Consider the following 68,164-nt stretch of genomic DNA (forward strand, 5'->3'; position numbering starts at 1 on the left):
TCTACACGGGCGACTTCTTCCTGCGAGTGCGGGTGCAGGAGGACAGCACGAGCAAGGAGCTGCCGCCCTCCTGGTTCTGCCTGCCCAGCGTGCACGTGCGCGCCCTGGAGGGCCAGGCCTGAGCCGGTCCGGGCCTGTGCTGGGGGGCCCCGCCTGGCCCCCAGCCTTCGTTGTAGCTCCTGCCCCCCCTCCGGCCCAGCCCAGCCCCAGCCCAGCCCCCTGCACCCCTTTTCCTGCAGCACCTTTTCTGGCTGTGCCCAGTGTGGAGACATGGCAGCCTCACCCCTCCCCGCACTGCCCACCCGGACCCTCTGCTGGAGCCTGGCGCTAAGCCCGGAGGGCGATGCTCACTCCCCAGCGGTGTCCCTGCACCTGGGGTCGCAGCCCGCCAGGGTGGGCCTGCAGAGACCCCCAGGCCTGGAATCCCCCCAGGGCTGGCCCTTCTCCCTGAGCCCCCGAGGCAGCCCCTGTGCCAGGCGCTGGGCAGGGTGTGGGCGGGGCCCCGGGACCATGGCCTGTGTGAGTCTGTGTCTGTGACAAGTTCTCCAATAAAGGGCTGCCTGGCTCCCTGCCGTCCGCCTGCCTCCGGACACCCGTCACACGGGACCCCCAACACACGGCTGGTGGCCAGTGGGGCCGGGCTGGGTGTCTCAGACCCCACAGTTTCTCCCATCGTGTGCTTCTTGGGCCTGGCTCCTGGCTCCCCAGCCCCTTTCGGAACATGGGGTCCAGCCCCCACCCGGTCCCCAGCCCCCAAGATGGCGCTGGCCATGCCAGCCTCTTGCTCTCTCTCCACCCTGTGACAGCGTCCACAGTGCCCTGGGTCTCCCAGGCCAGGCTGCCCTGGCTGCCCTCAGGGAGGGTGCACAGGGCGGGGTGCAGCCTGGCGGGGTGCAGGGCTGTGCCGCCCAGACAAGGCCCTCGTTCTGATTGCGGAGCTGCCCTGGGCTGTAACGCCCGCCTCCCCATCCGCTTCCACCTTCCAGGCCTCCAGCCCACCCTGCCCTCTGCTCCGGGCAGGAGGATGCTGGGCCTTAGCGACCTCTGGCCCCCAGCAGCGGCCCAGGAGGGGGCTCAGTGAGAGGTCACGCAGCAAAGCCTGCACAGGAGGAGCTCAAGCAGCCCGTCTGGGAAGTGGGGTCCCCCTGGGGGCCGTGGGAGAGCCTGAGGAGGAGGCTGCCACAGGAACCCGGGCTCCGCAATCCTCAGGGGACTCGGGGGGCGGCCGAGCTGGACTGGGCATCCCTGGAGTTCGTTCCTTGGTCCCGGCCCCCTGTGCCCCCGTTCCCAGGAGGAGGACCAGACCCCTGCCTCGGGGTGTCCCCTTCAGTGAAGTCCCAGGGGATCCCAGGCAGGGAGCAGGGGGTGGGCTTTGGCCGAGGCGAGGCAGGCAGAGGGCGACAGGAAGAAACTGACCTTTGTCCCTGCGGGTCCTGGCCTGGAGCCCCATCCCCTGGGACTTCCAGGTAACGGGAGTGTCTGTCCAGCGAGGTGACTCTGGGTGGGCCCCTGGGTGGCCCCTGCTGGCGGCAGGACGGGACTGGTCACGAAGCACCAGCGCGCTTTGGATCTGGGAGCCTTCGGCCCTGCCCGGGCTTCCCTGGATGGGGTTGGGGGCCCATCCTGCCCCCCTGGGCAGCTCCCTCCGACATCCTCCCCCCGGGCTGTGGGCGCTTCCTGGTGAACGCAGTCACGTTCAGGCCGCATCACAGCACCTGCACCCGGGCCCCTCCTGACCGCACTGTGCTCGCTCCGCCCGCCGCTCACCTGCATCCTGTGTCACGCCTCCTGTGGTCCCCGGGCACGTAAGTAGGTGTTTGTCTGAGTTCTGGGCTCCGTCACAGCCAACTGTCAGGCCTGGGGGTCAGGGCCCCAGGGCACGGCTGGCTGTTAGAGGCGTCTGAGCTGGGCCGGCAGTGGGACCGAGCGTTGGCTGTGGGTGGGTCTGTGCCCAGGCCGGAGGCAGCGTGAGAGCTGGCTGTGGGGCAGCAGCTGCTGGGCACGGGGTGGGCGCGGGGCGCCGTGTGCAGGGGCCCAGCCGCCCAAGCTCCCGACATCTTTCAGCTGCTGGGGCTCCGGAGGGAGGCCCTGAGGGAGCGGAGAGGACTCCAGCAGAGTCCTCCCCGCGCCTCCGTGTCCTCCCGGCCACTGCCTGACCGCTGTCCCCGGGAAGCTGGCCACGCGCCCTCACCGTCCTCTTGGACTCTGCGAGGGCTCCTGTACCGGTGGTGGGGGACAAGGCGGCGCTTTCTGCACAGCGGCTGGGGAGGGGCTGCCGTTGAGCCCGTGACCGTCACGCTGAGCTCTGCATTCGGGCCGAGCCGGACCTGCGATGGCTTCGGAGGACGCGGTGTCGGGTGGTGGCTCTGAGCCGCCAGCCGGGCCCGGGCGCGGAGAGGGGACGGGGCCCATGCCCCCTGCCCCTGGGCCTGGGAACTGTGTCCTCAGGGGCTGAGGCACACAGTGAAGACCAAAGGGTGTCACCGTGAGGGGGGCACGGCCTGCGCATCCTCCGGAAACCAGCTCAGTGAGGGCACGTCAGTTACAGACACGCGATCCCCCCGAGTGGGGAGGAGAGTCTGACTGTGGGCAGAACCCTGAGAGGGAGGGCAGCGGCTCCCATTCTCACAGAACAGGGAGGGGGAGGAGCGAGGCACGCCCACCAGGTGGGGAAGCTCAGGGGAGCTGCACCTCATTAATTTGGGAGCCGAAGGATTCTACCCTGAGTAAGGGGTGAACCGAAATCATGCCCCCCCCCCCCACTCAGCGTGGAAATAAGACTGTCCCGTCTCCACGCTTTGATTCCACCCACATTGGCCCTCCCGTGACCTGCAGGCCCAGGCCGCACCCCAGCGCCGGCCCAGCCCGCGTCCTTCATTAACTGGAAAGTGATCCCAGACGCCCGCGCCCCCACCGCCGCGCGGCAGACGGCGCAGCAGTAAACACATCCTTTCTGGAGGAAGCCACTTCTGTCCCAAATCTCCAAGGCGAATGAATAATTCAGTCTTAAGAGAAAGAAAGCCATCAGACACACGAGGAAGCAGTGCGTCATGTGTGAGGGCGGAACAAAGGCGCAGGCCGGGCTCGGAGGAGAACAGGATGGCTTCCTCACAGACGGGGAAATGGGCGCCTCGCCGTGCCTCGGACATGACAAAGAAGAGGGACATGAGTGAAGACCGAGAGCACCACAGAATAACCAAACGGGAGCCCCTAGCCGTGACAGAACTAAAATGAAATACTTAACGCGTGTGTGGAAGGCGGATTAAACCCAGCTCGAGGGAGACGAGTGAATGGAAGAGAGAGCCAGGGACCCGATAAAAAATGCAGCTCAGAGAGGATGGGAAATGTGAGAGAGACTGACCCACAGCCAGCAGTGAGTGCCGGGAGGGAGGACAGGACGGAGCAGAGGCAGGAGGGGAGGGGCATGACCGAGACTTCCTCCGAGCTGACCCGCATTGCCGGGAGCCCCACCACGTCCACGGGGCACAACATTGAAAACGCACAGCAGACCCGTCGTGATAGGTTTCCAAACACCAGGTGCGAGGGTGATGCTGAGGGGCTGGATGACACGGCAGATCCTCCCCAGAGGTGGCTATAGCCGGCTTCCTGTCCATCACGGCGGAGTCCAGGTGTCCGTGGGGCGACATCTGAGTGACACCAACTTGTTCTAACAGCGGAAGAGCAACATTCTTACAGAAACAAAACCCAGGCTCCCACAGCCACAGCCTCACTGACTGAACTCCGGAGAATACGCTCCGGGCAGAAGGAAATCCATATTTGGAAGTTGGAAATGCAGGGAAGAAGGAGCAACAAGCAACGTGGGTAAATCTTACCCAACATCTACTGTGTCATCATCCCCATCATCATGAATTACAGAGTTGAGACATCACAGACTTAGCATGCACAGCAAAGCAGCACACACATGTTAGTGAGGGAAGATGGAGTCAGGGAGTGCTAAGGTGCTTTAATGTTAATTTCACAGGCTCTGGAGGAGGATAACGATATCGATTAACTTAGACTCAAGCTTTTGTGCTTCAGATATGGATTTTCAATTTCTGTGGTAACCATTAAAAAAGTAAGGAAGAGCCGAAACCGGTGTGGCTCAGTGAATAGAGCGTCAGACTGTGGACTGAAAGGTCCCAGGTTCGATTCCAGTCAAGGGCATATACCTTGGTTGCAGGCACATCCCCAGTAGGGAGTGTGCAGGAGGCAGCTGATTGATGTTTCTCTGTCATCAATGTTTCTAACTCTCTATCCCTCTCTCTTCCTCTCTGTAAAAAATCAATAAAATATATTTAAAAAAAAAAGAAAGTAAGAAAGTGCATGCACAACCTCTAAACTGGATGCTCAAAAAAAGAAAAGAAAAAGAAGAAAAAAAAAAAAGAAGAAAAAAGAAAGAAAGAAAAATGGACCAAAGAAATAAATGGAAATGGCAGAACAAACGAAACCATGATAATGGTTGTAGTTGAGGAAAGTGAAGGACAGAGTGGATAAGTAACAGCCAGACGTGGTTATGAAGTGAGTAGTAGACATAAAGTATATCAGTACTTACAATAAATTAAAATACTAACTAGCCCAGATAGAAGACTAGACAACAACCACAAAAACCAGGTTTATGATATTTACAAGAGACACTAAGACAAGGATGTAGGAGGAGGTTGAAACAGAATGGTAGGGGAAGATGTACCAGAAAAATCCCAATGAAAAGAAAGTCTAAAGCAAAAAGTTAATGACGCCTAGAAATAATTACATCATGATAATAAAAACCGAGAAATAATTACATCATGATAATAAAAACCGATTTGCCAGGAAGCTATCCTACCTTCAAATACATATACAACCAGTAACACAGCCTCAAACACATAAAGTAAACCCTGAGAGATCGCTCTCAGAAACTGAAAGCTCAAGGAGACAAAAAAGTGTTAAAGATATAGAAGATTTGAAAGTTTCAATTAATACATTGACTCTAATAGATTTATATAGATTTAATACTTCACTCAACAGCTGTAGGAAGGCATTTTTATCAAGCACATATGTTTGAGATTTGCTGTGGCCCATATGTAGTTGAAGGACTGTTATCATAGACATACATTCTCTGAACCTGATATGCTTGACTTAGAAATCAGTCATAAAAAGATAATTATTAAAAGTTCCATGGATTTGGAAACTAGGAAACACTTATAGATCACTAAGAATTGAGAGAAGAAGTCACCGTGGAAAGTAGGAAATACTGAAATTGAACAATAACAAAGTATATATATCAAAACTGTATGAGGCTGATAAATCAGTATTTAGAGGGATATTTTATAAATTTAAATGCTTATATTCCAGAGGAACATGTGAAAGTTAATGGGCTGAGCGCCATCCCCAGGTGTTAAAAAAGATGGCAGGAGAGATCACTGAGAAGAATATAATAGAGATAAGATCATAAATTAATAAAATAAGAAAAATCCACAGTAGCAAAAAGCTAAAGGTTGTTTCCTGAAAAGGCTAATAAAAGTGAGAAGCCTCTGACTGGATTAATAAAATAGAAAAGACACAAATAGCCACATGTCAAATAAAGAGGGGACATCAGATACCACAGACAATGATGGGAGGATATTAGGAGAGGAAATTATGAAGGACTTTACACCAATAAACTTCAAAACAGAAATGAAATATAATTTTCTAGAAAACACAATAAACATTAAAGTTTTCAATAATAATAATAATCAGAAAAACTGAGTAATCTTAAAGCCATTGAAGAAATCAACTCAGTAGTTAAAAATCTTTTTGTCAAGGAAATTCTAGGCCCAGATGATTTTTACCATTGAATTCTAGTTCAAGAAACAAACAAACAAACATCCAAGTGTGCCCAGAATATTTCTGAATGCGGAAAAAGGGGGGAAATATTTAGTTATTTTTCATAAGGCTAGTATGGCCTTGACACCAAACCTTACTAAGACAGCCTAGAAGAGGAGATTGCAGGCTAAATCGTGCATTCACATAAGCGAAAACATCTGAATGTCAGCAAACAGATTCAGCCGTATGTGAAAAAGAGAGCATCTCGTGACCCAGTCGGATGAAGAGAATGCAAGGTTGGTTTCCCATTGGACAGGATGTGAATAATCTACCACGTTGTCACGTTAAAGAAGAAAAATCATATGAACATGCTTGTAGATGTGGGAAAAGTCTTGATGAAAGTCAGTATCACCCTTCCCTCAAAAAAACTCCTAGAAAGCTATAGGTCTAGAGAGGTTTTCTTTTAACCTGATAAAAGGTTATCTGTAAAAGACACGTATACGTCAAACCTTCTTCTCAGTGTTGCAATGTTGTAATCATTCTAAGATCAGGAATGGAGCAAGGCTGTCCCCACAGGTGTATGTGGCCCCTGCCAGCACAGAAACCAAAGGAGAGAGAAAACCCACAGAAGGCACAGGGCCTAGGAAGGAAGAAGCAGATATGTCGTTATTGACATAGCATGTCATTTACTACACAAAGGAGGCTCAAGAGTCCTCAGGTTTGTTAGAATGAGTCCGTGCTTACCAAAGTCTGGACACAAAAGCCTTAGCGTTTTATAGCACAGCCACAAATGGCTAGACCATAAAATGGGCTACCACACACAGAACTACAAAAACGGCAGAATCTGTGGCAGGCTGCGTAAGGGCATCCCGCAGATGGCCACGTCCCAATCCTCAGCACCTGTGGATGCCCTCAGACAAAGCGGGAGTGCAGGCACGGGTAAGATTGAAGGTGCCACTCACCTGACTTTAAGACGGGGAGGTATCCAGGTGGCCTCAGTATAACCACAGCCCCCGTGAGAATCCAGCCTGAGGCTCCCGCTGGCTCCCAAGGTGAAGGAGCTGGAGCCGAGAGGTGCCTCCACCTTTAGGAGCCGGAAAAGCTAGAAGAGGGATTCTTGCCGTGAACTCCAGGAAGAACAAAGCTCTCCTGAGAGACTCCTGTCTAACACCTGGATTCCGGAGTAGCATGGTATTCCATGTGTGTTGTGGAGGCCGCTAAGCGTGTCCCAGTGGCCACAGGAAACGGGCACATCTTCAGAGTGCAAGCCCACGTGGAGCAGGATGTAACAGCGTCTAGGGGGTCGGTAAAGGGATCTAAGTGGACGGCAGGGAGACTGCCTCAAAGATGGAAGTCTCCGCCATATTGATTTATGGACTCGATGCCGCAGTAATAAAAAGCTTAATTCCTTCGGGTGAAGCTTGGCAAGCGGGTTGTGTGGAAGTGCACAGAGCCAACAGTCACTGGCGCAGTGCCGTGGGAATGCAGTGCCGTGGCACACACACATGGGCCGGTGGGAACCCGGGAGTGACCCATGTGCAGGTGGACACGGGCTGGGTGAACTGTCCCGGTCCTGTGCCAGGGGAGAGGGTGGGGGAAGGAAGCGGGTAGATGTGGGCAAGGGAGACGCCGGATCCCGGACCGTGTATGAATATCTATCCTAGGCTAAGACCTAACTGTGAAAGGCAAAGTATGAAACACACAGAAGACATGCTAAGTAGCTCTATGATCTTGGGTTAGAAACAGATTTCCTAAATGAGACACGAAAACCACATCTTAAAAAGTGAAATTAAGAACTTGTTTCCTCAGAAGATTCCCGAAGGAGGTGGAAAGACGTGTCACACACGGGGAGAAACACCAGGACCGCACTAATGAGCTTATTCAGACTAGAAGTGATGTGAGTCACGTCTGCTGACGATCCACAGAGGAGAGCAAGCTGCAGGGCCCCGCCTGACCACCATGGGGCCTGTCTCATGTAGAGAGACGTGGGGACGGGCTGCAGTGAGCACCAGGGTCTCTACCAGTCCGAGCAAAGCTGAGCTGTCCATATCCTATGGCCCAGTGACCCCACTACCATCCCATATCCTAACAGATACTGGGTGGTCTGCCCAACACGAGCCACATACTGGAACATTGGTGGCGGAATTGCTCATGGTAGGAGAAGAGGATGTGATCCCAGTGCCCCATTAAGAACGGAATGTGGCCGAAACCGGTTTGGCTCAGTGGCTAGAGCGTTGGCCTGTGGACTGAAAGGTCCCGGGTTCGATTCCAGTCAAGGGCATTTGCCTTGGTTGCGGGCATATCCCCAGTAGGGGGCGTGCAAGAGGCAGCTGATCGATGACTCTCACTGATGTTTCTAACTCTCTATCCCTCTCTCTTCCTCTCTGTAAAAAATCAATAAAAAAATATATATATATATATATATTTTAAAAAAAGAACAGAATGTGTTACTCCATTGTGGCCGATCTGCGTAGCAGAACAGAATACTATGCAGTGGTGATCACAACACAACACAGATGCTCGTCAAACACAGCGATGATGGACTGAAGCAAGCGACGGAAGAACATCTGTGGCATGACCTCGATGACAGGGAGTCCCCAGAGCAAACTCGAGTGTTTATTAGGGCTCCCTACGCAAGCCGCTTAAAAAAAAATGCCGTGGGAACAAAGAAGCGAGCCACGGACACAGCGCAGCCCGATTCCCTCCGGTGGAGGGGAAGGACCGGACTTGAAAGGGGCGAGCGGGGAGCTTGGGGATTAGGATGCTCCATTTATCCTGCCGGGCGGTGGAAACTTAATTCCTACCTCTCTCCAAAGATTGAGATGTTTGAGTCCGCCCCAGGCGAACTGTCAAAGACAGGGCTTTTGGTAAAAAAAAGAAAAATCCTTTGGCACCGATTCAGCAAACCAATAAAGAATTCTTCCCTTCATCCACCTTTAGAATTTAGTTTGCCATTTCAAACCTGCTGATTAATCACACTGTGTCCCTGGCAGCTGCCCGGCCAGCTCCTCTGGAGACTGGGAGGTGGGAGCCCTGGGCGGGCGGCCTTCAGCACCGCGGACAGCGCCTCGAGGCCGGCTCTGCAGAGCCCGGCTGCTTCAGGCATCTGAGTCAGCGGAGGGCAGAGGGTTTCCGAGACCTGGTCCAGCCACCCAGGCCTCCTGACACTTAACCCAGCGTTCATTCCGGGCTCTGGCCTTGGGTACAGGGACGGCTGGAACCCCTCCGTGAGCCGGGAAGTCACAGAGGTCAGGGTTGGGGGGGGGGGCCTCCACGTGTGGCTTCCACATGTGGCTTCCACGTGTGCCATGTAAAGCTTGGGCTCTGCGGCCAGTCTCGGCGAGAGTCAGATCCAGACTCTGCCCTCTCCATCTGAGTGCTCTCGGAATTCGCCGCCCCTCTCCAGGCCTCTGTCAATCACACCTGCTCCCCGCAGAGGGCTGCAAGGATCCTGTGCTGTGCCAGGCACCGCAGGCTCGGCACCGGGTCCTGGGCGCCGGTGCACACCCAAACGCAGCCCGCCTCAGTGGGTTTCAGATCGGAAAGGAAGTGGCTTGGTGGAATCGTTGACAAGGTGTTGGAACAACATGGCCACTCGGCGTCTGTTCTGGAATAAACCCCACATGGTTCCCAGGTGAAATCGTGGCATTGGCTCCTCAGATGTCTTATGCTGTCACGTCCTGTTCATTTGAGCCACCCACCCCCATCATTGCCTAATGGGTCCTGACTGACTCCCCAAGAGACGCTCAGGGAAGAGGGGTGACAACATGCCCACAAAATGTCCCCGGGGCCAAGATCCTCGCCCACACGCACACCCCTGCAGAAACCCGAGGGTACTGTGCCGTTCTTCCTGGCAGTCGCTGGCTTCTGTCCGCTAGCATGCCACCTGAGTGTTCGTTCCCGTTCCTCCGCGCGCTCGGCCTCGAGGCCCCTCACTCGGTGTTGCTTGTGCTCAGGCTATTGCGGATGCGGGGGAGGAGCCAGGGCCTCTCCCGTCTTTTCCTGCGACCCGTGGCGTCCGGGAGCCGGCGGGATTAGACCTTCAGAAATCAGATGCACCTCGGCTGTGCGCCCGCCTGATTCCGGCGCCTTTTCCCCGATAAAAATTCAATCGCCTCCTAATCTCCTTTATGGTAATTGGTCTATTAACGCGTTCCGTGTTTCTCTCGGACTGACTTTGGTAATTGACTGATACCAGGAAACGGCCCGCGTCCCCGAGGTCCCACACAGTTGCATACAATAGTCTCTCATAATTATTTCTATCTCCTCGGCATCTGTAGTTATGTGGGCATGTCTGCCTCCTTCATTCCTAATCTTGTCTAATTTTACGATCTCGCGCTCTCCATGCTCTGTGATTAGGCTCACGAGGGTTTTTTTTACTTTATTAGCCATTTCAAAGAACAAGATTCTGCAGTTACGTATTCTTTCCACTGTTTAAATTTTTTCCCTGTTTCATCCATTTCACTTATCTTTATGAATTTTCTCTTTCTTGTTTCTTTTGTTGTTTTTCCCCTAATTGCTGGAGCCAAGCATGGGAGCTGGCGCTATGGTTAGTCTTCCCGTATCCGGCGAAGTCCTTTCTGGCAGCGCCTCCCTGAGCCGTGGGCTCTCCTCCGTGTTCTGACCCACGGCTCTTCCTGTTCCTCGTTTTCCAGCAATTTCTCCTTTGGTTTCCCCTTTGGTGACCCAGGAGCCATGCAGGGATGTTTCACATTTGCCAGTAGTTGAAGGGTTGGGCTTCCCTTCCCGTCTTTATTTCTCCTGGCAGTGGGCGCGGCCTGAGCACGGAGGCTGGTGAACAGCACACTCTGTGGCTCTGGAACTCGGTAAGGCTTCCTGGCTGGCCTGCCGGATGCAGCCTCTGGTCAGTGGCCTGTGGGCATGTGTATTCCCTCTTCGAGAACATACAGAGCGTGTGTTACCCGCACATCCACACGTGTGGGCTGCGTCATTCCAGTGTTATTCCGTTGGTGTTTTAAAATGTCACGGGTACAGAAAAGCACCGGGACTCAGTAGCTGTGCCATGATGCCAGGCGTGGTTCTCACCAAGGTAAAAGCAGGAAACGACCCACCACCCTCCATACCTCCATCTCCCTCGGCCTCCCTCTGCCGTAGAGAAGGAAGCGTCGCTGGGTAACCTTGGTACCAGCGCTGCCCAGAGAGGCAACCGTGATGCCGGGGGATCTCCTAAGGCCCCCACCCCCATCCGTGTTCCCAGTTGTCTGTGATGTCACTGCAGCGATTCGAGCTGTTCAGACCGGCTCTGACCAGGGTCCCGTGGTGCCCAGGGCGGGCCTCCATTTCCTGCACTCTGTCCGTTTCTGATGGAAACCAGCAGCTGCCTCTCTCCTGATTACGTTTTTATCAAGTTCTCCTTCCCAGTAGGTTTTTGCTGTAAAAGTTAGCTCTTCCTCTCTTATAAACGCAGGCTTCCGACTGTGTGCCCCTCTATTGCACAATATTCTCCTTTATCACGTGTGAGTATCTTTAACCTTTTTTGAAATTAGAACCTGCCAGTCCTACTTTATTTTCACTTGCTTTGTCCTTGCAAATATCTCCCCAGCCACCTAAATAGCTACAGAATTCTGTTTTGAGTTTATTTCCAGTAAACAGCTTATATTTGGCTGTTTCTTCCGAACCCAGGATGGCAAGGTCTGGCCGTTCTCATGGAGAGTCCACGTCTCTCCATGTAAGGTGGTAACTCACATATTTAACATACTTTCCATTGCTGGCTATTTATTTTACATCATTGTTTCTTCCTCACTTTTGATGGTTTGATCAAGTTACGGTTCCTTCTTTTTTTTTTTTTTTTTTTTGTCAAATAGGAATCCCTACTTTTGCTCTTCTGTTACTGAACGTTTGTGTCTCCCAAAAATTCACATGTTGAAACCCCAAACCTTTGTGTGACTGTATTTGGAGATGGGGCCCTTGAGGAAGTAGTCAAGGTTAAACGAGGTCATAAGGGTGGGGCCCTGATCAGATAAGGTTAGTGCCCTCATAAGAAAAGACACTAGAGCTCACTCCAGCTCCTCCCCACAAAGCAGGACAAAGAGGAGGTCACGGGAGCCCACGGCCATCGCAAAGCTAGAGACGCGACCTCAGAATGAAACCTACCTCGCCGGCCCCTTGGCCTTGGGCTTCCAGCCCCCAGAACTGTAAGAAGCAAACGCCCGCTGTGCCGGCCACCAGTCCCTGGGACTCTGCTGTGGTGCCTGAGCAGACACCCAGACCCTCCTCCTCCCTGCGACCAGACAGAGCTCTCTGCACCGGTGGAGAATAAGACGCCTGCTCTTTCACAGGGACCCGGCGATTCCTCCTCAGCCCAGTGTGGGAGTTTCTAGAATTCTTCTCTCCCTGCCCCTCGAGGATGAGGCCCTGGGAGAGCCTGTACATTTCCCCTGCCCAGAGCTTGCGCGGTTGCTGAGCTAGGACTTTTATAAACAGACCATCGCTGGAATTTTCCCTCCCAGGAGGAGCCTCTATTTCGGGAGCCCTTACTAAGCAGTAGGTGGCGGAGTCTGGCAGGTCGATCCGTATTCATTTTGATTTAATTCCCCACCCGTCAAGGCCCGCTCACCCGCTGCCTTCCCTCTTCATCTTCCTTCATTTCCTGGGCTCCTCCTGTCTCATTAATTTCCTGTCCGGAGTCTTCTCTCGAGTCTCCCTCACTCGGGGGTGCTGGGGTGCGGGGTGCGGGATAGACCAGGACTCAGGAAGTGCATCTCCGACGGCTTCCTGCGCCCTCGCAGTGAGCCACACCTGGGCTGGGCGCCATTCCTGGGCGAGGTCTTCGCGGGGACGTGGTAGGGCTGACCCCTGAGCGTGGCCACGTGGCATCGCTTCGAAAGTGACGAAGGACATTTCTGGGCAGAGTCCCTGGGGGCCTTGGCGAGATCCTGGTCTCAGAGGGGCCTGGAAAGCAGAGCTGCTGTCAAATCAGGAGCAAGAAGAAGCCTTTTCAATGTGGAGCCGCTGCGTTTTCCATTTTACAGACGGGCCTGCTCTGTCTCGGCTCCGGCTGAGGGTGTGGTCTGTGCTCCAGGCCGGACGATTGCTAAACAGTCTAACGTCCCCAGGAAAGGGGGGCGGGGGGGGATGACGACTTAGGTTTTGTTTCTCTTGCTTTTGCTTCTTTATGTTTTCCTGTGTCTTAGATTTTATGCAGAAAGATGTTGTGTGTGAGGAAGAATAAGTCAATGTGGAAAGCAGAATGATTTTTAAAGAGCCGGTGACTCAGGCTGCCACTGTGACAGGGACTGTGGGCCCCGGGGGAGCTGGGGAGGGGCTTGGGGACCCTTCCCGGTGCTGTGGAAGTCACGCTGTGCCCCCCAGGCCCGTCAGCGGAGGGCCAGGCAGCTCCCAAAGCTGCTTGACTCCACCCCGCTCACCCCCAACCGCCCAGCGAGGGGAGACGCCCAGCGTGGCCTCTGGGGGCTGCGGCAGCCCCAGTGCCTCGCAGTCATTGGAGTTGGGGTCCTGATGTTTCCACTGGCCGCCCGCTCCTTGGGGACTTTTCCTCCGGGTCGGAGACGTCCCCGGCCCCGTGCCCTGCGAGGCCCACCCAGCAGGAAGTGGGGCCCACCCGTCCAGGGGGGTGCGGTGTGACTCTGCTCCCTCCTCAGTCCAGGGCAGCATGGCTCCTGGGGGCACAGTGACAGCCAGTCACCCCTCCCCCCCTCCCCACCTGCCTCCTGTCCTCCCGAGGCCTTGGAGCCCTGACCTCTGACCTCATCTTGACCCCAGCCACCTTCACATTCTTGCTCTTCTCTGCACCAGCCAAGACCCGTCCCCGGCTCCAGGGCACCAGCCACTCCCTCTGCCTGGATGACCTCCCCGATCCCCACCTTCATTCCAGTCGCAGCTCAAACGCTCTCTCCCAAGGCGGGGCCGGCTGACCCCGGTCCCAGGTCTCTCTGCCCACAGGCTTCTCAGGGCCCCGTCTTGCGTCACGGCCGCCTGGCCAGAGCTGTGCCCGCGTCCACTCCCCGCAGCCCGGCCCTGTGCTGGCTGGCGGGTGTTGGCGGCCAGAGCCGGGCCGCTGGGCTGCAGGGCTGCCGTCACCCTCCGGGCAGGAGCTGGGCGATGTCCTGGCCTGCTGATGGTGACGCCGGCCGCCCAGCTCAGCCAAGGCCCCTCAGTGCTGAGCAGCAGAAGGACACCGGTGGCCAAGCTCCCCCCAGCCCCCCAGACCCCCCGGGGGAGGTCTCTACCGTCAGCACGCGCCCACCCTCGCGGCCTGCCTGTCTGCTCCACTCAGAGCAGCAGAGCGGGCAGCTCAGGGCTGGGGCACGGCCTCGCTGCTGGGAAGCCCTCTGGGGTCCCCTAGTCTAAGCTGACGGAGGCTCCAGACCCCCCGTGGCTCCTGAGCATCCTGTGCCATAGACCCCAGCACCCCCACCCGCCCGTGACCCCGGCCTGGCCGAGGGCAGCGCGGAGGGGGAAGCCCCGGTTCGCCCTGAGGCCTCGGCGGTGCTCCCGGAGCCCTGGTGCCGCTGGGACACAGCCAACAGGACGGGCTCAGGGAGGCACCGGGGCTGTGTGCACGGGCCCAGGCCCGTGGCCGGCAAACCGCGGCTGGAGAGCCACATGTGGCTCTTTGGCCCCTTGAGTGTGGCTCTTCCACAAAACACCATGGCCCGGCCGAGTTTATGTTGAAGAAGGGGCGTTAGAGGAAGTTGAAGTTTAAAAAATGTGGCTCTCCAAAGTAAATCCAATCGTTGTGCTGTTGATACGTGGCTCTGTTGGCGAATGAGTTTGCCGACCACTGGCCCAGACCACTGGCCCAGGCCTAGCCCAGACCAGCCGGGGCAGGCAGGCTTCCTCGGGGTGGGGCCCGGGGCTGGGCTCAGGGACCGTCAGGCCTGGAGCACTCGCCCCTCCTCCCTCGCTGGGAGCTGCAGGCGGCAGGACACAGAGGACACACCTGCGGCCCCGGGCAGCAGCAGCGTGTGCAGGGCCAGCCTCACGCGCTCGGGGACGGCGCTGCAGAAACGCCTTCTGCACACCGGGTGGAGCTGGCAGCGCCCAGAGCCAGGCTCCGGGGGAAGGCGGTTAAACACCTTCCGCAGGCTCCGCGGGCTCCGGGCACAGGACCGCGCCATGTGACGGCTAAAGTTAGCTCCCGCCGGAGGGAGCTGGCCGGGCCGCGGGTCCCACCGCGTGCAGCCTGGCCTGTGGCGCTGGCTCTGGTCCCGCGGCCGGCGGGCAGTCAGCGGAGCGAGGACAGAAGCTGCACGCGGCAGAGGGTTCAGTGGGAGAGGGTCCAGCGGGGGTGGGTGCACTTTCCTGCGTGTGAGGCCCGGAGGCCCCCGCTTGGCCACGGGAGGACGGCAGGCTGGGCTGGGCCTCAGAGGGGAGGACGGAGCATGGGGTGAGCCTCAGGGAGAGGCAGCTTCTGTGCAGGGTCCCCTTGGCCGCTCATCCTCCGTGCTGGCCTGTCCAGGTGTTCTCACCCCCTTCCCACTGCCACCCGGAGGGAACGCACCGCAGCCCAAGGTCCGCACGGAGACTCGGCCACTTGCCCGAGGTGGGGCAGTTATTGCCGTCCCAGTCAGCGGTGGTTTTTATTATTTTTATTATTAAAAATTTTTAAATTGATTTTAGAGAGGAAGGGAGAAGGAGAGATAGAAACACCTGTGATGAGAAAGAATTGGTCGGCTGCCTCCTGCACGCCCCACACTGGGGGGCGAGCCCACCACCAGGACCTGTGCCCTGACCGGGAATCGAACCGTGACCTCCTGGTTCATAGTCGATGCTCAACTACCGAGCCACGCTGGTCAGGTGAAGATTTTTATCCTTAGTTTTTGTTTTTATCTATTAAGTGGCTATTATTAATTTTAAGGAAGCAGGTAGCGGGGTCTCTCTGAATGCCCAGTGATCCCGGGCTTGGGTGTGAGCTCGGAAGGACCCTCATCCACCCTGGGCTCAGGCCTCGCTAATGAGACCCTCCTGCTGGCCGGTGGCCCTCGGCAGCCCCTGGGAGCCGTCAGCTGCAGATGCTCCGCCGGCCACCCGCTGATCCTGGCAGAGCTGGCTCCGGGACGTGACGAGCTATTTATGGAGCAGGCACGGTCAGACCCACTCAGCAACCCGAGACCCGCTAATCACTTCTCCCCTAACGAGGCCGGGCCACGCGCGTGCGGGCACGGGGGTGCCGGCCTGGCCGCGGAGGAGGGCACGGCCTGGCTAACGGTGGGAGGGGGCTGAGGGTGCCCGGGAGGCGCTCGGGGCCCTCGGCGTGGAGGGGGGTCCATGCTCAGAGGGGCTCTGGCTGCAGGCGGAGGGAGCCACGGGAGGCGGGGCCCAGCCAGGAGCCGAGGCCGCAGGACTGCTGCGTGGGCTCGTGTGAGGCCTGAGGGAAGAGGAGCCCAGCTCTCCTGCCTCCCGGGCTGGGCAGGTGGCTCCCAGGAGTGGGCCCAGGAGCTGGTGCCGAGGCCACAAAGCCATGTGACCACAGGGTCTGCACCACGTCTGCAAAGCCTGGGCCGTGCCCAAGGAGCCAGGTGTCCTGGGACCAGTGGCAGGGGGCATCCTGGGCTCTGATTGGCCACGCTGAGCTCAGAATCCCCTTCCAGGCGGGGCTGGAGTTGGGGTTTCCAGAACTACTGCGGCAAAGGGAAGGTGCGAGGTGTCTCCCCCCATTGCCCCTCCCTGTCCCTGCCCCCTCCCCTCCAGACCAGCCTGACCTTTCTGGACTGTCAGCCACCGCAGGCCAGCTGAGACTGCTTGGGGAAGGGCTCTTGGGGCGCAAGGGAGGGGTGAGGAGCCCACGTTCTACCTGTAGGTCAAGGCCATGGGAGGAGGAGTGTGGGGTGTGGAGAGGGGGTGGGGCAGATGGCAGGCCAGGGCACCCTCCTCTCCGCGCCCCCCCCGACCCCCAGATTCTGCCCTGAGGAACGGCTCCGGCCTTGTGTCTCTGGAGGGGGGGGGGAAGGGAGATCAGCTTTGGGGCGGTCTGTGGGCACGAGGCACGTGAACTTGGGCTCAGACGGCAGGGCCTTGAAGGAGCGCTGGGCGGATGGCCTGTCCCTGGGCGCGGGGTCCGCGGGCCCAAGTGCTCCCATCGGTAAAAGGGCGGCTGGGACTAGCTTATCTCCCGGGGCCCTTCCAGGACGGCACGAGGCGACTCTTTTCCCGAAAGGCAGTCTGCGAACCCAGTGAAAGGCTTTCCCGCACCTGCTCCCGCACCTGCCCGCCGGCCCTGGACGGCCCCCCCACCCCCCAGGCCGCTCCCGGGCGGACCGTGGTCGGAGTCCAGTGCCCCCTGGCGGCGCCCCGGCGCCCGCGCTCCGGGACGGCGGGGGGCCCGACAGCGGTGGGCGGCGGCTGGGGTCCCGTGGGGGGTTCCGTGGGCCCGGCTGGGGTCCCGTGGGCCCGGCTGGGGTTCCGTGGGCCCGGCTGGGGTTCCGTGGGCGGCGGCTGGGGTCCCGTGGGCCCGGCTGGGGTTCCGCGGGCCGGGCCGCCGCGCAGCGCGGCGGCGCCAGCTGCCGCGAGTCCTGGTCGCCGCCCGCGGTGACTCACCGGCGGCCGCCCCACCGCCGAGCGCAGGGCCCGGCTTCCAAAATGAGTCCTAGGGGGCGCCTCGGGCGGGACTGGCGCCCCTTCCTCCCCACCCCAGGCAGCCCGGCCCCGGACCCCGCGGCCGCACAGCGCGGCTCCGCCCCGGCGGCGGGGCGCACGCACCGCGAGCCCCTGGGCCGCGCGGGGAGCGGGAGCCCCGGGAGCCGAGGGTCCCCGCGGTGCGCGAGGCGGATGTGACCCCCGGCGGCCTCCGCACCCAGCCCGCCTCTGCCCCGCTGAGCCCGCCGCCGGGGCGCCTCTCCCCAGGTCTCCGCCCTCCTGGGCCGGCCGGCCTGGCCCAGAGGCGGGGGCCGCGGTGGGGTGTCTCCGCGGCTCCAACCGGCCCGGTTCGAGCTCCAAGAGGTCAGGGGCCGTGGTGAGAGGACGCCGCCGACGCCGGAGGGAGCGGAGGGAGGAGGGCAGAGGAGGCCGACATGGAGGGGAGGGAGCCCGGCGGGCGGCCCCGGACACCGGAGTCGGTGCGCCCGCGGAGGGGGCGCTCGGCCCGGGCGGCGGGAGAGGGCCTGGGGCTCGGGGAGCCGGGGAGCGTTTCTGGGAAAAGCCACGGGGAGGGAAGAGGGAGCGGCCCGGACCCCCAGGATGGCAACCCCTGCCAACCTCGGCGCTCCCGGTAACGGCTCAGGTCGGCAGGTCCCGGGCCGCGTCTGGGGCGCTGGGGGGCCGAGGCGACCCGGGGACCCGCACGCCGGGAGGCGGCGCAGGTGGCCAGCCCCGGGGACCGCGCTGCCGCTCCCGGTGCCCGCTCCGGCCGGGGCCTCCTCTCCCTCCGGCCGCCGGGGTGTGGTCTGGGGCTGAGCCCCCTCCTGCCCGCCCCGGTCCCCAAACTCTCCGCAGGGAGCCCAGGGCTGGCAGCCGCCCTGCCTGCCCAGCCTCCGCGCCGAGACCTGCTGCTGGCTCCGCCCTCGCCTCCCTCCTCCCTCCTCCCCTCCTCCCGGACACCTAGGCCCCCGCCCGCCCGCCCGCCCCGCCTGCGCCCCGCGCGGCTCGGTCTGCAGCGGGAGCGCCGCCTGGCCAGCTGGCCGGGGACCAGGGGGGTGGCGGCCCGGAGGCCGCGGGGGGCGGGCGGGAGGAGGGGAGGAGGCCGGGCCTCCGCGTAGCCCGGCCCCCGCCCCCCGCGGCCTCCCGCCGGAGCGGGGTTGCCACGCGCGCGCGCGCACACACACACACACACAGACACACACACACACACACACACACACACACACACACGCACACACTCGGCTCCCTGCGGCGCTCACGCACGCAGCGCCCCGGGCAGATCCGCGCCGCCGCCGCCTCCCAGACCCCGGACGCCGGAGGGCCCGGACCCCGGCGCGGCTGATGCGCCCGCGCCCGCCCCGCAGCCCCGCGAGGCCCGCGGGGCCCCTCCCGCCGCCGCCGCCGCCGCGCCCGCCGCCCTCGGAGACGCGGGCCGGTCGCCCGCCGCCGCCGCGCCGCCTCCCGGCCGCCCCCGAGGCCGCCGCGCCGCGCGCCGAGCCGCCCGGAGGCCGCGCCCCGCTCCCGCGCCCCGGGGGCTGAGGCCGCGAACTTGGACCGGCCGCCGCCCGCAGCGCCCCGCCGCCCCTGCGCGCCCGGGGCCCCGGCGCTCGGACCCGCGGGCCCGGGGCCGCCCCGCCCGCCGCTGCACCTGCCCGGCCCCTCCCCGCCCGCGGGGCCTCCGGAGACGCCGGCGCTTCGCAAACTTTCCCGCACCCCCCGGGGGGGCCGAGCAGCCGAACCCGGGGAAGCAGGTCCCGCCGGGCGCGCGCCAACCCGCGGGCTCCTAGCGGGGCGCCGCCGCCCGGCAGCCGGACCCCGAGGGGCGCGGGCCCCGGAGGCCGCCCGCCGGCCAGCGCCCCGCCCCCGCCCCTGCTCCCCCTGCGGGCGCGGGGCGCGGGGGGCGGCGGCCGCGCCGTGCCCGGGGGCGCCGCGGTGCATGGCCCTGCGCGGCGGGGCGGGCTGCCTGGGCCGGCTCTGGCGCGGGGTGTCGGGGCTCCCGGGCGCCTGGCCGCGGCGCTCCAGCAGCCTCCTGTGCCTGGCCGCCTTCGCGCCCGCGCCCGCGCCCCTGCCCCGCCGGCCGCCCCGCGGCGGTGGCCCCGGCGGCCCCGGCGGAGGGGGGCGCCCCCGGCCTCCCCGCCCCCCGCCTCCCCGCCGCCGCCGCCGCCGCTGCTGCGGCCGCCGCCGCCGCTTACAACTTGGACTCGGAGGCGGCGGCGGCGGAGGCGGCGGCCGGGCGCTGCAGAGGGACGCGCGCGGCGGCGGCGAGGCTGCGGGACATGCCCCCCGCGCCGGCGCCCTGCTGGCGGCCATGAAGAGGCAGAACGTGCGGACCCTGGCCCTCATCGCCTGCACCTTCACCTACCTGCTGGTGGGCGCCGCCGTCTTCGACGCGCTGGAGTCGGACCACGAGATGCGCGAGGAGGAGAAACTCCGGGCGGAGGAGGCGCGCCTGCGGGGCAAGTACAACATGAGCGGCGAGGACTACCGGCAGCTGGAGCAGGTCATCCTGCAGGCCGAGCCGCACCGCGCCGGCGTGCAGTGGCGCTTCGCCGGCTCCTTCTACTTTGCCATCACGGTCATCACCACCATCGGTAAGGCCGGCGCCCGGCTCCCCACACCCAGCCCGCGCCGCCCGGAGGGGCCGGGAGCAGCAGCCGGGGAGGAGCCGGGAGGAGCCGGGAGGCGGCGGCGCGCGGCGGCGCGGGGCTGGGTGTGCGGAGCCCGGGCCGGCTCCTCCCGCCTCCCTCCGAGCCCCTTCCTCTCGGCGCCCGGTTCCCGGAGGACCCGGCTGGGCTCTCCCCGCGCAGCGAGCGTGTGAGCCCGGAGTGTGCGGGCTCCGGGGGGCGGAGGCGCCGCGCCGGGAGGCGAGTGGAGGCTAAGAATAACCCGCAGACACCCACCGCCCCGGCCTCACACTTACTACCGCTCCGAGTTGGGAGGGCGGCCTGGCTGCCATCCGCCTGTGGAGAGACTCAGGTGGCCGGCCGGCCGGCCCTCCGGGCGTGGGAGGCGCTGACCCCCGCCAGCCAGCCTCCTCCCTGCGGGCACCCCTTTTCTGAGCCCTGCAGCGGGTGTGCCAGGCCTGGGGGGAGAGAGTTTGTGTCCGGTGGTTGGCGAGGGGCCGGCAGCCGGTGAACGGTGCTGGGAACAAGGAGGCGCCCGGGGAGACGGTCCTGGCCAGCCCAGCCCAGGGCCGCGGGCAGGACCAGCCTGCGTGTTGCCTGCAAACCAGAGAAGTTGGCCCCAGCCTGGGGGAGCCCTCTGGTAGGCCCCGGAGGCTCCCCTGGCCCCCACCAGGCGCTGTGCTCCCCGCATTCTCTGTCGGGTGCCGGCAGCACGCAGATGCCCGGGCTTGGTGAACTTGCAGACGCTCCACTTTGAGGGGGACCTTTGGGAGGGAGCTCAGGCAGATCCCTTCCTCCCAGGTTGGTGGGTGCCCGCCCGGCAGAAGGAGGTGGCGTCTGACCGGCATGCCCCAGCCTGCACCCTGCCCTCCGCACACACCCTCTCCTCGCCCTGCCAGGGCCCCGTGCTGGCCTGGGGTCTCTTTCCCGGCCCCCTCCAGCCCTGTCCGTCCCGCACCGGGAGGAGGCCCACCCCCCTCTGCTGTCCCCTCGGCGTTTGCCGTCCGGGGAGCGCTGTGTGCTGGCGGGGCTGCTCGCCGTGCCATATGCAACAGGAAGTCCCGGCTCGGCCTGCCTTCCCGGCTCGGCTGCAAACACTTTTCAGTCATCTTGTCAGAAATGTTTAATTCATGGCCGCAGCATCTCATGGTGTTGGAAGGAAGCTGTCCTTCTGTCATCTCCATATCCAGCTCTGCTCCGCGTCCGCCCGCCACCCCTCTGGCTGGAGCCAGAGCCCAGGAGAGCCTTCCCCGCCCGCGGTGTGCTCTCCTGCCGGCCGGGCCAGCCGGGCGCTGCCATGACGGTCCTTTCTGTCTGTAAACTTCCACTGTGAGCTGCGGCCGGAGCACACAGGCGCAGGCAAGGCCCTGGGGGTCAGGGCCTGTGAGCTGGAGGCAGAGGGCAGGACGGGCGCCCCTAAACTGACCTCCGGGCGGGAGGCCCCCTCTCCCGGTCTTTAGTGCTCCCCACCCAGGACAGGGCCGTCTGGCCGCTCTCTGGACACGCCACTCGGGAGAGGGTTGGAGTTGAAATCGAACCTGGAGATGTTGGTTTGCCTGAGAAAAGGAAACTGTGAGATCCGTGTTGCTCGGGGCGTGTTTATTGATTCTGACGGGTCGTTCTGGGCCTGTGCTTCCCACGGTGACGGCTGGGAAGAGAAACCATCGGGAGAGGGTGGCCCAGCGCCGTGTTATCGCAGCCGGGGCTGTGGGTGTGCCCCAGGGCGCCTGGCACAGCGCGGATCCCTCTCTGGCGGTTACTGAGGGCCAGCTGCTTTCCTGGGGAGGAAGGTCGGGGTAAGCCTCGGGGCCTGGAGGGAAAGACCATCCTCGCTCAGCTCCCCTGGGCCGGGGAGACGCTGAGCGTGGAGCCCGAGTCCAGCCGCTCAGGGCGCTTCCCAGCTCCCAGCCTCAGTTTCCCCACCCGTAGGAGGGAGGGGCATTGCACAGTGGCCACCTGCCAGGCTGATTCTGAAGGGCAGGGGGAGCCCTGGTGCCTGCAGCCACCAGCGAGGGGAGCGCTTAGTAGGTGGGCACCGGCTCCTGCCTGGGCCTGCTGTCCTGCGCTCTGCCCCAGGAAGCTGGTGGGTGGAGCCCTGGAACTTACAGGAAACAGAGCACCTTTCTAGTTAATTCTGTTTGTTTTCTTCTTCTTCTTCTTTTTTTAATATAAATGCAAATGAAGGTGTTCCAGGCCCAGAACAAAACCCAGCCCCACGCCGGCTCCCAGGCCTGTCTCCTGTCCAACAGGGGCCTGTGATCAGGTCCCTCCAGCCGGGGCGTGGGGCGTGAGCTCCCACTCACTGCTCTCACTGAGGTGGGCAGGGCCCGGGCGCGCCTCCGCTAAGGAGCCGCCTCTCACAGGCCGCTAATGGCTTGCTCTGGGAAATGGATCTTAAACACGTTGATAATGACCACTTCGCCTCGGGTCTGCGGCCGCGCCTTCGAGAAAGGCTTTGGAGGGACAGACGCTGAGTCTGAGGGAGCTCCAGGCACAGCCTAAGGAGGGCGCTCAGGGTTCCAGGGCCCGAAGGCGGCTTCGGCTCTGCCACAAGCCCAGCCCCGCTACTGCCTGCCTCGGCTGCTTCGATGTCGGTGCCACTGGTGTCCACGTCCCCGAGGTCCTGCTGTGATTCTGTTCGTGGGGAGCCTAGACCTGGGGGACGCTCCACCGAGACACCGATGGAAAGCCTGCCGTGCTTGTCTGATCGGCAGGACGGTTGGGAAGCTCTCCCCACCCCCAGGCTGTTGGTGGAGGTGGAGGTGATGGTGATGGAGGTGATGGAGGTAGAGGTGGTGATGATGCTGGTGATAGTGATGGAAGTGGTGGTGATGGTGATGGTAATGGGGGCAGAGGCGGTGATGGTGGTGGTGATGGAGTCGTAGGTGGTGATGGTGATGGTGGAGGTAAAGGTGATGGTGATGGTGGAGGTAGGCGAGGATGGTGATGGTGGTGGAGGAGAAGGTGGAGGTAGAGGTGAGGGAGGTGGTGGTGATGGAGGCAGAGGTGGTGATGGTGATGGAGGCAGAGTTGGTGATGGTGATGGTGATAGTGGTGGAGGAGAAGGTAGAGGTAGAGGTGAGGGAGGTGGTGGTGATGGAGGCAGAGGGTGATGGTTATGGTGGAGATAGAGGTGAGGGAGGTGGTGGTGATGGCAGAGGTGGTGATGGTGATGGTGGAGGTAGAGGTGAGGGAGGTGGTGGTGATGGCAGAGGTGGTGATGGTGATGGTGGTGATGGAGGCAGAGTTGGTGATGGTGATGGTGATGGTGGAGATAGAGGTGAGGGAGGTGGTGGTGATGGCAGAGGTGGTGATGGTGATGGTGGAGGTAGAGGTGAGGGAGGTGGTGGACTTGGACTGCTGGCTGCCGGGCTTGAATCCCTCTGTGGCTGTGGTCTGGGTGCACTGGGGACCCTGGCTCACTTGTCACTTCCCTGCAGGAGGCGCTTGAGGCCAGAATGGGGTTCCACCACCAGCGGCCGCTCCTGACAGCAGGGCGGGGCCTCCACCACACCCCCTTTTCCAGTCTAGCAGGGGCCGAAGTGGTGACCCCCTCAGGCTCACGGGAGAAGAAACCTGCTTAAAACTCAGGTTTCGCCTGGCGGGGCCAGGAGGGCGAGTTACAACCTGCCCTGGGAGGGCAGGGGCGTGAGAGGGGAGACTGACATCCGGGTGTGAGTCCCAGGTCCGCTGGGCCCAGCTGGCCGGGGGGGGGGGGGGGGGGGGGGGGGGGGGGGGCGGTGCTGCTGCAGGAGCCGCGGGGATCGCCGGGGCAGGCCTGGCTGGGGTGGGCACCTCTGAGACGAGGCCGAGGGCCCGTTGTCTCCAGACGCAGTGCTGCACCTGCCGAACCCGGGCTTCCCAGATGCCTCCCTTATCTGGTCCGCACGCAGCCCGGACAGCGCTGGGTGAGGCTCTCCCCGCGTCCCGGGCCTCGGCGCGGCTCTCCCAGCGCGTGTGCGCCTCCCTGGCCGCGGCCTGGCCTGCGCTTTGCTCTGGGGACCGTCTAGATGACAAGATAAGGCCTGGCCTTTGGGAGGGAAGTGGAAACCCAAGCGCTGGCTGGTGTTGTCCAGCGTGCGGAGCAGATCAGCTGAGCCGTGAGCCCCTCCCTGCGGCCTGCAGGGTGGGCCTGCCTCCAGCCTCCCTGGCTTCCCCTGGGCCCTGGCCCCCATTCCCAGCGTTGTGGAGAGCAGACTGGGTCCCATCTCCCGGCATCTGCCGGGTGGCACACCCCACACCCTGGCACTCGCTTTGCCTGGGCCTGGAGGGGTGCTGCCCCACTTTACAGCTGGTGAGACTGAGGTGCCAAACAGGCAGCGGGCCTTGAACGCCATTTTAATCTCACAGCTCACACCCACCTTCCCCATCGCAGGCACCCACCACCGCTCACCCCTCTCTCTGCCGGGCACCCTGGGCCCTGCGCTCCCAGGCTCATTCATCCCCCATTCAGCAGCTTCAGCTCCTCCCCACACTCCTGCCGGGAGGGGCGCAGGTGCAGGCACAGGTGCTGGGAGGGGCGCAGGTGCAGACACGGGGGCCTGGAGGGGTGCAGGTGCTGGGAGGGGTGCAGGTGCAGACACGGGGGCCTGGAGGGGTGCAGGTGCTGGGAGGGGTGCAGGTGCAGACACGGGGGCCTGGAGGGGCGCAGGTGCTGGGAGGGGCGCAGGTGCAGACACAGGGGCCTGGAGGGGTGGGTGCAGACACGGGGGCCTGGAGGGGTGGGTGCAGACACGGGGGCCTGGAGGGGTGGGTGCAGACACGGGGGCCTGGAGGGGTGGGTGCAGACACGGGGGCCTGGAGGGGTGGGTGCAGACACGGGGGCCTGGAGGGGCGCAGGTGCAGACACGGGGGCCTGGAGGGGTGCAGGTGCTGGGAGGGGTGCAGGTGGCACCCTGGGACCTGTCCTCCGAGGCTCCCCGGGCCAGGGCACAGGCGGAGGGCTCCGGCACAGGAATTCTGGAGGGGGAGTGCGGTGGGGTCTCCCCCTGCACAGTGACCCCCCCCTCCCGGGCCTGCCGGGCCGGGCCTGGTGTCACTGAAGGCTGTGGGGCTGCCTTCTGCTATCCCATAGGAACGTCTGTGGGGAAGTTCCCGTTAAGTCCCGGGACCAGGGGCGGCGTGGAGGGGCGCCTTCTCTCGGGAGCATGTCCTGGAGGTTGGAGATGGCCCAGGCCCCGCGTTCCTTCCCATCGTCCTCTGCTCTGGGAGCCTGGTGCCTCCCCCTGGGGTGCTGGTCTATGGGTGTGCCCCCTGACGGCCTGGCCCTGCAGGAGGAGCCCGCCCGGGCTCCGTCTGTCCCCCTGTGAGGGCTGGCGCCCCCCTCTGGGCAGCCCCCTCGCTGCGTCCCGAGTGCTCAGTGCACTGGCTCCCGGGCAGGGCCTGGGCACAAAACAGAAGCAGGTGTGGGGGCGCAGGGAGAGGGCTGGTGGCTGATGGGAAAGTGAAGCCGGGAGGAGCACACGCAGGAGCGCTGTGAGCACGGGGCCCGGCGGGGGGCTTGGTGAGCAGACCTGGGCCCCCAGGGGAAGCCGGTTCCCAGGCTGAGCACAGCCTGCTCCGCCCAGGGTCCTTGGTCCTGGCTCTGCCAGGCCCCGCGGTGCCTGGGCAGCTGCTGGGGCGGTGATGCTGGCCAGTTGGCTCAGTGGATTGGGGGCAGCGGCTCAGGGGGGCAGGTTAAGCTTGCTCCTGTGGGCAGGACAAGCTCAGTGAGCTGGGAGAACGGGGGTGACCCATGGCTCCCCAAAAGCAGAGGCTCTGGGAGATGGTGCTGGGGGCGCGGAGTCTGGGGCGCGTGGTGCCCACCGGGCTGCGGGCCTCCCGGGGCAGGAAGCTCTCTGCCCACAGCTGTGCCCGCGTCGAGTTCCGTGTCTCAGGCTCTGTGGGCAGTGACGGCTGGGCTGCCGGCCTCCCCCCAGTCGAGGTGCTGCAGGGAACGTTGGCGAGTCCATCCTGATGCCAGTCCTCTGGGGCGGATGCGTGTCTGGGGTAGAGGCCCCCGAGTGGGAGGAACCTGGCGGCTGGCACATCGTCCAACGCCCACTGGGGTCCGCGCTCAGGCGCAGGGGACCGGAGCAGAGGCCAGTGTGTGTGGATCCATCGCTGGACGGGGGGACGCGGGAGCAGAGGCCAGTGTGTGTGGATCCATCGCTGGACGGGGACGCGGGAGCAGAGGCCAGTGTGTGTGGATCCATCGCTGGACGGGGGACCCGGGAGCAGAGGCCAGTGTGTGTGGATCCATCGCTGGACGGGGACGCGGGAGCAGAGGCCAGTGTGTGTGGATCCATCGCTGGACGGGGACGCGGGAGCAGAGGCCAGTGTGTGTGGATCCATCGCTGGACGGGGGGACCCGGGAGCAGAGGCCTGTGTGTGTGGATCCATCGCTGGACGGGGACGCGGGAGCAGAGGCCAGTGTGTGTGGATCCATCGCTGGACGGGGACGCGGGAGCAGAGGCCAGTGTGTGTGGATCCATCGCTGGACGGGGACCCGGGAGCAGAGGCCAGTGTGTGTGGATCCATCGCTGGACGGGGACGCGGGAGCAGAGGCCAGTGTGTGTGGATCCATCGCTGGACGGGGACGCGGGAGCAGAGGCCAGTGTGTGTGGATCCATCGCTGGACGGGGACGCGGGAGCAGAGGCGGGAAGGACGGGGAAGAGGGGACAGAAGTCCACACGGCTCGGCGCCCACGGCCACAGCCGAAGGCGGCGCTTCCCTCACACCCGCTGCCCACGCGTGCCCGTCCCCCAGCTCCTCGGAGCGCTCTGCTCGGACTGCCCGGCGCCTGCCGCCGAGAACCCGTTAACAGCGGCCCGGCCAGCAGCCGGTCTCCTCGGTGGGAATCCGGGGCCGCCGCGGGGCCGACCGCGGCTCCCAGTCCCCCCGGAGACGCAGGCTCAGCCCGGCTCCGTCCGCAGGACGCCGCCTCACGGTGCCGAAGTGGCTGCTGAGCCTCCGGCATCGCCTCCGCATCCTTCCCGGCAGCAGAGGGAGGAGCAGCGAGCAGAGCCGGGCCGCTGAGCCTGCTCCTCCGGGAGCTCCCGGGCAGCCCCTCGCGGCTCCGCTCGCATCTCATTGGCCGGACTGTGTCTGCCCACCCCGAGCGGCCAGGGAGCCCGGCACGCGGGCCGGCCGTTCCAGGGGAGGAGGGAGTGGACACAGGTAGTGTAGGGCCCCAGGAGTCTGGGTGCTGTTCCCTCCACCGCAGAACCCCTTTCTCTCTGTGTGGACACAGACGGCACCCAGTGTGTCTGCGGCCACGGGGAGACGTGCTCTGACAGCTGTACATCTACCGAATGGACATCCTTTAGTAACAATCCCGGGATGCGTCGTGATTTTAAAGAATCCCTCCCTCCTCTTGCCAAGAACAGATCGCTGAACTCCTTTGTTGAACTTCCGTGTGTACAGATGTTGCTGGTTTTTTATAAGCATATTTTTATTGGTTTCAGAGAGGAAGGGAGGGGGAGAGAGAGAGAGAAACATCCACGATGAGAGGGAACCATGGATCTGCTGCCTCCTGCACGCCCCACTTGGGATGGAGCCTGCAACCCGGGCCTGTGACCAGGAACTGAGCTGTGACCTCCTGGTTCATAGGTCAACGCTCAGCCACTGGGCCACCCTGGTTTTTGTGTGTTTGTTTTTAACGTGGTTTTTGTGTGTTTGTTTTTAACGTGGTTTTTGTGTGTTTGTTTTTAACGTGAGCAGCTCTCAGCACGTTGGGAACGTTTGCGATGCTCTCCCTCTCTCAGCACGCTGTCTCAGCAGTCAGGGTTGGGAGGCTGGTGCCTGACCTCAGACACGGCGCCTCCGTGGGACCAGTGGGTGCAGCTGTAGACAGCGCAGAGCCTGGAGAACCGGAGCCCGTGGTCTTGGTCTCGCTCCAGCGACGGAGCGGTTTCACCCGGTCAGTCTGGTCCAGCCAGTTGGCCGTGGCCGCTGAAATGCGGAGCGGGGATTGATTGGTCATGCTTGCCATGGTGACGCCGAAGAGTGCTGTGTGTGATTGATTGGTCATGTCTGCCATGGGTGCAGAAGGGCCAGCGGTGGCATGCTGGCCATCCCTCCCTTTTCTTCTTCCTCCCCCCCCCCCCCCGGGTGGTGAAGAGAGGCCTTCTGCTGTCGCTTTGAAACGGTGGCTATTGCCCGTTTCCTGTCTTTTGCAAGGCAGAATCTGCCTACCTTGGTGTCCCCATTTGTAGACTGTGGTGACCCGCCTCCTTCAACACGTTTGGGGGTGTATGAAGTTACTGTGCTTCTTTTAAACCTCTTTCTTCATCCGGCTTTTCAGCAGGCAGCAGGCGGTGCTGCCGAGGTAGAGTATATACATAAACGTGCACAAAGCCCTACGCAGATCCGCTCCATCCAGCTCGTTCACCACGTTCCCCGAGTCCCTTTCAAGGGTAGAACACAGGTGACCACTGGCTAAGTCACCCCGCACACGGCTGGCGAAGCATGCACACACATGCAGGTGATCATGCTTTAGTGACGTCTGTGCCTTTAACGGGCTTGTTCTCCGTTCAGTCCGCTGCTGTCCTGCATCCTCCTAACCCCCTTCTCCCACCGCCCCACCCCGTCTTCCTCACCTGAGGTCGCCTCCCTCCGTGTGCCTCCCGGCTCTGCACGCCCGGCCCTGCTTTTCTACGACCCGAGCAGGACACGCTTCCTGCCTGGCTGCGGAGGGAGGCCCGTGGTCTCTCTGCTCGGTCCCAGTCTGCCATTTCCCCCTGCAGGGCGGGCCGATCCGGTCTCAGGAGCGTGAGGCTCGGTGGCCGATGCCCACGGGCCCCTGCGAGTCACCCCCTCTCGGTGGAGTCCTCTCGCTCACACAGAACAGGCTGCTCGGTCGTGTCTGCTACGAGTGGCCCTAAGTGCTTCCCCCGATGTCAGCTCTGCCTCCCTCCTCTCCTCAGCGTGGGTCATTCTTTAGCGTGTTCCTGCCTCCTCCTCAGGGAGGCGCTGAGACGGCGTGTACAGAGGTCATGGCGGTGAGGGCGATGCCCGCTCTGGTCAGGCTGTGCTGGGACGGTCACAGGCCTCACCGTCAGGCTGTCCTGGGACGGTCGCGGGCCTCACCCTCAGGCTGTCCTGGGACGGTCGTGGGCCTCACCGTCAGGCTGTGCTGGGACGGTCGAGGGCCTCACCCTCAGGCTGTCCTGGGACGGTCGGGCCTCACCGTCAGGCTGTCCTGGGACGGTCGGGCCTCACCGTCAGGCTGTCCTGGGACGGTCGGGCCTCACCGTCAGGCTGTCCTGGGACGGTCGCGGGCCTCACCCTCAGGGTGGCCGCGGCCGTGGGCGTCTGCCGGCGCTTGCTCCGTGGGAGGGGGACGGAAAGCAGCCGCCGGTGCTGGCCGCGGTCACCAGGGTGTGGGAGCGCAGCTCCCTCAGGGCTCGCCAGGAACGGGCGGTGTCGGGAGCCCTGGTGGGGCGGCCGGAGTGCGGCTGACCTGGGGCCTCCAGGGCCGGGGGCAGCAGACCGCAGCCAAGGAGCCACATGCGGCCTTCGGCCCCTGAGTGTGGCTCTTCCACAAAAGACCACGTGTGGGCGCCCACGACCAGTGCGGTTGAAGGAGTCCCCTAGTTAAGGGGTTCCTCCGCACTCCGCAGTTCCCTCTCCTTCCATCAGGGGGCGTGGCCGGCTGTGGTTGGGGATCCATGCCCGGCCCATGGCCCCCTCCCCCTCCCCGCTCCCGGCCGCCTCCCCAGCCAGCGCTTGGGCTCACGGAGCCGAGCCGCTCCGCTCGGCTCCTCTGGGTGAGCTTTGTTTGTGAAGGGCTGGCCGGCCCCTGCTCACGCAGCACCCCCCCCCGCCCCGCCCCCCGCCCCCCGCCCCCGCCCCCCACCCCTCACCCCACCCCCACCCCCGCCCTCGCCCCTCACCCCCCACCCCCACCCCCGCCCCTCGCCCCTCACCCCCCACCCCTCACCCCCCGCCCCTTACCCCTCACCCCCCGCCCCTCGCCCCTCGCCCCTCGCCCCTCATCCCCCACCCCCACCCCCGCCCTCGCCCCTCACCCCCCCACCCCACCCCCGCCCCCCACCCCTCATCCCCCACCCCCACCCCCGCCCCTCGCCCCTCACCCCCCACCCCTCACCCCCCACCCCCACCCCCGCCCCTCGCCCCTCGCCCCTCGCCTGTTTGCCAGGGAGCCCCAGGCCCCTGATGATGTGCACCCGCTGCCCAGGCCGTCATTCCATCGCCTCACGGCCGGCTCCCAGCGGCCTGCAACCCGGCCACAGGCCCCGGCTCCCCGCCACAGGCCCCGGCTCCCCGGCCACAGGCCCCGGCTCCCGGCCACAGGCCCCGGCTCCCGGCCACAGGCCCCGGCTCCCCGGCTCCCGGCCACAGGCCCCGGCTCCCGGCCACAGGCCCCGGCTCCCGGCCACAGGCCCTGGCTCCCCGGCTCCCGGCCACAGGCCCCGGCTCCCGGCCACAGGCCCCGGCTCCCCGGCTCCCGGCCACAGGCCCCGGCTCCCGGCCACAGGCCCCGGCTCCCGGCCACAGGCCCCGGCTCCCCGGCCACAGGCCCCGGCTCCCCGGCCACAGGCCCCGGCTCCCGGCCACAGGCCCCGGCTCCCCGCAGACGTCACCTGAGTCCTGTGTCCTGTGCCCAAGCCCCCAGCTCAGCACCTGCTACCCGGGCTGCCCTCCTCCCCTCCCCTCCCCTCCCCGGAACCCCCCCCCCCCCAGGCCCCCCCCCCCAATCCCCTGTAGGCCCGGCTCCGGGCCAGGTGTCAGGCTGCCCCCCCTCCCCTCCCCGGGACCCCCCACCCCCCTTAGGCCCGGCTCCGGGCCAGGTGTCAGGCTGCCCCCCCTTCCCTCCCCGGAACCCCCCACCCCCCTTAGGCCTGGCTCCGGGCCAGGTGTCAGGCTGCCCCCCCTCCCCTCCCCGGAGCCCCCCACCCCCCTTAGGCCCGGCTCCGGGCCAGGTGTCAGGCTGCCGGGCGCAGGCCCCGGAGGGTGTTTGCGGAACCTGGAGCGAGTGGAACGGCCTCCCCGGGTGCTGTGCATCATTGTTCTGGAAGGTTCTCCAGGTCTTTCTGAAAAGCAAACGCTCGAAACAAGGTGCTGGCGGCAGCGGGAGGCGGGCCGTCCTCCACACCCAGGCCCCAGGCCTGCCCGGGCTCCGGCCCGAGCTGCTGTCTGGGCCCCCCCCCCACCCCCCGGGCCTGCCAGGGGCCACCCCGAGCCCCTGCACTGCCGCAGGGACGCGGTCCCCGTGCGGGGCCTGAGCACAGCCTCCGCCCTCTGCAGGGAGCGTCCGGGCCGCCTGCTCAGGCTGCCAGGGCCCCCCCTCGAGGCGGGATTTGCCCACCGCCTGGGCACCACGGAAGGTTCCGGACTCTCCTTCCTTTGGGCAAAGGGAGTGCCGGCCTGGCCCGGCTGAGCCGGGAAGGCCCTGCGGAGGGGGTGACGCCCTGGAGCTGGCGGGTCCCAGCCCCCAGCCCCCAGGCCAAGTCCAGCTTCTGAGGCCGAAGGCGCTCCCAGCGTCCTCGCTGGACGGGCGCCTGGGGCTGGCCCGGGCGGCCCTCTGCCCCGTAGTGGCCGGTCCGGGTCCGAGAGCCTGGACCCACCCCGCCCCGCCCCGCCCCGCCCCCCCATTCCCTGTTCTGGGAGGGGCCCTCCGCTCGGCCCATTGCCCTGGGGATTGCTGTTCAGGGAGGAGAGCGAGTATTGGGGTCATTGTCACAGAAATGGTGGTCACCGTGGTGGGTCAGAGTCCCGAAACCCGAGGAACGTGGCAGGTCTGGGGGCTCTGGACAGCCGACACTGAGGAGGGAAAGCGGGGTGCGGGTGGCACTGATGGCTGGCCCAGCGCTCCCTAAAGAGGAGAAAGCAGGAGAAGTGGGTGCCGGGTCCTGTGGAGAAGTCGGGGCTCTGTGGCCTCACTGCCCATGGCCTCACTGTCCGTGGCCTCACTGCCCGTGGCCTCGCTGGCCTCACTGCCCATGGCCTTGCTGCCGTGGCCTCACTGCCGTGGCCTCACTGCCCGTGGCCTCTCTGGTCTCACTGCCCGTGGCCTCGCTGCCCGTGGCCCCACTGCCCGTGGCCTCTCTGGTCTCACTGCCCGTGGCCTCACTGCCCGTGGCCTCGCTGCCCGTGGCCTCTCTGGTCTCACTGCCCGTGGCCTCACTGCCGTGGCCTCGCTGCCCGTGGCCTCACTGCCTGTGGCCTCGCTGCCCGTGGCCTCTCTGGTCTCACTGCCCGTGGCCTCACTGCCGTGGCCTCGCTGCCCGTGGCCTCTCTGGTCTCACTGCCCGTGGCCTCGCTGGCCTCGCTGCCCGTGGCCTCGCTGCCCATGGCCTCGCTGGCCTCGTTGCCCGTGGCCTCGCTGCCCGTGGCCTCGCTGCCCGTGGCCTCACTGCCCGTGGCCTCTCTGGTCTCACTGCCCGTGGCCTCGTTGCCCGTGGCCTCTCTGGTCTCACTGCCCGTGGCCTCGTTGCCCGTGGCCTCACTGCCCGTGGCCTCTCTGGTCTCACTGCCTGTGGCCTCGCTGCCCGTGGCCTCTCTGGTCTCACTGCCCGTGGCCTCGTTGCCCGTGGCCTCGCTGCCGTGGCCTCGCTGCCGTGGCCTCACTGCCCGTGGCCTCGCTGCCCGTGGCCTCGCTGCCCGTGGCCTCGCTGGCCTCACTGCCCGTGGCCTCGCTGCCCGTGGCCTCGCTGCCCGTGGCCTCGCTGGCCTCGCTGCCCGTGGCCTCGCTGCCGTGGCCTCGCTGCCCGTGGCCTCGCTGCCGTGGCCTCGCTGCCCGTGGCCTCACTGCCCGTGGCTCAGTGATGTGGAGAGTCGGGAGGTGACCCGTGCTGCCTGCCCTGTGCCAGCCTGGCCTCGGGTGCAGTGTGCCCAGTGTCCGGGATGAGGGCCGTGGGCGCCGTGGGCATTGCTGAGCTCCGTGGGGGTTCAGGTGTGTTTCTGGCTGCCTCGGGGAGCGGTTGGGAGGCACGTTTCGAGGCCCAGAGAGGATGGGGACTGAGCCCACGTCTCTGTCCTGCCTGGTCTGAGGGCTGCGGGTCCCTCTTGAGCCTAAGGTGCTGGCGGGTGGGGTGCCAGGAGGAAGCAGTCCGGGTGAGGGTTGGGGCTGTGGTGAGACCAGTCACTGAGCGGGTGGGGGGCACCGGGCCTCCCCTGCCCACCTCCTGCCCTCCCCGCAGTAGGGCGGGCGAGAGGGAGAAGGCCGGGCCTGGCAGAGGCCACGAGCCGGCCCCCGGGGAGCGGACAGCGGCCATGAGTGCGGGCGGCGGGGCCGGTGCTGCAGGGCCCGCCCAGCGCCACGGTGGCCGCTCCTGAGCACCTCCGGGTGCCGAGTCCCCCTCCCGCCCAGCGGCCAGCGGGCTGCTGCCAGGTGGGTGCCAGGGCAGCAGGGCAGCAGGGCGGGCGGCTCCCCAGGGAGGGCTGGAGTGGGGATGGGCTGGCTGTTCAGGCTCAGCTCTTGGGCGCCCCCTGGGGGCAATGAGGTCAGGGCCTCATTCCTAAGCCAGAGCCGGGAGCCAGGAGCCGGGCTTGTGCTGCCTGACTCGTGGGGACCCTGGGCCAGGCCCCGGGCAGCTGGGCCTCCACCCCGTGGCTGCTGTGGGTCCCAGCACCTTCCTGTCTGGGAACTCCAGAGGCTCCGCCCCCGCCTCAGGGCGCACACGCCCTCCCGGGAGCGCCTCCCGAGACCCGTGGCCCCCCCCCCCCCCCGTGGTCATGGCCACGGCGCCATCGGCCCCTCGGAGCCCCTGCAGGGCTGGGGAGCAGGCCGGGCTGCTGGCCGGAGGGAGTCTGTGTGGCCGCGTGGCTGAGGTCTGGGGCTGTCCCCGCCAGCGTCCCTGAGTTTCCAACTATTGGGGGCTGGAGAGCAGCAGTTCTCAACCTGTGGTTTGAATGTCCCTTTCACAGGGGTCGCCTAAGACCATCGGAAAACACAGACACTTACATTACGATTTATAACAGCAGCAAGGGCACCGGTGTGCAGCAGCAACGGGAGTGACTTTGTGGTTGGGGTCAGCACCCGGGAGGAGCTGTGTGAAAGGGCCGCGTCAGGAAGGCGGGAGCCCCTGGGCTGGAGGGACGGTCTGGCCACCGGAGACAGGCCTCTGCCCTCCCGTCCCAGCGTCACGCTTGGGTGGCTGCACCCCGACCTGGGCCTGCACCCTGCCCCCGCCCCCCCCCGTGCTGCCCCCCAGGCCCGCAGGCCCCGCCCCTGCTCCGCGGGGCTCCCTGGCCAGCTGGTGCCCTCAGCCTCCCCTTGCCTCTCGCTCTGTCTTCAGAGACGCGCCCGAGTGGACTTGTGCTTCCTGCCACGACCTTGACTTGGGACAGCCCAGGCCTCCACTCAACTAACCCCGGTAGGAGGCCGCAGCCCGTGCCGCCAGCCCCCTGTCCCCCCCCCCCGGGCGCTGCACCCCCAGCCTGGCGCGGGGGCTTCTGTGACGGGGCAGCGGGAGGCCCGCACCCCGCAGGGCAGGGCCACCCCTCCGCGCAGACACAGGCCTCCTGCACGTGGGCTCCTGGTGGGGCCTGTGCGGCACCGGCACCTGCGGGCGGGGCTGTGCTCTCGGCCCCCTCCCCTGCCCTTCCCCTCTCCCCCTCCCCTCCCCCTCCCCTCCCCTCCCCCTCCCCTCCCCTCCCCCTCCCCTCCCCCTCCCCTCCCTCCCCTTCCCTCCCTCTCCCCTCTCCCCTCCCTCCCCCTCCCCTCCCCCTCCCCCTCCCCTCCCCCTCCCCCCCCTCCCCCTCCCTCTCCTCCTCCAGGCCTCCTCTCTCAGGTGTGGGGTGTTAGCCGGGGGGTTGGGGGCGGCTGCAGAAGCTCAGGCAGGGCGAGAGGGTGCACCCCTCTCCCTGGGGCGTCCTGGCAGCGGCCTGGACCCCGGCACAGCGCCTGGGGCAGTCCCATGGCTCCGGCCGCGCCCCCTCTGCGTCCCCAGCCGTCCCGCCTCAGTGCCTTTCCCTTGTGGGTCCTGGTCAGGCCCAGGAGAGGTTCTACTCAGAGAGGCTCAGCAGCCTGCCCGAGGCCACACAGCCCACCCCCTGTCCTCCTGCCGCTCAGGGCCCCCCCCCCCCCCCCCCCCCGGGCAGGGCTGCTCCCGCTCAGGGCCCCGGCCTCCCCCAGGCAGGGCTGCTCCCCGCTCAGGGCTGCTCCCGCTCAGGGCCCCGGCCTCCCCCGGGCAGGGCTGCTCCCCGCTCAGGGCTGCTCCCGCTCAGGGCCCAGGCCTCCCCCCTCCCTCCCCCGGGCAGGGCTGCTCCCGCTCAGGGCCCCGGCCTCCCCCGGGCAGGGCTGCTCCCGCTCAGGGCCCCGGCCTCCCCCGGGCAGGGCTGCTCCCGCTCAGGGCCCCGGCCTCCCCCGGGCAGGGCTGCTCCCCGCTCAGGGCTGCTCCCGCTCAGGGCCCCGGCCTCCCCCACTCCGGGCAGGGCTGCTCCCGCTCAGGGCCCCGGTCTCCCCCCCTCCCGGCAGGGCTGCTCCCGCTCAGGGCCCCGGCCTCCCCCCGCCCTCCCCCTGGCAGGGCTGTTCCCGCTCAGGGCTGCTCCCGCTCAGGGCCCCGGCCTCCCCCCGCCCTCCCCCTGGCAGGGCTGTTCCCGCTCAGGGCTGCTCCCGCTCAGGGCTGCTTCTGGTTTCCTCCGGAGCCTCAGAGGCCCGTCCGGGCGGGAGGAGCCGGCAGCTGCCCTCGGCTCAGGTCTGGCCCCAGCTGGTTCGTTCACCTGCCCGGGGTCAGTGTCTGCCCCAGCCCTGGCTCACTGAACCCCGGGCTGTGCCAGGGGGAGGTGGCACCGAGTGTCCCTGCCTGAGCCTCGGCTCAGTGCCGTCGAGGCTGCCTGTGGCCCCTCCCTCGCCTCTGTGTTGATCAGCCTGTCTGACCCCCCGGGTTCCCCTAGCGTTCTTGTTCCCATTACACAGACGAGGAAGCTGAGGCCCCGAGGCTCCGGGAATGTCCCCAGGCCTCACGGTGGCGCTGGTGCCCTGCCTCTCACCGGCCAGAGGTGGGATCCGCTTAGGAACCTGCCTCCTCCAGGAAGTCTTCCCTGACTGCTCGGGGCTGGCCACCCCGTCTGCCTTCTCCGCTCCCACTCGGGGGAGCAGAGGCCTGGGAGGACGACAGGGGTGTGGAAGGAGCAGGCTGTGGGGCCCAAGCCCGGACGTCCCCTCGCTGGGCCTCAGTTTACTCAGCTGAGGAGGGGGTGACGGCACCCTCTTTGCGGGCACCTGTCAGCTCCCTGCCTCCCCCTGAGGTGACCCCGCCCCCTCATCCTCTCCCGCCCCTGCACCCCCAGCCCCGGGCTCCGGGTTCCAGAAAATCCGCCGGGTCAGGTTTGCTGAGGGAGCCAGCCAGCGTGTCTGGGCGGCGAGAGGCTATTTTGGGAAGGCGCCGGGAAGGAGGCTTCTGTTGTGCTTTGTTTTGTTGTGTTGTGTTGTGTTTGCTCCTCGTGATTACCAGAGGTGGCGGCCTGCTCTGCTCCCGGACCCGGCGAGGGCTGTGCGGGGATTGGGGGGGGGGGGCGCGTTCTCGGGAGATGGACCGTCAGACTCCTGACAACCGAGGCCACAGGGGCCTGCAGCCAGCCCGTCACTTGTCACTGTCAGCATGTTCCAGGCGGTCTGAGCGCAGGCGTGTGTGTGTGTGTGTGTGTGTGTGTGTGTGTGTGTGTAAGCAGGGGCCTCCGATCCTGACTTACCAGAATGGTGCTTCCAGCTCTGCCATTGCCCAGAGGTCCACCTTCCCACTCACCAGCCCATGTCCAACCAACCCGCCTTCTCCAACCACTCATCCCTTATCCATCCATCCATCCATCCATCCTCTTATCCATCCATCCATCCATCCTCTTATCCATCCATCCATCCACCCACCCATCCATCCATCCTCTTATCCATCCATCCATCCATCCATCCATCCATCCATCCTCTTATCCATCCATCCATCCATCCATCCGTCCATCCATCCTCTTATCCATCCATCCACCCATCCATCCATCCTCTTATCCATCCATCCACCCATCCATCCATCCTCTTATCCATCCATCCATCCATCCATCCATCCTTCCCTCCATCCCCTTATCCATGTATGCATGCATCCATTCCTCCATCCATCCATCCTCCACCCATCTATCCACCCACCCATCCATCCCCTTATTCATGCATGCATCCATCCATCCATCCCCTCATCTCCTCATCCATTGTTGATTTAACCATTGATTCACCTAAACATCAGTCTGCTCATCCATTTGTCTATCCATCCATCAATCTACCCGCCCACCCGCCCGTCCTGGGAGACCTGCCCACTCCGGGCCTCCACGCCCCTCGGAGGAGCTGGGGTGACACGGCCCCTCCTGCTCCGAGGCGCGGGCGTGGGGATGGGGGCCGGCGAGGCCGTGGCCGTGCGGGGCGAGTTCTCAGGAGGGAGCTCCTGCCGCTGGCACAGTGCCGTGTGCACGGCCATGCTGGTCCGTGTGAGTGTGTGGGCGAGGTGTTTCCTGGAGTGGGTGTTGGGGTCAGGAGGGGCCGGGTGGCCCTGCCCCAGGGGCTCACATTGGGGGGGCGGGGGGCTCAGCCGCCCCGGAAATGTCAGGTCTCGGTGGGCCCAGAAGACGCCTGGAACGGGGAGGAGGGTCCCCTGCAGGGGGGACAAGGAGGACTAGGTCAGGGGGCGAGGGGGGCCTCCATGTGACCCGGGGCAAACGGCGTGGAGAGGTAGGAGAGTCAGGTGAAGGACGTGCGGAGAGTGGTGCTGACACACCGCCTGCCCGGCCGCGGCAGGCGCGCCGGCTCCCAGAGGAAGGCTACGGAGCGCTGCTGGCCGCCGGCCCGAGGGAAACCCACAGGATCGGAGGCCGACAGGCTGGTGGCTTCTGCCCTTGCTCCTCACCGGCTCATGCCACGGACCTGGGCCAGCGGGGTGGGCAGGGCCCGCAGCCCGCGCTGTGCCCTCCCCTCCACATCAATAGGCATTGAGGACGGAGGCCTGTGCGTGGGGTGGGGGTGGGGTGGGGGGGGGGGAGAAGGGGGCCCGGACGGCCCTCGGGGGACTCAGCAAACGGTCCTCATGCGCAGGCGCCAGTGACCGCGGCTCTGCCACCCCAGCCGCCCAGGTCCTGATCCCACGCAGGAGAGAGGCGGGACGGAGCCAGCGCCGGGCCCTGCGGCCGAGGGCTCCGCCTGGGGCTGAGGGAGGGCCCGCCGGAGCCCCGAGCTCGCCATTGCCTGGCGGCCGGCAGCGGCAGCGGCCAGCAGTGTTGGGCATGTCGCTGGCCGGGAACTGGCGATCACCACACCGGCCCTCCCTCTGAGAGCTCCTCAGGCCGCACCTCCCGGCGCAGAGGGCAGAGGAGGTAACGCGCCATCGGCCTCCGCTCCTGCACGGCTCCTGCCCTCGGGAACACTGGGTTCGGTGACCCCCGCTCCCGTCAGAGGCAGCCCCTCTGCTCACCAGGAGCACCAGAGGCAGGCGGCAGGCAGAGGCTGAGCTGGGGATTGAACCCGAGCCCCTGGGACAGCCGAGGGCCCGGAGGGAGGTCCCAGGTGCAGTGGTCGGCTCGTCCACTCTTCCTTTTAAATACACGTTATTGATTTTTCACAGAGAGGAAGGGAGAGGGAGAGAGAGTTAGAAACATCCATGAGAGAAACATCGACCAGCTGCATCCTGCACGCCCCCCCACTGGGGATGAGCCCGCAACCAAGGTCCATGCCCGTGACCGGAATCGAACCCGGGACCCTTCAGTCCGCAGGCCGACGCTCCATCCTCTGAGCCAGACCGGTCAGGGCCACTCTTTTCTTGTTTCAATGTATTTTCAGAGACAGGAAGGTGGGCTGTGAACGTGTCCTCTGAGGCCTGGCCTCCGTGGCTCCATCGGAGAGGCTGGCTGTCCGCCCTCCGGGGGGCGTCCCCGGGCGGGTGGGCGGGCAGCAGGGACAGAGCCGGGGCCCAGACAGTCTCCGCCAGGGCCCAGGAAGACCACAGTCCGCCCGTTTCTCATCCAGGCCCCGGGGGGGAACACCGCGCACCTCCCAAAGGCGGTCCCCCTCCCTGAGGGAGGGACTCGGGGCACCCCCGTTGTAGCTCCTCGCCCTCTGGGACTGTTGGCGGTCCCGCCACCACCACCGCCGTCCTGTGGTACCTGCTGGTATTTGGCTGGTGCTGCTGTAGTGGACGGTAACTTCTGGGGGAGACTTTCCACCACCGAGAGGGTGAAGGACACCCCCCTGGTTTGATGGGTCCCGGGGGAGCCTGGGCTGTGGGCGGGTGCGGCAGGCCTGGTGGGCCCGCAGTCCTCCGAGCTCCCGCCAGAGGGCGCCCTTGCACCTCCCGTCCCAGACGGACTCCAGTGCAGGCCCGTGGGCCCTGCAGGCTGTGGCTGGAACCGTCGTTTCTGCCCATTAAACTCTCATTGGCCGCACGTGAGCCTCGGCCCCAGCCCCAGCGAGTTCACCTGTGGGCGGAGGGTTTCCCCGGGCACGCTCCACGCTGCTGTCTCCAGCCTCGGATCGGGGGTGGGGGGGGGGGCTGGAGGGGTGTGTCTGGGTGCCCAGCGCCTGCTGGCTGTCTCTCAGGGAGAGCTGACCCCGTGGGTGCCTCATGAGAGTCCCAGCAGCCGGCAGCCCTGAGAGATGGAAACGGGCTGCCCCCCACCAACACCTGCTGCTCAGAGCTCAGCTGGGAGGCCCTGGGCCAGGCTCCTCCCCAGCCCTTGCCCCTGCCCGCTCCACGCTCAGATCCACACCCTCAGGCGGCTGCAGGCAGGGCCGAGGGCTGCAGCCTCAGTGTTTTCTCTCCTGCGAGATGGGGAGGCGTTCCCCTCGGGGGTTGTGGGAAGGGGCCTCAGTCTACCCAGAAGACCCTGCTCCCCGGGCGTGGCCCTCCTCCGTCCTGTCGGGGCAGGTGGACCTCTGCTGCCGGGGGAGGCGGCCCACGGGCCATGTCACCTCTGTCGCCTCGATTTGTGCATCTGTGAAATGGAACCGTTGTGGGCTCAGTGACGGGGGGGTGGGAGGAGGGGAAGGGGGCTGGGTGGTGGGGAGCCCGGCATATGGCTCGCTGAGCCCCTCTCTGCTGCCCCCTTCCTCCCCCAGCCCCTCCTGCTCCCCCTCCCCCCTGCCATGTTGGGATGCCTCTGCTGCAGACAGACAGATGGCTGCTTTGTCTTGTTTTGAGTGCCCCGTGCCACATGTAGGAATGTGTAATTAGACACCAATTAGATCCCACACTCCAAACCCCGTCTTCGGGCTTCTCTCCGAAATCAGGGCCCTGGCCCCCACGGCCTCCGCCCGGCCGCAGCCCACTCCCCTCACCTGCCGGCCCCACCTCCGCGGACAGGCCGCGGCTCCCGGGAGGGACCCCGGGGCGTGCGGGGTGTCTGCGCTGTGAGTGCTTTGTCACCCACACACGCGGCTGCTCCTTCTCCGCCGGCACAGCGAGGCGTGGGGCCTGCGGAGCCGTCATCAGTCGCAATCAAAACACTGGCGGAAGCCAGAGGCTCTGGTGGGGGGCCGTCCGGAACGCGGGGGCTGAGGGCTGGGCTCAGGCCGGGCGGGGCCGGTCCCCACCTCAGGGCGCTCTCCTCGGGGCCGCACCTCCCAAGGCGCTGAGTGACCCCGGGGCTGGGCCCTCCAGCGCCCGCAGGAAAGCCACAGCCCATTGGCTCAGGGCGGGGCTGGCACCCAGTCAGAGCCCACAGGGGTGATGGAAGCCGGATCCCGGGGCTGAGCTCCGGGGTCCTGTGGTGAGGGTGGGGGGGGGGGGCTGGCCAGGGCAGTTGTTTCAGATGACAGAGCGAATGCAGGAAAGCCACACCTTCACCTGACTCTCTTTTTTAAAAAGAAAACGTGGATTTTTATTGCTGTCAGAGAGGAAGCGAGAGGGAGAGAGCAACGTCAGTGATGAGAGAGCATCATGGACCGGCTGCCTCCTGCACGCCCCCTACTGGGGACTGAGCCCACAGCCCAGGCCTGTGCCCTGACTGGGAATCAGACTGTGACCTCCTGGTTCCTAGGGCAGTGCTCAGCCACTGAGCCACGCCTGAGTCTTAATCGTGTGTAGCTCCTCCGGAAACCTGAACGGGGCCCGGTGTGGCAGGGGGAGCGGAGGGAGGGAAGGGTGAGAGGGGGCGAACCCCAGGACCAGCAACAGCACGGAGCTGCGGGGAGCCTGGGGGAGAGTCCGAGACCTGTGGAGTGGCTGTGGGCTGGGAACTGGTAACGGCCAGCGGCGGGCTCCCCAAAGCCCTCGGTGGCCTCCCTCCTCGGCCTCCCTCCTCCGGGGGCAGGTGGGGCAGGCTGGGCCAGCGCTGACCCGGCCGGAGTGGGAGCCGCCAGGAAGCCGGGGGCCCGGACGGCTCTCGTCCTCTCGCCCGCCCCCGTGCTGCCCTGAGTCATTCCTAATGCGATTTGTGCCCATTGAACTCCTACAGCACCGAGTGCTCGCCTGCGCTTCATAAATATTTCATTCTCTTCCGGCAGCAAATGTGCCGAAGCCCAGAGGCCCAGTGCCAGCTCCGGCCGGGCAGGCAGGCTGGTCCCCCCTGCCCCCTCCTCTGCCCCGCAGCTGTGGGCGGGAGGAGCCAGGCCTACCACCCACACCTGGCACCGGCCTGCCAGCTGCTCCCACTTGCAGAGCTGGGAGCTGGGAGCCGGGGAGCGGGGAGCCAGAGCTGGGAGTGGGGAGTGGGGAGCCGGGAGCTGGGGAGCTGGGAGCCCGAGTGGGGAGCCGGGGAGCCGGGAGCAGGGAGCCGGAGTGGGGAGCCGGGGAGCCGGGAGCGGGGAACCTGGAGCCGGGAGCCGGGGCTGCAGTGGAATTGGCAGGAGAAGACAGGGAAGCCTGGGGAGGGGGACGGACCAGACAAGGTCCCTGTGGGACTCGGGACTCAGACCTGGGGCCGGATGCCAGGGCCGGCCTTGTCCGAGTGTGCAGCAGCCCATGGGAATTCTCGGCGGGGATTGACGCGGAGGGGCTTCGGGCAGCTCAGGAGGGGCCTGGCCCTCTCAGGCCCCGGGCGGCCAGAGGCAGCGGACGGAGCTGTGTGCGTGCCTGGTGCCTCCACGCCCTGTGCTACTCCGCTCCACCCGCCTCGTTCCCCTGCTCCGAGCGCCCGGCTCTGCGGGAGGGCCCGGCTGCCTGGGGCCGGGCAGGAGCCGGGTGGGTGTGGGATGTGCGGAGGCTCGTGGCGCCCTCTCGGCGGGTCCCGTGAGCAGAGGGGACGAGCAGCGGGACAGGCGGGTATTTGCAGGACCCGGCACCTCCGTGGGCGCAGTGCCTGCACCGGCTCTTCAGAAACTCAGACACGGGTCCCGGGACCCTCAGCGCCTCCCGGCTCCGGCCTCCCCGTGCTGCCCACTGGATGCTCCGCACCGGGAGCCCGGGGACCATGTGACCTGCAGGCTACCCAGGTGCGCACTGTCCCCGGGGGGCTGCCTGTTGGCCGGTGCTGACAGCAGGGGGGTGCAGAGAGGCCCAGACTCTGGGGTGCGGTGTTTGAGCCAGAAAAGGCCAGATCGGCTTCCGCCAGGGCACACAACCCACAGGGGCCGCCAACTGACGTTACCACCGTGCACACTCCCCGCATCCGCCCTGCCTTCTGTGGCAGCCGCACAGGCGGGCCCCGTGGACGGGCGGCGGGCCCCGTGGCGGGGCGGCGGGCTCTGTGGCCGGGCGGCGGGCTCCTGGCGGGGCGGCGGGCTCCGTGGCGGGGCGGCGGGCCCCGTGGCTGGGCGGCGGGCTCCTGGCGGGGCGGCAGGTGGGCCGGCGGGCCCCGTGGACGGGCGGCGGGCTCCTGGCGGGGCGGTGTGCGGGCCAGTGGGCTCCGTGGCGGGGCGGCGGGCTCCGTGGCGGGGCGGCGGGCCCCGTGGCCGGGCGGCGGGCCCCGTGGCCGGGCGGCGGGCCCCGTGGCCGGGCGGCGGGCCCCGTGGCGGGGCGGCGGGCCCCGTGGCGGGGCGGCGGGCCCCGTGGCCGGGCGGCGGGCCCCGTGGCGGGGCGGCGGGCCCCGTGGCGGGGCGGCGGGCCCCGTGGCGGGCCGGCGGGCCCCGTGGCCGGGCGGCGGGCCCCGTGGCCGGGCGGCGGGCCCCGTGGCGGGGTGGCGGGCTCCGTGGCGGGCCGGTGGGCTTTGTGGCCGGGCGGCGGGCCCCGTGGCCGGGCGGCGGGCCCCGTGGCCGGGCGGCGGGCCCCGTGGCGGGGCGGCGGGCCCCGTGGCGGGGCGGCGGGCTCCGTGGCGGGGCGGCGGGCCCCGTGGCCGGGCGGCGGGCCCCGTGGCCGGGCGGCGGGCTCCCACCCCGCACGGGGGTACATACGCACCCGTGTGTGTGCCGAGGTGCTTCATCCCCTCCCGAGCCGCCGTCTCCGTCTGCATCGCTTCCTTCCAGGCAGAACTTCCTCCCTTTATTTTTTAAATATATTTTTATTGATTTCAGAGAGGAAGGGGGAGGGAGATAGAAACACCAATGATGTCTCCCTCCTGCACACCCCACACTGGGGCTTGAGCCTGCAACCCAGGCCTGTGCCCCTGACAGGAATCGAACCTGGGACCCTTCAGTCCGCAGGCGGACGCTCCATCCACTGAGCCACAGTGGCACAGACATAACTTCCTTTGGAAGTCACGCCATGCAGATCGGCTATTAGCAAATGTTCCTTACTCTGAAAATATATGTGGCTTTCCTTCTTAAAGGCTATTTTCTCTGCGTAGACAATTCTGGGTTAACAGCCTTTTCCAAAAAGCTCTTAAAGGTGCGATTCCACTGTTTGCCGGCCTCCGCTGTTTGTGATGGGAAGTAAGCACTCCACCAGCCGTGCCCCTGTGAGGGACCCCTTGTTTCTCTCTGGCTGCTTTCAAGATCGTCTCTCCTTGGTTTCCGGCAGTCTCACTCGGACGTGTGGCTTTCCTCGTATTTATCCTGCGTGGGGTTCACGCGGCTTCTTGGATCTGTACACGCGGGTCCTTCCCTTCTGGTCTTGGTCTGTTTCCCTTCTGCGATGCCTTCCCCGATTGCCCGCAGCGGTCTGAGGCGGCGCTTGTTTATTTATCTGCGCTCCTCTCTGTCCTTCAGATCGGGCGGGTCCTATGGGTCCGTGCCGACCTCCCTAAACAAAGCAGAGGCGGGCGGCAGGTGTGAGCCCTGAGCCTGGCGCACCATCCGCGCTGGCCCAGAGAGGGCGCGCTGGCCCAGAGAGGGCGCCCTGGCCCAGAGAGGGCGCGCTGGCCCAGAGAGGGCGCGCTGGTCTTTTTCGTCGGCCTTGAACCTTGGCAGTGTTCTTTGCAGTGAATGGGCTGTCTTTATTTTTTTAAACTTCGTGTTGCTCTAAGAAGAACCATGAAGGGGCTTCCACACTCTTCTTCCTCTCCCAACGGAAATGCCGCAAATCACCCCCCCCCATCACCCCCCCCCCCCCCCCCCCCCAGGCTTCAGCTGACAGCTCTCCACCGATTCCTCCGACCCCTCTCCCCTCCCTTCGGGATCTGGGCAGACTCCAAACTCACCCCAAGGAAACCACCCAGGTGCCCCCTACCCGTCTGCATTGGTTGTCTCTCTCCTCTAACCCTCGCCCTGAACCCGCCCATGATGGGGGTGTCCCACCCCCTCCCAAGGACACTCCCCGGCCCCTCCCCATTGAAACACCCCCAAGCCCGCCCCCCCTCCCCGCCATCCAACCTCACGGGCCCTCCAGTCACCGGCTCTCCCTGTGCTCTCTCCCCCCCCGGCAGGTTACGGGCACGCGGCCCCCGGCACGGATGCCGGCAAGGCCTTCTGCATGTTCTACGCGGTGCTGGGCATCCCGCTGACGCTGGTCATGTTCCAGAGCCTGGGCGAGCGCATGAACACCTTCGTGCGGTACCTGCTGAAGCGCATCAAGAAGTGCTGCGGTATGCGGCACACGGACGTGTCCATGGAGAACATGGTGACCGTGGGCTTCTTCTCCTGCATGGGCACGCTGTGCATCGGCGCGGCCGCCTTCTCGCAGTGCGAGGACTGGAGCTTCTTCCACGCCTACTACTACTGCTTCATCACGCTCACCACCATCGGCTTCGGCGACTACGTGGCGCTGCAGACCAAGGGCGCGCTGCAGCGCAAGCCGCTCTACGTGGCCTTCAGCTTCATGTACATCCTGGTGGGGCTCACGGTCATCGGCGCCTTCCTCAACCTGGTGGTGCTGCGCTTCCTCACCATGAACAGCGAGGACGAGCGGCGGGACGCCGAGGAGCGGGCCTCCCTGGCCGGCGCCCGGAACAGCCTGGCGCTGCGCCTGCCCGGGGAGGCGCCGCGGGGCCGGGCGCGGGGCGGCAAGGCGGACGGGGACCTGCAGTCCGTGTGCTCCTGCTCCTGCTACCGGCCTCCGGGCCGGGCGGGCGGCCGCCCCGCCGCCGGCCACCAGAACTCGCTGGGCCTGGGCGGCCAGCTGGGCCCGCAGTACTTCCACTCCGTGTCCTACCGCATCGAGGAGATCTCGCCCAGCACGCTGCGCAACAGCTTCTTCCCGTCGCCCACCAGCTCCGTGTCGCCGGGGCCGCACAGCCTCACGGACGTGCACCGGCTCATGCGCCGGCGGAGGTCCGTCTAGGGGGGCGGGCGGGGCGGGCCGCGGCCGAAACCGGCGCCCGGCGCCCGTCACATTCCACCGGCCCCGCCCGCCCGTCCTGCTCCGGGTTACCTTCTGTTTCTGTTGATGTCGGAGAGGAAGGGGGAGAGCGAGAGATGGAGAGATCCGTGATGAGGAGAATCATGGACCGGCTGCCTCCTGCACGCCCCCCTGGGGACACACCCGGGCTGTGCCCTGACCGGGGATCGCACCGTGACCTCCCGGCCCCTGAGCCGCACAGGCCGGGCCCCCTGGTCCTTATTTATTAGCTGTTCTCGGCCGGAGTCATACTGTCATCGTCATACGTCCTGTCCTTCCTTCCGTCTCGGTTTCCTTCCCCGCCCCCGCCCCTTCCAGCCGGATGGAGCTGCCCAGTCCTCCTCTGAAACAGCATCTGAGCATGAGCATGGGCTTCCCCCGCCTCCTGACCAGCAGCATATGCCTTACATCCCCCGGCGGCCCCCGCGGGCGGCCCACCCAGGACGGTGACACCGAGACCACGAGACCGAGCGGAGGGTGCCCGGCCCAGAGCTGCACCCACCACAGCCTCGGCGCCCACCTTAGGGCGTCCGCCAGGGCGCCACTCTTCCCCCCCGGGGGCGGGTGGCTGTGCGTGTGCGTGCGTGTGCCTGTGTGTGCGTGTGTGCCTGTGTGTGTGCCTGTGTGTGCGTGTGTGCCTGTGTGTGTGCCTGTGTGTGTGCCTGTGTGTGCGTGTGCGTGTGCCTGTGTGTGCCTGTGTGTTCGTGTGTGCCTGTGCCTGTGTGTTTGTGTGTGCCTGTGCCTGTGTGTGCGTGTGTGTGCGTGTGTGCCTGTGTGTGCCTGTGTGCCTGGGTGTGTGTGCCTGTGTGTGCGTGCAGCGCGGAGGGAAGCACAGGTATTCATTTCTTTTCTCCATCCTACAATTTTGTTAATAGCCTGCTTCTGGCTGCTTCCAAACAACCAGGAAAACAAAGCCCACGAGGCGTTTGATTTACCGCCTTGCCGAGCGAGCATGCTCCGCGAGCAGCCTCCGTCCGGTGCGTCACGCCCCTGCTTCCCTAGCGCTCGGCTCTAAGTCTCGTTCACTTACGTCTCGGGGCGGGCGGGCGGGGGGCACGGCCACACGGACCATCGCAGCTTGCCCGTTAAAAGCCTTTTAAAGCATGCGCTCCGCTCACCGGTCTGCGCTCTGCACAAGGGAACCCCTCGGAGGGATGACCGAAGGCACTGGTCCTGTACGTTCAGTTTTATCGCCTCAGTTCTAACTGCACCGTGCGGCTGGCAGTGCCCGGGGACCGGGCAGGGGAAGGTGGCCCGTCAGCTCCCTCCTGTCTCTGTGATGCGGGTGTGTGTGTGTGTGTGTGTGGCCGTCCGTGCAGCAGCCGCCGAGCGAGGCAGGGTTCCGGTTTGGGGTGCGTGGATGTGAGCGGGTACCAGGAGGTCGATGTGGGTTCTTCTCCTGATTCAGAATGAAGACAGGGCGTCCCTCGTGGAAAACCCCGCCCTGCAGGCATGCGGGTCCCGGGAAGGAGAGTCTCTGGCTGCATCTGACCCGTGAACACGGCCTCCGTGTGGATCTCAGGAGGGGGAGGCAGGGAGCCGCCGCTTGGCCTGCTGGGAGCATCCATCACAGGGGACAACTTTTCCCGGAGGGGAAATCCCTCCCCTCCACTGGGGGCGACCTCAGAGGGACAGCTAGGCTCAGGCGCCCCCTGGAGGGCCCTGCAGTGACAGCCATCCACGCCCCTGCTCCTCCTCCCTACGGGAGGCTCCCGCTCCCGCTCCGGGTGGGAACGGGCTTTGGCGGGATTCTCGGAAGGTGCCGGGAGCCCTGGGGATCCTGGGAAGAGGAAACCTACCTGGTTGCTTAAAGGAGACATCACCAAATGCTGCCAGTCCCAAGCCTTTGGCCCACAGGACTGAAACCCATCACTCAAGGCCCCTCTGAACAGGCACGCACTCCATGCTACACCTATGTTACACACATGCTACATCCATGTTACATCATGCTACACACATGATATACCCGTGTTGAACACGGCCCCTTGTGCAGGGCACAGGGCTGGAAAGACCTCAGACGCTCTGGGCCACTCGGGACAGATCTCAGTCTCCAAGGTCTGTCTGGACTCGCTCGTGTCTAATGTTATTTTTTTTAAACGTCAGGGCCCTAATGTCCGTGCAAAGGAGAAACAGTGGCTCTTTCTGCGTCTCCCCTCCCGGGGGCGCCGCTGGCTCCGGGGCCGCAGGGCGAGGCGTCCGCACTGTTTGCAGAGCGCTGAGCGGTGCCGGAGGCTCCTGAGAGCCTGGGTCACATGGCCCCCCCGGGGTGGGGGGAGCATGGGCCTGGCAGGACTTGGCCTGGGTGTCTGGTCAGCTGCCACATCAGAAGGCTGAGCCTCCAGAACAGAAAACCCGGAGTCATCTGACTTGGCAGGTGCTGGGAGCGGGGAGAGGGAGAGGGAACAGACAGCGTCACCACCAACAGGGCCTCGTCCCGAGATCCAAAGCCCTGGGCATAAATCCGTTTCCTGTGGCTCTTTCTCGGCCTCCTCTTGGTAGAAGCAACAGAAAAGAAAAAGGAAAAGAAAGAAAAAGAATCAATGACCATAATGTCCTCCCCACAAACTTTCTATTTCGCAAATTCCAGATTTACCGAGGAGTGGAGGAGTGGTCAGGGGGACTCCCCAGCCTCCGCCCCTGCCCCTGGCTGCCTCTCTCCCGCCGCCCCGCCCCCACACACTCAGGAATTTGGAGGATGGAGGGATGTGTACCGCCTGAAGGCGGTGCCACCAAAGAGAACACTGGTCTCAGATAACTGAAATTCCGCACAGCAGCATTTTTCTAAAACAGCCCATCGGCGCAGCACCCCGACTGTCCCCCAAAATGTCCCGTAGAGCTGTAGGTGGGTCTGAGACCGTCTGAGTTGGCCTGGGACATTGTGCTGCCTGCCCCGCCCTCCTGGGACCCTGGGACGCTTGGCACCCTCTTGTGGGATGGCCCAAAAGCCACGTGGGCTCCCTCTGGTGGAGGAGTTTTGACTGAGAACACAAGCGCTGTGATCGATGCGTTTGAAGCGCCATTTCCCCGGAGACCCCGTGACGGGCTCTCTGTGTGGGTCAGTGTGTTGTGAGCAATGCCCTCCCCTGTGAGAGATGCTGCAGCGGGGTGCCCACCGGGCCCTGGACGCAGGGTCTGCTAGCCAGAGCTCACTGCTGCTTCCGAGTTCCCACTTGATCTCCCTTCTGTGCTCGGTATCAGCAGCCTGTCCCTGAACAACTGGGGGAGGGTCTGGTTGGCTATGAACATGGACAGCAGGGGCAGGCTTTCCTGGACTAGACAGCGGGAGGTGGGGGGGAGCAGGTGCTGCCCGGCAGGGGTTTTGTAAGGGTCCCTGGAAGCCGGCCGGGGCACGTGGGCACCAGCAGCTCCTAGTGAGGGTGGGGGTTCAAGCCCTTGCTGGCATTAGTGATCAGAACCAGCACCGGGGCACCAGGGCTAGCTGCTGTGGCTGCCGTCTCGGAGATACTTTCTCTGGCAGGTTCTGCGTGACCCACTCAGTCTGAGCATAACGCAGTCCCCTGCATGGCCTCGTAACCCTCCATTTTGGTCAAGGAACTACATCCATGCAGAGTCCCGCCTCTGAGCCTTTGCCTGCGCCGTTCCACCTGGAAGGCCCCTGCTGCTTTTCAGCCTGGAGGTGGGCGGAGCCAAAGCCTCTCTGGTCCCCTGGCCCCCGAGGGACTCGGCGAGGCCCTCCTTTGGGCTCTGTCGTCCTGTCTCTCGGACAAATGGCCTGGGAAGCAGCCTGCTGGCCGGGCTCGGGGCAGCCGCTGCAGGAATACCGACAGGCAGGCCCCCAGCGCCTTGCCTCCGGGGCTCATTGCTGTCATCAGGGTCATCGTAGCTCCAGGGGGCGCCGCGCCCACCCCTGGAGTCCATGCACATACCATGACCAGAGCCCATCGGCCCCCGTGGACCGGCCAGAGGCACGAGGCTGGCAGGGCTGAGTGTGCCCCGCACAGCAGGGCGATGGGCCGTCTGCAGCCCGGCACTTCCTGCCAGGTGGTAAACGTGTGCGTAGTGAGTGGCAGGTTCCCTGCCCAGTGCTGACCTGGCCACAGCCCGGGGGAGTCCGGAGGGAGGGCTCCACGTGGGGGTCTCGCTCTGGCCTGTCTGCTGGCCCCGGGCAGCTCCCTGCAGGCCTCAGCGCGCGGGGGGGCGGGAGTCCCCGGAGCTAGCGACACGCCTTGGCCCTAGAGACAGAGCCTCAGCCTCGCGCTCCCAGCTCCTCACTTCGAGGGGGACCTCAGGGCCCGGTGCCCCGCCGTGGCTGCCCGCCCTTCCCGGTCTCAGGCCGTGGCCAGCACCCCTTCTCCCTCTGCCACGGGGCGAGCTCCGGGCGGCGAGAGGCCGGCGGTCCGGGGCTGGGGAGGGCGGGGACCGGGGTCATCCTGTCTGAGGCGTCGGATGGACCCGATGGTGGTGGTTTGGAGGCTGCGCCGGGGCCCGGTCCTCCCCCACGGGCACCGCGTTTTTCAGGGACAGACCTCTCACACCAAAGAATCGCGTCTCTCGGCTCCTCTGACCCCTCGCGGCTCCCGGGTGCGGACGGCAGGTCCCCAGGGGCAGGTGCCTGGGGGTGCGTGCCTCCCTGCGAGCCACGCCCACCGCTCCCCAGGCCACAGCCCAGCGGACCACGTGCTTCCGAGAGGCTCGGGGCCCAGAAACGGCCTGGCGCCCGGCGCTGGGACCCGGGCCGCCCGCCGTTAGAAGTCGTGGGAGAACAGTGAGGGCCACGCGAGCTGCGGGCACCCGCGGAGCAGAACCCGCCAGCACCGATTCCCGGCAGCTGGCTGGCCCCTCCTGCCCGGGCTGAGGGATCCGTCCATGCGGCCGGGAGCACGGAGGCCATTGGCCGGAAGGGCTGGCAGAGGCCACGGCCCACGGGGGGGGGGGAGCAGTGGATGTGGGGAGCCGGTCTAACCAGGGCACCGGATGCCCCGCCGGGGCCGAGGCCGCCCCTGTGACCCGAGGTTGACGGGCAGGTACAGGGGCCCCTCTGAGGGGCGGGGTATGAGTGGGGGGTCCTCACGTATCCATTGGGGTGCGGGTGTGCGCTGAAGGGCACCTTTGGGCCCTGGGCGCTCTCGCCCTCTCCTGTTTCCACATTGCGGGTGTTTGTGGGACCGTGTGGTTGGGGGACCTGGCTGGCCGCGATGGCCGTACTGTGTGCTCCCAAGTGCTCTCGGGGGGTGGGGAGGGAGGAGGCAGACATCAGGAATTTCTCCCTGAAACGGGGGCTCCTTGGCCACGTCCGTCCGTCTGTCCGGAGGCAGGGAGCTACCTCCCCACGTTGGTGGGGGCCTGGGGCGTGGACCTCTGGGGGAGCCACGCAGCATCCAGCAAAACCAGGGGTTCCCCTGGGCCAGGGGGACCCAGATTCCAAGCAGCCCCGCCCCGCTCCTGTCTGTCCCTTTGTCTCTCTTCTCTGGCCCTCTCCGCCCTCGGGGGGGGGGGCCCTCACACATGGCCTTAGCATGCCGACTGGAGCTCCCGGATGAGACGCAGGACCACGCCCGGTCCGCCCCTCGGCGGCCGGAACGACACTGTCACCAATGTTTACAAGTCCCCGCAGACACCGCCCGTGTACAAATGTAATTTATGCAAGAGATTGCACTTCCTTTTGTAACGAATGCACTCAGCAGCCTGTACATATTTTACAAGGTCTTTACAGAAGAGCCTTTACGATAGTGTTGTAAAATACGCAGTTTTCTAATTTTTTCATTAAAATCTCTATGGCACGTTTGCAAATGTGTCTTGGCCGTCCTTCTCCCGCCTGCACACACCTGCCGCCTGCTGCTCTGCTCGGGCCCAGGAGGCAGGGGCTGGGCGGGGAGGGGAGGGGCTGGAGCGGGTCGGGGGCCCATGGAGAGAGAGGCCCTGGGACTCTCCACGCCTCCCACCTGCCAACGGGAACAGGCTCGCCTCGCCGGGTGGCGTCTCCGTGGGCACAGGCGCCAGGACGGGGGCAGAGGGGGCCTTCATGCAGACAGTCACTCCTCTTTGCCACGGTCCTGTCTGCCCCACCGGCCACCGTGGCCCTGCCCCCACTCCCCCCCCCCCCCCGTGCACCTCGGGGCGGGCGCAGCCCCCCGGTGACCTGCCAGGTCAGTGGCCACGTCCTGCCCGGGGCACACAGGTGAGCCCGAGGCCTGGTGCTGACCAAGGGCAGACCGCGAGGGGCCAGGGCGTCGAGGGCGTGTCGGCCAGAGCCACGGGGGTGCGCACGGCCTGAGGTGCCCTCAGTTCTCAGCCGGGTCCACAGATCGTGTCAGTCCCTGCGAGCCGGTGCGCTGGGCACCGCAGCCGAGGCCGGGATAAAGGCGCACACGGAGCCTCCAGGAGCTCGCACCCAGGTACCGGGATGCTGAAGGAGCGCGGTGCAGTGTGTGATTGGCCCCTGTGCTGTACCCTGCAGATCAGCACGACATATCGAACGGGAAATAACACTCCTTAGGAAAGAGGCAGCGGGCGTCCCCGAGAGGACTGCGCCTCCCCGGGCCCCAGTGCGCAGGACGCCGAGGGGACAGAGCGGAGGTCTCCTGGTCAGCATGGACGTAACCACGCCGGCTGTACCGTGTGTGTGTGTGTGTGTGTGTGTGTGTGTGTGTGTGTGTGTGTCTTGGCCACGCTGACGGTCCCCCCCCCCCCCCCCCCCCAGCGTTTGCTAACCGCCCGCAGAGGAAAACCATCGATCCGGGCGGCCGAGCGTCCTGGAGCGCAGTCTGAATAATGACTGCTCCGTGTTCAATGTGAGGTGTATGCCTTGGCTTACAATTAACGTTCAGCCGTCCTCATAGGAAATGGGAATTTTAAATAAAACCGTCAGGCGTGAGTGAGTCTCCGGGCTTAGAAGCCACCGAGGGAGGGGAGCTGTGGGCGCACCTGTCTGAGGTGATGGCCTCTCGGGGGGACACGGGGTGCGGGGCTTGGCGAGGCCGGACCCCCACCTTTAGCCCCCAGTTATGAAATGTTAATGAGCTCACGTTCCAACTGGGATGTATGGGTAACAGGCACCCAGCACCTGGGCCCTGCACTGGCACAGCATGAGTCACACCGCACACACCCGGCCTGAGGCCTGAGGCCTGAGGATGGGGCCGCGGGGGGAAGGGGGGAAGGGGGGAGGGTTCAGCTGGTCACATGGGACCTCAGGGGACCACCTGTCACTCAGTAGCTCGGCTTTGCTACAGAGCTGGCGTCTGGCCCCTCATCCTTCGAGAGCCTCTTTGTGAGTATGATGGCAGCTGTGCCCGGCCGGCGGGGCTCAGGGGCTGAGTGTTGACCTAGGAGCCAGGAGGTCAGGGTTCGATTCCCAGTCAGGGCACAGGCCCGGGCTGTGGGCTCCATCACAGGCCCAGGCTGTGGGGCGTGCAGGAGGCAGCGATCCGTGATTCTCTCTCCTCATGGGTGCTTCTATCTCTCTCTCCCTCTGAAATCAGTAACAATGTCTAAAAGGAATAACAGTGATCCCTGCAGGGTGCCCGGGGCCAGGAAAGAGGCCGAGAGTCAGCCTGAGCTACAGCAGCCATCACCTCTGTCACCCCACTGCGTAAGCCCTGGTCCCCAGGGTGGCACTTGGATGGGAGGTCAGGGGTCAGACTGGAGGTCAGGGGTCAGACTGGAGTGACGTTGGAGGGGCAGCCCTGTGCTCTGTCCACCTCCCCAGACCCGCCCTCCTCCTGTTGCTGCTCCACCGGTGGCCTCCTTCCGAGGGAGGAGGCTATGGCCGAGTCCTACAAGCAGCCAAGGAACCCTCCTCAGAGGCAGGCATTTAGGCCAAAGCTGAGGGACAGAGAGGGAGAGAGAGAGAGAGGGAGGGAGGGAGAGAGAGAGGGGGGGGGGAGAGGGAGGGAGGGAGAGAGGGAGAGAGAGAGAGAGAGGGAGAGAGAGAGAGAGAGGAGAGAGAGAGACAGGGAGGGAGAGAGAGAGAGGGGGGGGAGAGAGAGAGAGAGAGAGAGAGAGAGAGGGGGGGGGGGGGGGGAGGAGAGAGAGAGAGAGAGGGGGGGGGGGGGGAGAGAGAGGGAGAAGGGAGAGAGAGAGAGAGGAGGGAGGAGAGAGAGGAGGAGAGAGGAGGAAGAGAGGAGAGGGAGGAGAGAGAGAGGAAGAGGGGAGGGAGAGAGAGAGAGAGGGAGAGCGAGGAGAGAGGAGGGAGAGGAGAGAGGGGGGGAGGGGAGAGAGGGGGGGGAGAGAGGGAGAGAGGAGGAGAGAGAGAGAGGAGAGGGAGAGAGGGAGGGAGAGAGGGAGGAAGAGAGGGGAGGGAGGGAGAGAGGGTTAAGAGCAGGCTGGGTACACAGCAAACTGAGGGTGGCACAGAGATTGCACACAGACCTCCTGCCCCCATGCTCAGCCTGGCCAGGCTGGGGGTTAGGGCGGTGGGCGGTGGGCGATGGGCAGGGCGAGCAGAGGCGCCCTCGCTGGCTTTCCTGGGCAGCGGCCTCTGGGCCTCAGGAGGAGGAGATGAGAAAGGGGGGGGGGGGGGCTCTCCAGGGAGGAGGGGCCTGAGGAAGAGCCAGTTTTGCAAGTTCGGAATCCCCATAGCACCCCACTGCCCCCTGACCCACCGGCAGCCAGTCCAGAATCGGGGAGCCTGACCCCGGGCACTGAGGACACCAGCCAACCAAGGGCCGTGTCCAGGCCGCCCAGGCCAGGGGCCGAGGCGGGGGGAGCGAGGCCGCTCTGCACACCCTGCTCCCTCGCCCTCCCAGCCAAGGACAGCACCGGGCCTGCCCTGCCTCCCGCCCTGTGGGTCCTCGGGGACCAGGGGCAGCGGGCGGCGGGCCAGGCGGGGCGGCTCTGAGCCAGCAGCTTACCGTGAACACTCCTGGGCGGTCCTCGCTGGCCTCGGGGCCCCCAGCTGGGCCCTGTGTGCGTGGGGCTGTCCGAGTTCAGCCTGAAAGTCCCACAGGGGAGACCCTGGGGCCCCTTGGGGCCGAGTACACAGCCCCTCTGGCAGAGGAGGGTGGCGGCTTCCCTGGGGCTGGGGCTGGGGCAGGAATAAGGTGGCCTGGTGAGGGCAGTGAGGGCGCCCGGGCCTCCGCAGGTGTCAGCGGGCGGGCGGGCGGGGGAGCCGTCTGCTAATGGGCTGCGTCTGGCCTCCCCGCTGAGCCTGTGGCCCGGCTGCGCCTCGTTGAGGCGGGAGCGCGGCCCGCCCTCACCCCGATGGCTGTCTCCGGGCAGGAGGGCCGGTGCCGTCCGGTGCGGACCTGCGCGTGAGCCGAGGAGCGACAGCAGAACGGGACCAGCCCTGCTCCGGGAGTTCAAGGCCAGGTGCTTGGGATTAGCCCAGCGGTGGGTAAACTCATCAGTCCACAGAGCCAGATAGCAACAGCACAACGACTGACATGTTTTTGGAGAGCCACGTTTTTTAAACCTAAACTTCTGACGCCAATTCTTGCCCAGGCCGAGGTATTTTGTGGAAGATCCACACGCAAGGGGCCGAAGAGCCGCCTGTGTCTCGAGATCCGCAGTGTGCCGCCCACGGGGCCAGGGCCTCAGGCACGCCCTGAGGGGTGGGAGTTCCATCGGGACTTCTCAGGGGCCGCAGGGTCGTGGCCTCTGTGTGTCCCCGGACGGGGCGGGCGGCCAGGGAGTGCCACTGTCGGCCCTAAGGAACATCGAGCTGTGGAGTGACTGACGCGAGTACGGCTCCATCAGACACGTTAGATGTGCGTTGCGTGGACGTGCGTTGTGTGGATGTGTGTTGCGTGGACGTGTATGCGTGGACGTGTGCAGGTTACAGGAAACCGTGTGGTATGAACAGCGAGAGGAGTTCGCTCTGGGGTCTCCCCTCAGGGACGGCTTCTGTGCCCGGAGACGACCCAGCACCCAGCACCTCTTCAGTCTGTTCAGGAGCGGTGACATCTCTCCGTCCGTGAGGGTGAGCCCAGCGTGTGACTGGCCGGGGTCCTGTGGGCGCCTCAGGGTCTAAGGATGGCGTTGCCTGCGAGCCAGCACCTTCCGGGGCCCTGAGCGGAGACCCACTCTGGGCTGGGCTGTTCCCCTGGCCCCCCAGCCCCCAGCCTCCCTGCCCCCCAGCCTCCAGCCCCCAGCCTCCCAGCCTCCCTGCCTCCCTGCCTCCCTGCCTCCCAGCCTCCCAGCCTCCTTGCCTCCCAGCCCCCAGCCTCCAGCCCCCCAGCCTCCCAGCCTCCAGCACCCAGCCTCCCTGCCTCCCTGCCTCCCAGCCTCCCAGCCTCCCAGCCTCCCAGCCTCTCTGCCTCCCAGCCTCCCAGCCCCCCAGCCTCCCTGCCTCCAGTCCCCAGCCTCCCAGCCCCCAGCCTCCTCGCCGCTCTGCCTCTCTCCCTCCCCGAGGGCTCCAGTGCCGGGGAGAGGGAGAGCGTGGCGGGTCTGCCGTGAGGACGCCCTGTTCTGCCGTGGAGTGTAAGGTCACCGGTCGGGATGCTCGGACAGAGCGGGAGCTCTGAGCTCAGAGCTGCTCGGGGCCGTCTTGCTCCCCGGAGGGACGGGAGGTGGTCTGTTCGCCTGGAAGGAGGGCAGGGCGGGGGGGGGGGGGTCAGGTGAGCCCCTCAGGAAACAGAGGTTCCGGGAGGAGGCGACAGCCTCTGGGCGGCTGCTGGGCCGGAGCGGGGAGCAGCCACCCGCCTGTGGGCGGGGACTCCCAGCGCGGGGGCTCGGAGAGCCGTCACCTGCTCCCGCCACGCTGTCCCCCCCCCCCCCGGCCTGCTGTCACGCCACCCCGTCCCCCTCCCTGCCATCTGGGCAGCCCGCTCACCCGCACGTCCCTGTCCGTCCCCCAGTCCCCCCGGGCCTGCTGGCTCCCTTCCCTCCCGCTCAGGCCAAGGCTGCCAGCGTTTGCCAAGAGCCAGGGAAGCAGTGGCTGGGCATGAGGGAGGCAGAGGAGGGTTAGGGCTCCGGCTGTCCGTCCATGCCCGCTGCGGGCCAGGATAGAGCTCTCCAAGGTGAGAGGCTGTGTCTTTTAAAAAAGATAAAAAGTATGAACAATGAAATGGCAACAGACACATAAACAAGGAATGTAATGAACAAAACAAACTGGTGAGCGAAGCAGACCTGGAGGCACGGAGACAGGGAACAGACTAGGAGGCTCAGAGGGGAGGGGCGGGCGGGAAGAGGTTAACGGAAGAGCTTACGTGGATCACCCGCGGACACGGGCCATCTGGTGGGGAAGGCCTGGGGGAGGGGGTCTGGGGGGAGGGCATCAGTGAGGGGAAAAGGAGGACATAAGTAATGCTCCCGACAATAAAGACTAAAAAAAATAATACTTCCGGAATGTTTTTGGTGATCGCCAATATCCACTCATTCCTCCTTCTGGCACCACGGTTACTCTTGGAGGTGCCCAGTTTCGCCACACTGCATTCTGGGTGATTTCCTCAGGACTCATCCATGCACCAACCATGTATTTCATTGTATCGTGTCATTCACATGCCACAAACTCAACCCGCTGAAAGCATGCATGTCCATGTTTCTCAGCATAATCACGGAATTGTATAACTATGACCACAGTTTAATTTGGGAAACTTTTTAACAAACTGATTTCAGAGAGGAGAGAGAGAGAGAGAGAGAGAGAGAGAGAGAGAGAGAGAGAGAGAGGAGGAGAGATCGATGTGCTGCTCCACCGATTCATGCGTTCCTTTGGTTGCTTCTTCTTCTTCTTTTTTTTTTTTAAACACACATTTTTATTGATTTTTTTTTTTTACAGAGGAAGGGAGAGAGATAGACAGAAGTATCGATGAGAGAGAATCATCGATCAGCCGCCTCTTGCACACCCCCTACTGGGGAGGTGCCCGCAACCAAGGTACATGCCCCTGACCGGAATCGAACCTGGGACCCTTCAGTCCGCAGGCTGACACTCTATCCACTGAGCCAAACTGGTTTTGGCTGACCTACGGGCTTTTTTAAGCCTCTCATCGTAGACAGGGACGCCCGGACCCCTGCCGGCCTGGCGGGGGATGTGGGGGCCGTTTAGAGGCAGGTACCCGGGCTTTGGCCTGAAATGCAATGAATGAGCACAGGCCTCCGTGTGGGTGGTCAGAGCTGGAGCTGGAGCTGGGGGAGGGGGTGGGGGTGGGGGTGGGGGTGCGGGTGGAGCTGGGGGTGCAGGCGGGGTGGGGGCCTCCTGCTCAGGAAGGTGACCTCCTGGCTCTGGCCCGGCACGCATCAGGGGACCCGGCCAACTGCAGACGCGCCAGGAGGCCGCCATCTGGCCCGCCCGCCGCCGAGGACACCGCGGCACCGCGATCCGTGTCCCTGCGCCGGGCACTCAGCCTCTCCCAGGCCACCTCCCCCCGCCGTCCACGCCCGGCGCGGGGCCGCGTCTCCACAGCGAACCCGGGAGCTCGCGCGCGGTCCGGGCTGGGATCCTGCTGCCCACGCTCCCTGGATGGGGACCCTCGAGCACCTGACCGCTCTCTCCCTGCCTCAGTTTCCCCACCAACACAATGAGACGGTTTTGGGGGTGAGATGGGGAGACCCAGGTGAGGGCTCCTATGGTGCCGGGTCGGCGGTGAGCTCTCCATGGAGGTCGGTCCTGCTAACGGCCCAGCCGGCGAATGCCTCCGCCGGGGGAGGTGAGGGAGCCGTTTCCAAACACAGGAGTCCAGGCAGCGACTGGGTCCCTGCACGTAGCTCTGCTCCCTCCTCCGGGACCGGCGTGGCATGCCGGGGGCGTGTCTTTGTGCCACGAGGAACCCGCACCGGAGAGGGAGGAGCCCGCCCCTCCCGGCAGCTGATGGGCGGTGAGCTCGCATTGCTGCACCTCTCATAGTCCTCATGGTGCGTGACTCCGGGGCCGGACAGGCCGCGGGGCCTCCCGGTCAGAGGCCGGGGAGTTTGGGTGCTCCCTCACCCCCTTCGGTCCTGTCTTAGCAGGACTTCCTCTCGGTCTCCGCTCACCTGTGCCAGCCTAGTCCTGCGTGGATGGGGACAGAGCCCGCAGCCCGGTCCCTGGGCACCGGCTCCCCCGCCCCCCAGGCCGGCCCGAGCCACGCGGAGCGAGTGGGAGCTTCCCCGGGGACAAGGCGAGGAGGCTGCCCGCGCCCACGCCCGGCGCCTGCTGCCAGCCGCCCCCCGGCTCTGCTCCACTTCCTGCCGTTCCCGCACTGCTTCCCCAAGGCTTCCTCCCGCGTGTGCAAATCCTCCTCTTCCTTCTCGCTCAGTCCGGCCCCAGCCCGCACCTTCCCCCTCTCAGCCGGGCCCCAGCCCGCACCTTCCCCCTCTCAGCCGGGCCCAGTCTTCACCTTCCCTCTCTCAGCCGGGCCCAGCCTGCACCTTCCCTCTCTCTCTCAGCCGGGCCCAGCCCGCACCTTCCCTCTCTCTCTCTCAGCCGGGCCCAGCCCGCACCTTCCCTCTCTCTCTCAGCCGGGCCCAGCCCGCACCTTCCCTCTCTCTCTCAGCCGGGCCCAGCCCGCACCTTCCCTCTCTCTCTCAGCCGGGCCCAGCCCGCACCTTCCCTCTCTCTCTCAGCCGGGCCCAGCCCGCACCTTCCCTCTCTCTCTCAGCCGGGCCCAGCCCGCACCTTCCCTCTCTCTCTCAGCCGGGCCCAGCCCGCACCTTCCCTCTCTCTCTCAGCCGGGCCCAGCCCGCACCTTCCCTCTCTCTCTCAGCCCGGGCCCAGCCCGCACCTTCCCTCTCTCTCTCAGCCGGGCCCAGCCCGCACCTTCCCTCTCTCCCTCAGCCGGGCCCCGCCCCGCACCTTCCCTCTCTCTCTCAGCGGGGCCCAGCCTGCACCGCTCCCAGGAGACCTGGCGGCCGGGGTGGCTTAGCGCGCTGTGCCGGTCTGAGTGCCCAGGGCCAGAGGCGGCCTTTGGCACTGCGTCCCCGTCCACGCCCTCCCTCTGCCAGCCCCTGCCCGCCCTCCCCAGGGGCGGCGTCGGTGTGAGACCCGTCCCCCTGCCGCAGTAACAAGCCGCGGCTCCTCTCCCTCTTCTGAGAGGGCGTCCTGGGCGCCCAGCCGGCCACGGCGGTCCCGTCACCTGCTCGGGGCCGCGTGCCTCTCAGGACGGAGCGTGCAGGGCCGCGGCTGGCGGCCACATGGGTGCCGTGGAGCTGCAGGAGCGGCCCGGTGGCCTCTTCCGGCCTCGCCTCCGCGGCGCCACACCCAGACGGGCGTCCTCTCTCGTGTCTCCTTCCAGACGATGGAAACCCTGCTGTCTCCCCCCCCCCTCCCCGTCCCCCGCTCGCTCGAATCCGCTCCCTCAGCTCGCCCCACGCACTGCGTCCCCATCAGCTGCTTCATCACCCAGGCCCCTGCGCCAGGCCCGGCCACGTGCCAGCCCGGGTCCATGTGCTCAGGACACGGTCACGCCGCGACACGGGGCCAGGAGACGGGCGTTTCCCACGGAGTCACGTGGGTTGTAAAACGGAAGAGCCGGGGAGGGCCTGAGGGCTCCACGTGAACGGAGGTGGGAGTCCGCGTTCTCGAGAAGGCGGGGGTTTTAACGCGTCTCTGCCGCACACACGCCGCCTCAGGGGAGCAGCTCAGCCCCCCGCTCACGCCCCCCGGTGGCTGCAAGGGCCCTCGGCCAGTGACGTGGGCGGGGCTCGGCCAGGCAGCCAGGCCCACCCGCAGGCTTCGCTGACCCTGACCTGACCTTGGTCAGGGGCTTGGGGGTGAGTCTGTCCAGCGCCCGGCTTGGCCTGGGGGCCAGCAGACGCTCAGCAAAGGCTCCCGGGTCCTCCTCCACCCCCAATCGCATCCTCCAGCAAAGAAAAGCCGGCCCGTTGCCATGGGAACAGGGGGTCTAAGAGTCAGACCCCCTCTTAGGGCCCAGGCTTTGAATGACACGACGTCCCTGCCTCCTATTGGCCGCAGCAGGCCGGAGGGCGGGAGTACCGGCCACGCTGTGGCTGGGAGAGGCTTTCCCCACCCGGCTCCACGAGGGCAGGGTGCTCTGAGCGCCAGGACATCTGTGCGCGAGTGTCCCGAATCCGAGGCTCCGGACAGACACCTCATATTAAAAACTGGTTCTTCCTAGCCGGTGTGGCTCAGTGGATGGAGCGTCGGCTTTCGGACCGAAGGGTCCCAGGTGTGATTCTGGTCCAGGGCACATGCGGGGCTGCAGGCTCCGACCCCTGTAGCGGGCGTGCAGCAGGCAGCTGATCCATGATTTTCTCTCTCTCCCCCTCTCTTTTCCTCTCTCTCAAATCAATAAAAACACACTTTCAAAAACACCACCACCTGCGCTGGCGACCCACATCCGTGCCAGCCTGCCCTTGGCCTGGCTCTGCGGGCGCAGAGGCTCTGCACATCCTCTGCTCACCCCCGGTTCGCCGCAGCTGCGTCCCAGGGCCATCAGCCCCTGATCAGCGTCTGGCCTCCTCAGTGCTGGCTGACCCCGCTCAGAGCCATCCCGCAGCACTGGGGCCGGCCGTGCACTTTTTTTCATATGTTAAACAATTTTTACTGGTTTCCGAGAGGAAGGGAGAGGGAGAGAGAGATAGAAACATCGGTGACGAGCGAGAACCATCCATCAGCTGCGCCCCTGCACGCCCCAGGCCTGTGCCTTGACCAGGAATTGACCCTCGGCGTCCTGGCGCATCGGTGGACGCTGAGCCCCTGAGCCACACCGGCCGGGCCGATCCCTCTCCCTGGTGCCCGTGCCTCTGTCCCCAGCTCCCCTCCCGCCCTGTGCCCCGTCCCCGCGTCCCCCGTGGCCCCGGCTGAATCCGCTCCGAGCTCCTGACTCTCCGTCACCCCCGCGGCCAGCGGCTCCGGCTCCAGCTTGGCGCGGGGAGCGGTCTGTCCTTCCTCCCCTTGGCAGCGCCCGGCCGGCCTTGAGGCTGATTGGAAACGACGGGAGTCTCGGGTGGCGGGACCACCGCCAGGGGACGGGGGACGGGGGGGGGGGGGGCGCGTGTCCTCTCCAGCTCCCAGGTTTGGTGCCCATGATTTTCTCTCTCTCCCCCTCTCCCTTCCTCTCGGAAACCAGTAAAAATTGTTTAACATATGAAAAAAAGTGGCCCCTCCATCCACGTGTGGGCGGCGGGGCGTGGGGCGCAGCGCCCTCCGGCCCCCCTCCCCGCCCCCCGCCGCGGGTGCCGCGGGCACCGTCTGGCGGCTCCGCCCGGAGACAGGCGGCCCTCGCCAGGTGCCCTCGCTCCCGGAGCAGATGGCGGCTGCGCCCCGTCGCCCCGGCAGCCGCGGCCAGGCTCCGGTCACGCCAGTATGTCCTGGCGCGGACGCCGGTGACTAATTTCCTGTGCCCGTGCCTCGGCTCGGCTGCCAGCGACCCTTGTTTCGGATCCCGCCGTTCGTTCCTGACGGGCGCTCGGCAGGCCGGCCGAGGCCTCTCTGTGACCTGGAATCCAGGGCAACGAGGAGGGACCGGGGTGGTGCTGAGACGGTGCTGTCCCGACATGTGGTGACTTCCTTCCGAGAAGGTGCCTGGCGGTCCTCTGACAGAGAGGAAGGGAGAGGGAGAGGGTTAGAAACATTGACGAGAGAGAATCATCGATCAGCTGCCTCCTGCACGCCCCACACTGGGGATGGAGCCCACAGCCCGGGCCTGAGCCCTCACCGGGAACGGAACCGCGACCTCCTGGTTCACAGGTGGACGCTCAGCCACTGAGCCACGCCGTTCGGGCCACTGGCTTTTATTTTAAAGGAAGATTTCCTTTTACAAACGCAGGTGCTGGGACCTGGAGATGGTTCACCGGGAGGAGCCGAGCCCCCAGCAGGGGTGTGCGGGCAGGGCGGGTGCTCGCTGAGCAGACGGCGGCAGGGGGCTCAGCGGTGCCACTTCCCCCGGAGCTGAGCTCGGTGCTTTGCCTCAAAGAGGCCGCCTGTCTGAAGAGCAGGAGGGGGACGGGCACGGGGCCCGGGCACAGCTGGCCCAATTCCTCATCTCGCGTTTTCCTCCGGCAAATCCCCAGTCTCCGGGCGGTGGAGCCGAGGCCACGGGGACGTGCCTGCTCTGGATCCGCCAGGAGGAACAAACGCGCAGGACCGGGTCGGTACACAGCAGCAGAGAAGCCTCTCTGAGCTCTGAGAGCGGCGAGTCCACGGTTCCGCCTGTGGTCAGTGTCCTCACGTGGCCGGCCCTCCCCGTGTGCCGTGTCCCAGTCTCCTCCTATCGGGACGGGTCCGGCTGGACCAGGGCCACCTGGAGGACAGGGCCAGGGGTGCAGGGACTGGCTCTGAGTCCACTCACACAGGAGCGTGTCTCCGGGAAGGAGGCTGAGTCCGTTTTCGAAGAGGCTGAGAGGCAGACCCGCAGGCCGGCGGAGAGCGGCTGGAGGAGGGGCCGCACCTGGGGCAGGACTCGCTGGGACACCCGTCCCACCACGCAGGGCCCGCACGGGGTAATCCCGCAGGACGACGCTTCGGGGCTTAAGGACACGAGGCGCCCGAGGGAGGAGGGAGGGACGTCAGCGAGGGCGGCGCTCAGGGTGCCTTTGGAGAGAGAGGTCGGTGGTTCGAGGGCTTCGTCACATCTGGCGGTGGCGGCAATTCGATTAGGACGCCGAGAGGCGGGAGAGAGGGCATCCGTGTAATCGGCCCCGACTCCGCCAGAGCCGGACGTGGGGCTGAAAATAGACAGCGCAGAGGTGACCTCCAGCCGGAGCGGGCCGAGCCCGGGCCCCTGTCCAGCAGCTTCCTGCCCCCTCTCCCCCCAGGAAGGCCTGGCGGCTCCGGCTCCCAGGCGTCCTGCCGGCTGCAGCTGGTGCGGCCCCGGGTCTGACTTCAGCCCGTTCCCGGCGGCGCTGATGCAGGTTCCGTCCGGCAGCCAGCGGCCTGGTTTCTCCTCTCGCAACGTCAGCATCTGAGAGACCCAGAAACGGAGAGACCCAGAAACGGGAGGGGGACTCCCGGCCGGCCGGCCCTTCGCGTACGTCCTAGCTCATTCCTCCTCCAAGCAGCGTTGAGAGGGCACCCACCGTGTCTGACTGTGGTCGGCAGAGGAGGATCCTGAGGTTCTGAGAGGACCCGAGGCCGGCCCCAGATCACACTGCTGCGGAGTGAAGAGAGGGGACCACATCGCTGCCTCCCAGGGCCCACAGGTCCCTGCGGTCTGGGCTTCCCTCCACGGTCCACAGAGCCCCCCCGAGCCCCCCCCCGAGCCCCCCCAGAACCCCCCAGAACCCTCCCAGAGCCCCCAACAGAGCCCCCCCAAACCCCCCAAGAGCCCCCCCAGAGCCCCCCAGAGCCCCCCCAGAGCCCCCCCAGAGGCCCTCCAGAACCCCCCCAGAACCCTCCCAAAGCCCCCCCAGACCCCCCCAGAACCCCCAGAACCCCCCAGAGTCTCCCCCAGAGCCCCCAGAACCCCCCAGAGCCCCCCAGAACCCCCAGAACCCCCCAGAGTCTCCCCCAGAAACCCCCAGAACCCCCCCAGAGTCTCCCCCAGAGCTCCCCGAACCCCCCCAGAACCCCCCCAGAACCCTCCCCGAGCCCCCCCCAGAGCCCCCCGAACCCCTGCAGAGCCCCCCCAGAGTCTCCCCCAGAGCCCCCAGAACCCCCCAGAGCCCCCCAGAACCCCCAGAACCCCCCTAGAGTCTCCCCCAGAGCCCCCAGAACCCCCCAGAGCCCCCCAGAACCCCCCGAACCCCCCCAGAGTCTCCCCCAGAGCCCCCCGAACCCCCCCAGAACCCCCCCAGAGTCTCCCCCAGAGCCCCCCAGAGCCCCCCCAGAACCCCCAGAACCCCCCAGAGTCTCCCCCAGAGCCCCCAGAACCCCCCAGAGTCTCCCCCAGAGCCCCCAGAACCCCCCAGAGCCCCCCAGAACCCCCAGAACCCCCCCAGAGCCCCCAGAACCCCCAGAACCCCCCAGAGCCCCCCCAGAACCCCCAGAACCCCCCCAGAGTCTCCCCCAGAGCCCCCAGAACCCCCCAGAGTCTCCCCCAGAGCCCCCACAGAGCCCCACCGTGAGGGGCAGGGTAGCATGAGGACCCGCCACGGCCCATCTGATCCCAGTAACGGAGTGTCGGAGCCCTCTCTCTGCCTGCCCCTCACACCCGGCGGCCACACGCCGCTCGGCGCTCCGGCCTCAGAGGGCGGCCCCGCGCCCCTTAGGACAGGGAGAGGCTGCCACAGGCGGTCCAGGCAGCCCCGGCCGGCGGAGGGAAGCAGCCGGCTCTCCCTGGGTGTGACCTGCTGTGGGGGTCAGTGTCACACGCCCAGTCAGAGATGGTGACAAGTCCACGCGGACACCAGGGGAGGGCGCTGTGCCCGCTTCCTCAGAGAGAAGGGCCTCTGTCTGCGGCCTGTCAGACGCCCCCGAGAGTCTGACACTCTTCTCACGGCCTCTCCCTCCCCGGGCATCAGGGCGGCCGGGCACCGTCGCCCACAGGCCCGGGAGGCCCTCATGCTGGCGCCGGGCTGCCCTCCCCGTTTTCCTGGGAGACGGCCGTCAGGTGCGAAGGCTCCCTCTCACCTGGTGGGCGTGGCTCGTGGTTGACCCATGAACCATAGGTCAACCTAGGAACCAAGAGGTCGCAGGTTCAAACCCCAGTCAGCGCACCTGCCGGGGTTGGGGGCTAGATCCCCAGGAGGGGCCCTGGGGGAGGCCGCCCATCGATGCTTCTCTCTCATCGATGCTTCTCTCTCCCTCTAACATAAACACACCCTCACCACGCGGCAAACACCTGTGGACACAGTGCCCTCACCCCCCTGAGGGGCAGGCGCCTCTCCGAGCGCTGTGTGGAGTCACGTCTCCTCGTTGGCGTGGGGACCCTGGGTGGTGAGGACTGTCACTGCCCACAGGGGTTCAGATCTGGATATTGAGGTTCAGAAACCTGTGTGGCTGCAATGAGGGGAGCTCCTCAGGAGGACCCACTCCCAGCAGGTCCCCTCGCTGCCCCCTCCCTGCAGCGACGTCTTTCCAAACCCATCAAATGCTCCCTCCTGTCTGCGTGACACGCCTTCTGTCCCTTCCCAGGTGCTGCTCCCAGGGCTCCATCTCGGGCTGGCTTGAACCCCGGACTCCCCAAATTCCTGCCCAGGGCAGCCTTTCCCCAGCTCCACCCCTACCCCCAGCAGCACCCGGAAAGGTCTCTGCTGCCCCCTACCGGCCCTCAGGAACTCTTTATGAGGACAAGAACCCTGTAAACTCGCTCAGGTTAACCCTGGTGATGGTGGTGACAGTGATGGTGGTGGTGGTGATGGTGATGGTGATAGTGGTGGTGATGGTGGTGATGGTGATGGTGATGATGGTGATAGTGGTGGTGATGGTGGTGATGGTGATGGTGATGATGGTGATAGTGGTGGTGATGGTGGTGACAGTGATGGTGATGGTGATAGTGGTGGTGATGGTGGTGATGGTGATGGTGATGATGGTGATAGTGGTGGTGATGGTGGTGATGGTGGTGACAGTGATGGTGGTGGTGGTGATAGTGGTGGTGATGGTGGTGATGGTGATGGTGATGATGGTGATAGTGGTGGTGATGGTGGTGATGGTGGTGACAGTGATGGTGGTGGTGGTGATGGTGGTGATTGATGGTGATGGTGATGGTGATGGTGATGGTGGTGATGGTGGTGACAGTGGTGGTGATGGTGGGGATGGTGGTGACAGTGATGGTGGTGGTGGTGGTGTTGATGGTTTTGCTGGTAATGGTGGTAGTGATAATTATGATGAAGATCACATGGTGATGGTGGTGATGGCATCATTAGCTGACACAGAGAAGGAACTATATGCCGGGAGCTTTAAGGAGGTTGCACTATACCTGTCTTATCAAAAAGAATGATCACAAAGCCTGAGGGAAAACTGAAGCTCAGAGCGGTTACATGTCCAAGGTCCCTGAGCTCACCTCAGAGAGGGAGGAGCTCTTGCATGGGCGAGGTGAGAGGGGCCGGACTAGGACGCTGGGAAGCAGCTGGGGTTGTGGGAGAGAAGAGTCACGCTCTGTGAACCGCAGTGGTTTTACGATGATGAGAGAAGGCACAGCGGTTCAGAACCCAGGGAGAAGGGACCCGAGAACCCGGGGGAACCCGGGCTCCCCATCTTTGTCTGTGCTGCACCCTATCAGGTGTTCACAGAGGCGGCTTGTCCGGACCCCTGGGACTGGAGCAGAGAGGAGAGCACGTGTGCAGGATGTGTGTGGGATCTCGTGGGGCCTGGAGCCGGCCTCGGAGGAGAAGGAGGATCTGTGGAAACGGTGTTTTCCCCGCTGCCGGCCGGGCGCCAGGCCCGCTCACCTCCCCCTTCCCCCCGCATCGGGGCCCCTGCGCCCTCGTCTGGCCAGAGGGGGCTGTGCTCAAGCGCAAGACACAAGTTCAAAAGCTAAAACGGTCAGCTGGGATACAGATAGGAGAGAAATAGCCTTGAATGTCAGCGTTGAATATCCAAGGACACTCAGGCTTCGCAGGGAGAGGGGAGAGGGGTTCTGGCAGACGTGAGGTCCCGGGCCCCGCCTTCGGGGAGAGCAGCCGCAGCCTGGGCGGCCAGGAGGGAGAGCAGAGCGTCACCAGAGAGAGCTGTGTCCTCTGAGAACTAGTTCACCGTGAAATATCAGCCACGAAATCGATTTATCTTTGCATGCCCGGGGCCGATGGGACATGATCTGGGAGGGCAGTCTGACCTTCAAGCTGGAGGATAAGAAGTGAGGATAAGGCGTGGCTCAGTGGTTGAGCGTCGACCTAGGAACCAGGAGGCCATGGCTAAATTCCCGGTCAGGGCACATGCCCGGGGTTGTTGGCTGGATCCCCAGTGTGGGGTGTGCAGGAGGCAGCCGATCAATGACTCTCATCATTGATATTTCCATTTCTCTCCTTCTTCCTTTTGCTATGAAATCAATAATAATAATAATAATAAAATCCTATATAATAAAAGGCTAATATGCAAATCAACCGAATGTCAGAATGACCAGTCACTATGATGTGCACTGACCACCAGGGGGCAGACGCTCAACACTGGGGCCCCAGACTGTGAGAGGGCGCAGGCCGGGCAATGCTTTGGGGCATATATTCAGGAGTGGAATTGCTGGGTTCATGGTAGCTCTTTTTTAAATTGTGGGGGGAAACCTTCACCCTGTTTTCCATAGTCACTGCATCGTTTTCCACACCCTCTTCCCCCCAGTGTGCAAAGTTTCTGATTTCTCCTGCGTGATACGTGGAAACCAGAGGAAGCCATGGTTAACAGGCGCCATCTGCCCCAGTCACGTGGCCGGAACAATGGCGCACACCTGACCTACAGGTGTGTCCTCCCCCGTACAGATGAGGGGCCCCTCTCTCCCCCTCACCCCCCTCCCACTGCTGACTCCTGGCAAAGGGCGACCTCCCGCTCAGCCTCCCTCCCTCAGCAAAATGGGAATATGATTAACTCTGCGGAATGACGGCTTCCTGTCCAGCGGGCAGAAATTAATAGGATTTGTAAAATTCATGGCTGGGAAAGGATTAGCAGAAAAAGAAAAAAAAAAAGACTTTTCCTATATTACTGATGGGATTGTAAATGATTACCGTCAGTTCGGAGAGTAATCCATTCTATTAAAATTAAAAATGCATCTGACGTTTGACCCCATAATCCGTTTTGGGGAATATATATACACGACAGAGATGGAATTACCGGCGTGTCCGGGCACGTGTGGGCTCATATCTGTGCAGTGTCGGCGGTGGCAGGGAAAGCCCTGGGAAAATGCCGTTACAGGACACTCATCATTTACCTGTTTTAAGTCTTTATAGCTGAGAGTGTTACATAGCTCCTCCTCGCCCCATTACCCTCTCCCAGCCCACTCCCG

General features: G+C 65.1%; 2 protein-coding genes across 6 annotated transcripts in view; both read left to right on the forward strand.

Annotated features, from left to right (window-relative positions):
• The window catches only part of TRAPPC9 (trafficking protein particle complex subunit 9), a 132,939-nt gene extending 132,374 nt beyond the window's left edge, over positions 1–565 (forward strand). For all 5 annotated transcript variants that reach the window (XM_045581280.1, XM_036437495.2, XM_036437493.2 and 2 more), the window contains one exon: positions 1–565. This exon is cut by the window's left edge and continues 46 nt beyond it. In XM_045581280.1, coding sequence (XP_045437236.1) covers positions 1–122 — 122 coding nt within the window. In that variant the 3' untranslated portion in view covers positions 123–565.
• Positions 566–18,494: 17,929 nt separating this feature from the next.
• Positions 18,495–46,145, forward strand: KCNK9 (potassium two pore domain channel subfamily K member 9). Its single transcript, XM_036437518.2, has 2 exons — positions 18,495–19,931; positions 44,614–46,145. The coding sequence occupies exons 1-2, from the start codon at positions 19,277–19,279 to the stop codon at positions 45,465–45,467; spliced, it is 1,509 nt and encodes a 502-aa protein (XP_036293411.2). The 5' UTR covers positions 18,495–19,276; the 3' UTR covers positions 45,468–46,145.
• The last annotated feature ends 22,019 nt before the right edge of the window (positions 46,146–68,164 follow it).

The sequence above is a fragment of the Pipistrellus kuhlii genome, unplaced genomic scaffold, assembly GCF_014108245.1.
Source record: "Pipistrellus kuhlii isolate mPipKuh1 unplaced genomic scaffold, mPipKuh1.p scaffold_m20_p_14, whole genome shotgun sequence".
Lineage (NCBI taxonomy): Eukaryota > Metazoa > Chordata > Mammalia > Chiroptera > Vespertilionidae > Pipistrellus > Pipistrellus kuhlii.

What these genes read in the sequence shown, in the direction of transcription:
- KCNK9 (XM_036437518.2), top strand. Translation starts at nt 19,277, where the DNA reads ATGGCCCTGCGCGGCGGGGCGGGCTGCCTGGGCCGGCTCTGGCGCGGG. An exon ending in CACGGTCATCACCACCATCG is followed by an intron (nt 19,932 to 44,613) that starts GTAAGGCCGGCG and finishes CCCCCCCGGCAG; the next exon opens with GTTACGGGCACGCGGCCCCC.